The 60,948-nt window shown below is 53.8% G+C and overlaps 1 protein-coding gene across 1 annotated transcript; it reads left to right on the forward strand.

Moving 5' to 3' along the window:
• Nucleotides 1–6,111: 6,111 nt before the first annotated feature.
• WNT3 (Wnt family member 3) lies at nt 6,112–60,733 on the forward strand. The gene is made up of 5 exons (XM_010389040.2): nt 6,112–6,348; nt 49,420–49,661; nt 53,290–53,555; nt 54,518–55,005; nt 58,712–60,733. The coding sequence occupies exons 1-4, from the start codon at nt 6,269–6,271 to the stop codon at nt 54,995–54,997; spliced, it is 1,068 nt and encodes a 355-aa protein (XP_010387342.1). The 5' UTR covers nt 6,112–6,268; the 3' UTR covers nt 54,998–55,005; nt 58,712–60,733.
• The last annotated feature ends 215 nt before the right edge of the window (nt 60,734–60,948 follow it).

Genomic DNA, 60,948 nt, shown 5'->3' on the forward strand with positions numbered 1-60,948 from the left:
AGTCAATGGCCCTTCCATCTGAGACCTCAGCCCTGCCTGCTCCCTCTCCTCTGGGTCCATCATCAACAGTGTTTTTGAGGGGCTGCTAAGTGCTGGACCCCACACCATTGGGGGTTCAGCAATCTCGTGGAGGGAGTTTCTTTGTGGAGATTTTACAGTTGGAGACGGACAACATATGCAAGCAACTGAACAGATATGTCTGCTATGTGATATGTATAATCAGCCGGGCATGGGGGCTTACGCCTGTAATCCCAGCACTTTGAGGGGCCGAGGTGGGCGGACCACCTGAGGTCAGGAGTTTGAGACCAGCCTGGCCAACATGTCTCTACTAAAAATTAAAAATTCTTTGGGAGGCTGAGACGGGCGGATCACGAGGTCAGGAGATTGAGACCATCCTGGCTAACACAGTGAAACCCCGTCTCTACTAAAAATACAAAAACTAGCCGGGCGAGGTGGCGGGCGCCTGTAGTCCCAGCTACTCGGGAGGTTGAGGCAGGAGAATGGCGTAAACCCGGGAGGCGGAGCTTGCAGTGAGCTGAGATCTGGCCACTGCACTCCAGTCCGGGCGACAGAGCGAGACTCCACCTCAAAAAAAAAAAAAAAAAAAAAAAAAAAAAATTAAAAATTAGCCAGGCATGGTGGCGGGAGCCTGTAATCCCAGCTACTTGGGAGGCTGAGGCAAGATAATCGCTTGAACCCAGGAGGTGGATGTTGCAGTGAGCCAAGATTGTGCCACTGCACTCCAGCCTAGGCAACAGAGCAAGACACCATCTCAAAAAAATAATATGTGTAATCACATATTAATCACATCAGTGTCAGGGCTATGCTGGAAAATACAGCTGAATAAGAGCCCTAACAGGACAGGGCTGGGGAGTGGTGAGGGGTCTGGAGGGGCCTCTCTGAAGTGGATATTTTGAAGTGGGTCTCGGAAGGGGACATCAGACAACATTTTCCTGGATAAATCCTTCTGGAGAAGGCTCCTGGGCTCCTGAAAGAGGACTGCTTAGCGGACACTGACTGGGGCAGGAGAAGAGACCTGAGAGAGAGGCTTATTCCACGCCTCAAGAGAAGAAAGAAACCCAATATTTCGTATTCACCATCCGCGGTCTGGCATTCCGTCAGCACCATTCTCATTTAACGCTGACAGCTCCCTACGAGGTGGAAAGTGTTATCTCCACACCACAACTGAAGCTGGGGGCTCAGAGATGACAGGCAACTGACCAGTGCCCCACCCCACCCCATTCCCTCCCTTCTAAAGGACTTTCACCGCAAATCGCTTTCCAAAATGCTCTGGGGAGGCTGGACACGGTGGCTTGCACCTGTAATCCCAGCACTTTGGGAGACCAAGATGGGCGGGTCACTTGAGGTCGGGAGTTCAAGACCAGCTTGGCTAACATGGTGAAACCCCATCTCTACCAAAAAAATACAAATTAGCTGGATAGGGTGGTGCATGCTTGTAATCCCAGCAACTTGAGCGACTGAGGCAGGAGAATCACTTGAATATGGGGAAGTGGAGGGTGCAGTGAGCCGAGATTGCACCACTGCACTCCAGCCTGGATGACACAGTGAGACTCTGTCTTAAAAATATAGGTCAGGAGTTCGAGACCAGCCTGGCCAACATGGTGAAACCCGTCTCTACTAAAAATACAAAAAGTTAGGCGTGGTAGCAGGCACATGTAATCCCAGCTGCTTGGGAGGCTGAGGCAGGAGAATCGCTTGAACTTGGGAGGTGGAGGTTGCAGTGAGTTGAGACAGTGCCATTGCACTACAGCCTGGGCAACAAGAACGAAACTCCACCTCTCTCTCTCTCTCTCTCTCTCTCTCTCTCTCTCTCTCTCTCTCTATATATATATATATATATACGCACACATGTATATACATACATACAAATACATAAAATTAAATGCTCTAGGGAGCTAGAGCTAAGACAGGAGGAACTACTGCCACAGGGAGAACCTCTCACGTGCCCACAGCGGCCCCTGTGATCTCGGGGTCCAGGAAGACCTGCCGCTGGCAGCCTCCCATATGTCAGCAGAAGGGGGAGGCATCCGCAGGGTGGATCTGGCTGTGCCCCAGTGCGCCCTGGACCGGCATCACCTGGGCCCGCTCGCCCTCCGCCTGTGTGGGGAGGAGAGGGGAGCCTGAAGCCATGCACCCCTTATCCCCAGCTGAGCTCCGGGATTGCGAGGTAGATTAAGGGCATTCACTCAGGAGGGCACCTACTTAACCAAGATCCTCCGAAATCCAGGCTGCTCACCAGCAACGACTGAGTATGCTGGGCCCGCAGGAAGCGGAGTGGGACCAGGCAGGACCCCTTCCTCGCCTGCTGACCTCCCGCCTTGCTATCAGCACTGCCGCCAGGGGGCGCGCCCACGCCGCTGGTCTCTGAGTCGACCTCCGCGTGCACCTGTGCTCCTTTGTGTGTTAGATTAACACCTGGTGCTTACCTACTATGCGCTTACTTGGTGCAGGTCAGGGGCTTCCTGCATTTCCAGGATGCAGCCTCTATGCCAGCAAACTGAGCTGGGCAGTAGAAAGAAATCCGATTTACTCCTGTGCCCACTACCCAAGCTAGGGCCTTCCTGCTTCCAGGCTCTGCTGTCCAGCCTTCCAGTGGCCTCTAGGGAGCTCACCTAAAACCACTCTGCGGTTCCTACAGCTCCTAGGAGAAAGTGAAACGCCCTCCTCTCCAGGTCAGAGGCCTTGGGCCCCTATGTGCTCCCTTCGCACTGTTCCTCCATAAGCCCTGTGGTGTTAGGCCTTTGGCCCTTGGCACTTCCCTGCCTGCTTCCCCGCTGCAATGACTTCGCCTCTCCCTTTATCCCCCCAGGTTGGTCTGGCTCCTGACTCTGCCTGGCAGCCCCAATACCTGTTTCAAGCAAAAATGAATTGCACAGTGCCTGGATCAGAGATTTCCTCCTCCCTCCCTGCGACAGATGGGTAGCCCCATGAGGGCAGGCAGGGGCCTGGCCGGCCAGAGTCTTTGTCTACACGGTGCCTCTGCAGGGGGTCCAGTGGAGCCTCACTGAATACACAGCGGAGGACTCTGAGCCCAGGGGAGTACACATCAAAAGGAACCTCAGGGCCAACCAGAGAGAGGGGTTGGGCTGGGGCTGGGGTCCCCTTCCCAAGTCTAAGGTCCCACACATTCACACACACAACAAAAAGTGTTTCCCATGTGCCACACCATGTCCCCACGTCCCTGGCCCTTGCTGCCTCTTCTGCCCTCTTCCAAGAGACCACCCTTCCATTCAGGGCGATGGCCTCCTAGTCCACTGGCTGTTGCCTCCACCCCGGCCACCCTTCCTGGTCTTGGAGTGAATTTAACCCTTTCTCCACCAAGTGAAACCACCCTGGGGCTTGGGGTACCTATTAGAGAGAGGGTATTTCTATCTGTGACGTGTGGTCAGGGGCACTCGCCCTCCTCTGACAGAAACCATTCCTGTGTTTCCACCGTCGGCAGCGCAAGGCTTGCAGGAGGAAGGAAATTAAGCCTGTGTTGAAGGAAGGACACCTGGCGAAAAGGAAAGGGCTCAGACTCCTCTCCTCTGAGGAGCTTTCAAGTGGGGGAAATGCCCACACACACCTCCATTCTCTAGGGCACCTCGCAGGGCCACTGGTAGGCTCCAGTCCTCTCCTCTGTCACTTCCCAGGTGCACATGGCCAGCTCCTGGATTCCACCCTACAACCCACTTGTTTCCCACCTGATGCACATGACCTGGGGCTCTGAGTGCTCCAGGCTGCCTGGAGGAGGCATTCAGCTACACAGGGCCCCTCAGGGAATGATTGTCTTGTTCACAGCACCCAGGATGCTGGCTGGGCATATCTCAGCCAACACACACCCCCACCGACAGCCCCGGATCTTTTGCCCCCACCTCACAGCATTGGCACCTGTGGAGTCTTGCGGCCCAGCAATGACCCCAAGAGGCCATCAAGTCCAGGCCCTGTCGCCCCACCACACTGCATCCACAGTGGTGTCTGACTGGCCAGGGAAGGTAGCCCTCTCCAGCTCTCAGCACCACTGTCATGGGGCTCTGGAACTCCCCAGCACTTGGGCAGGACTCCAGCAGGCAGCTCTGATTAGAAAGCCACCTGGGAGCCCTGTGGGTGGGACAGGACTCCAGGTAGGAACTAGCAGGCCTCCATCCAAGAGGGATGTATGTGGAAAGCTCTCCACTCCCAGAGCCTTGTTCCTGAGGCTCTGCATTCATGACAATGGCAACCCCCTTTCCAGGTGAATCAGAAACAGGGTGCCCCAGAATCAGCCCAGCCATGAGGAGCATCTCTAGGGATCCCCATCTCTTCAGCCCCCACCAGGTTCACCACTCCTGGGCAGGTTCACGATTTGTCTTCGCCTTGCAGATCCTTGGTCCTCTCCGCCTCACCCCTGCCCCTTTCTTCCTCAGGCTGGTGGCTCAGCCTCTCCCGCCACCCTTTTCTTGGTTTCTGTCTCAGCATCTCTCTCATCTCTGAGCCCCTCTCTCTCTCCTCCTCCTCTCGGTCTCTCCTTTTCCTCCCCTTCCCTCCTCTCTTTCAACCACCCCTCCCACTCCCTCCAGTCCAGCACTGGGCTAGGAACGCAGCAGAAGCCGTGACAAGCCCAGGCGGCTCTCCCGACCCTTGGTGCCCCCGGGGCCATTTCCCCGCGCTCCCTGTGCCGGCAGCAGCCGCGTGCGGAGAGGGCTCGGCGACCAGAAGAGGCAGCAGGTTCGAGCTGTGGGTACGGGCGCTCAGATCAAAGGCCAGGAATGGCCTCCTGGCGTGAGACTTCCTCCAGCTGTGGCCCCCACCTGGTGGAACGCCCGCCGTTCCAGGCCTCTGTGGGACTCGGGTCGGCTCATTCTCTGCTCTTTCTGCCACGGTTCCCTACACAGCGGTCCCCGCTCCCCACCGGCAGTTCTTCCTTCACCCCAGACGCGGGCTGCGCAGAGCCCTGGTGCCTCAGGTGGTCTGGGAGGGGGCCTAGGGGAAGGCACCCAGGTGACCGGGCGTGAGTCCCCAAAACCTGACCACGATGTCAATACCACCCAGGGCTGAGACCGAATTCCTCGCTCTGGAGAGGGAGAGGAGAGGAAGCAAGCCCCGAGGGGGCCTGGAAGGACTCCTTTCCTGTGGGGAGGGGTGGGTATCTGGAAGCATTTGGTGTCCGCACAGCGCTAGAGCCTTTATCGTCAAACCCCAGTCTGGAGCTCCCTATCAGTAGAACCGGGGCCTCAGGCGGGACAGTCAGGCAGTGAGGGGCGCTCCGGAGGGCAGCAAGGTCCTCCAAGGACCTGGGCCGCCCTCGGCCAGAGCTGCGCGTTTCACCGGTCCCTGATGGTCCAACTAAGAATTCCAGTGAAGCTGTGGGTCATACCTCCGACCCTGGCCAGAGGTCGGGCCTGAACCCCTCAAGGAGGAGAAAGTGACCCGACTCTGAGAGCAGGAAATGCGACTGGCCGCTGGTGTCAGTTGCAGGAAATGCAAAGGCAGCAGGAGGTCCCGATACCGATCTGATCCCTGACAAAAGACTCAAATGACACTCGGCTCCGTCCCCCGGCGCCGCCCGCAGCCAGACCTTCGAGCCTCAGCGGACTTTTCCGCACGTTCCTCGGACACCCGGGAAGCGACCTCCCGCGGCCACGACTAGAGGCCGGCGGGCAGGCGGACTCTGGAGGCTGGAAGCTGGGAGGGGGTGCGTTCCCCCACCCCCTGATCCTGGCCTGCCCGAGAGGGGCTTCTGGAAACATCCCTGTGCTTTCTACCCTCGATTCCTCGCGGGCCCACGTCCCAACGGGTCACGGTCCCCGCCAGCAGAGGAGCCACCCGTTCATGCCCACGCCAAGCCCTCGCCACGTGAACACCTGGTTCAGAACCCCGGCGCCCTAACCCTGGCCAGCGGGGGGCCGCGGCGGTAGCAGAGGGTCCGGCCCACCGCATCCTCCCGAAGCCCCGCGGCGTCCGGGGCGCGGGCTTTGCCCAAGTTTGCTGGGCGATGCCCTTCCCGGAGCCCGAGTTGTGGGCCGGGCGGGAGGGGCGCGTGATTGACAGGCTGAACTACAGACTCATCTCTTACCTTAGGCCGCGGGCGCTGATTGGCTGCTCGCTGACATCCTCAAACCCGGCTGCTCCGCGCTGGGCTCGGGAGGGGGGCGGCTGCGGGTGGAGGTGCGCTTCTGACAAGCCCGAAAGTCATTTCCAATCTCAAGTGGACTTTGTTCCAACTATTGGGGGCGTCGCTCCCCCTCTTCATGGTCGCGGGCAAACTTCCTCCTCGGCGCCGCTTCTAATGGAGCCCCACCTGCTCGGGCTGCTCCTCGGCCTCCTGCTCGGTGGCACCAGGGTCCTCGCTGGCTACCCAATTTGGTGGTAAGACTCGCCTCTTGTCTGCCCGCGGCCCGGTTTCTCCGCCGCGTCCGGGGAAGGTGGGGGCGCCGGCTGGGGGTGGGCCGCGGCAGGGCTGGGGCTCCTCTCCTCGCCTCCCTCCAGCCCCCCACCCACCCACCCCTCCTGGATTTTCTGCTGGTGTCGCCTTCAGAATCCAACTCCTGGCTCCTCTGATAATCACCATTTTCCCTGCTCCCCGCTGCAGGGGCTGGAGGACTTTCCCATCTCAGAAGGTTTCTTATTCTTAGATCCTAACCCTCTGCCCGTCCCAATCTAGAGGCCCCCGAAGACCCCCCATTTGCTTGCAGTTGGGTTTCTGGAAATCCAGCACTGTCCCTGGGGCCCAGCCACTCCTCTTCTCCATTTTGGGGTCTTCATGGGCAAAACCATCCTGTTCCTTCACTGCCACCCCACCTCTGCTGGCGCCTCCATCAAGAGATTCCCCCACAATAACCCCCCTTTGCCTTCCTATTTCAGACCCCAAAGGCTTCAGGGCTCCTCCCGGGGCAGGGGAGTGGGTGGGGGGTATTTCATCAGATTCTCCCCACTGCTCTAGATTCATCTTGAGCCTCTGAAGTGAATATGGTATTTGCTGATCTGGGATGCCATTGAATTCGGATTTTATTCATTTCTTGCTTGGCCACCCTGGCAAAAGGGGGGTTCCTTGAAAATGGGTTGTCTGGGAGGGGTAGGCTTGTTATTCTTTGACCAAAAATCCAATTCTCCATGTCACATTTGTTCCTTTTGGAAAACCGAGGACCGAGGAGAAAGGGAGAGGGAAAGGAGAATTCCGTCCCTGAGAAATGCAGATACAAAAGACATTTTAGTAAATAAGGCTGGGAAGCCGGGCGCAGTGCTTGGGGGGCTGTGCATGTCTGGGGGGCCGGGGTGAGGAATAAACATCCCTTTGGGAGCCCCAGCTCCAAGAGTCCCCTTGTTTTCCGAGAGGCCCCATCGCCGCTCTCCCACCCTCCGCAGGTCCCAGGGGCCAGAGGGGAAGACACTGAAACCAGTTCTCTAAATTACACCCCGCCTCTCCCCAGTCTCCAGCCCCCTGCATTCCGGAAAACTTTAATTAAAGAATCTTCCCCTCCTGGATGCAGGAGAGCCTCGGCCTGGGGGTGGGAGGTGAGGAGGAAGAATTTAGGATCTGTGAGTGAGAAATGGGCTGTGGCCCCCGGGGTGAAAGTCAGAGAGAAGTGCCACCATGGTGCGGTACTGCCTGCAGGTCCCCAGACTCCCTGCCTTTCACCAACCCAGAGCCTAGGGTAGGAGGAGCAGAGACAGCGAGAGTTGGGGGCCACACCCCGAGTCTTCCAGTTGTTTGGGGGTGGTAGCATTTGTGTCTGGGTGTTTGGGGCCCCTGGGAGAGAGGGTGGGGACATGGCCAAGGGTCTCTGTTTAGAGGGTACTAGGAGTTGCTCCCAGGACAGCCAGCCAAGGGGAAGTCTTTCTTCTGCCCAACCCACACTTTTCCGTGGGGCTGGGCTAACCTGAGGCTTCCAGCACATAAAGAAGCCTATGGAGTGGCCAGGGCAGCCAGGGACCTCAGGAAGGAGGTTTGGCCAGTCTAGGGAAAGACTGCTGCCGACACCCGTCTAGCCTCACCCGGCCATTCCTGACCCTCTTCCCATTCTCTGGCCAAGGCCATGCCGTTTTTTGCCTTGCCTTCGCAGAGACTCTGGTGGGTTGGGGGAGGGTAGGAAGGAAAGGCTTGGCAGCCCATAGGTGGCAGGGACTGAGGAAGAGAGACCAGGCTCTCCAGCCCTATGAGCTAGAAGAGGGCACTCTTCCAGTTGGTGGAGATTCTGGTGTTAAATGGTGTCTTGGGGACCATCTGGATAGGGGCTGCCCAATAGGAGGAAACACTGGGGAAACCTGGAAGGTCAAGATATTGGCCCTAACGTAATGCTAGACACATGGCTTGTTTGGGAATTTGGTGGGGGACAGGAATGCTGCTTTGTCTAAGCCGAGGAGAGAGATGTGTGTGTGTGTGTGTGTGTGTGTGTGTGTGTGTGTGTTGTGTGTGTGTATGTGTTCTGGGTCTATGACCCCGAGAGGTGTTTTCTATACACTAGTGTGTCTCTATGTGCAAAAGTGTTTGTGCCTGCAACTGGGCTACTGTGGATGTGAAATCGTGTGGGTGTGTTGGGGAATCCATGGCCCATGACAGGTTGTGCTGTGTCTCTGCACACAAGTGTTAGCAAGTGGCTGACGCTGTGATGTGTGTATGTACGTGTGTGAGAGACAGAGAGAAGTCTAGAAGTATCTTTGCCCATGTAAAGGTCAGAGCCTGTGTCTGCTTGTGACGCTGGGCTTGACTGTGTTCATGACTGGACATGTGAGTGAGTGTGTGTGTGTGTGTGTCTATACGTCCGCGCGCATGCCTTCATGACAGTGTGGGGAAAGCCCCACAGATGTCTTTGTGCGTGAATATCAGTGCTCATGGCCATGACCTGATTGTGCTTGTAAGGAGGGGAGCGATACTCAAGCCCATAGCTGTGTGAGGGCTGTGTCTGAGTCTGCCTGTGATCCTGTCCCCAGGTGCTGGGCCCGGGGCTGTGTGGCTGTGAACATGTTTGCAGACATCTACCTGTGGGTATGAATGACACCTGAGCTTGGGTGTGTGGTGGGCAGCCATGGGCCCGGAGGGAACGTCCAACAGGAAGCAAAAGTCTCACAAGGTGGCTTCGGGGGCACAGCTGGCCAGGGATGGCACGCTAGAGAGGCAGGGGCAGAGGCTTCCTTGACACCAGCTTGTCCTGTCTGTCCAGGCGCTAGAGTCACTGGCCCTTCTCTCTGAGGTTGTTTTCCTTTAGTCTTGGAGCTGGGGTGGAGGGTGAGTCACCTTCTCAGGGCTAGGGCTGGGGCTGTAGGGTAGATGGGCCTCTGCTTCCTGAGCCCATTTCTGCCCCCACTCCCCAACCTAGCCCCCGCCAAGTAGTCAGATTCCAGCACTGAGCATCTAAGCCCATCTTAGCCTGCCCTCTTTGGACCACCCAGCTCACTCATTCCCCAGGAAGGATTTACAGGGGAAGTCATGTAGCTGGGATTTCTGTCCATGCGGACCCTCAAGCACAACACCCTGAGCCCGCACTGCTCAGACCCCAGTCCTGAGAGAAGGTTGACCAGAAGGGACAGCTCTAAGGGGCCTCAGACTGACATCCTTGGGAGGAAGAAATGTTCTCCAGGTAGTGACAGAGGCGGGACAGGAAACAGCAGCACTGATTTCTCAAATTCCCCTTGTCAGTCCCAGTTAGCTCCTGCTGGAGAAACTTGTCTTTCTTCTCCTTCTTGGGGGGGCGTGGGGTGGGGGGATGAACCTATGTTATTAGGGCCTAGCCCAGCACCTGCTACATTCCAGCAGTGGATGCGTAGATGGAGGGGCCTGCTGGAGATCAGGAGCTCACCCTGCCGCTGTGTGACTGAGGACCAGTGGCCACCCATCTGGGTCTGCTTCCTTACACTTCACCCAGGGGTCCCCGGACTGCCCTGCCTCACAGCTTGGGTGAAAGTGTTTTGCAGAGGACAAGGGCAGTGAGCTGGGAAATAGGATACCTGAGTTCTAGTCATCCTGGGACCCATCCTTCCACTCGAGCACCTGCCTAGGACCTACCTCAGTTTCCCCATTTGTCACATGTCCTGCTGCCTCTCCCACCCACTCCCACCTCCACCCGCCTTTCAGAGGCCTGTGAACATGTTCAGTCAAACCCCGCGGGGGTCAGTGGGCTGGGCTCAGGGAGGCACCTGGAGACTGCGGGGGAGGAAGGCCCCAGGCCAGGTGTTAACACTTGTAACAGGCAGGAATTACAGCTCACTGGGGCTGGGCTGGCTGGGGCTGGTGAGTAGCTCAGCTAGCTGGAGGCTGTTGATCCCACAGACAGACAGACAGACAGATGGGCAGATACCAGATCGGATGGCCAGGCTTTAACCGGGTGGTCTCCCTTCCAGGGCAGACCTTTCCCTGGGGGGATATGGTGGGGAAATTAGTCCAGGTCTCTTGGAAGTGAGTTAACAGCCCCCCTGCTCACCCCGCCCCCATCATGGGTGGGGCTTCGGAGTCCAGAGGGAGCAAAATTGGTGGCTGATCTGTTGGTATTCTTCTGATAGGATCACATTTTGCTTAAAAAGAAAAAAACAGGTCAAACGTTATAATAATACCAAGAGCCTGAGCTGAGTTATGTCCTTAGAAGAACCTGCTTTAATATGTGTGGGGACGGCATGGGGGAAGGGGACGCTCTCAGGAAAGTTCTAGACTCTCAGAGCATTTTGTCAACAGCTCTGGGGCCAAGAGGTGAGTGATGGGTGGAGTCTGAGTATCACCCCCACCTCCACCCCAGGGAACCTGAGGGCTTGGGTCTGTGATGTCTGCCCTGCAATTAATCCTGGCCTGGTGGGAAGACCTTTGGGGAGGTCAAAAGAGGCAGGAGCTGGACTTTGGTGCCAAGTTCTTTAGGAGGTACTTGCTGCAGCTTCACCAGTGGCAAACCCAGCCAAGCCCTACCAGAGCCCACACTCTGGCATCTGGGTACATGCTCAGTCACTGACAAAGGTGGAGAAACTGAGGCAGAGAGGGCTCTGGTTAGCAATCTCCAAAGAATGGACTCAGTCCAGCAAGCATCTCTCATCCTATTCACTACAGAACTTAATGCTAATAAACATGAATGGTACTTGGGCAGATGTAGAATTGGAAGAAGTCTCTCCTTGGTCTGGGCAGGAGACAAGAAGCCAGGGGATGGCACAGGAAAGGTGACTTATCTCACAGGAGGATGCAGCTAACAGACCCTTCAAGGGAAAAAGAAGTGGGAAAAAGGAAGATTTTTTTGGTCTCAGAACGTCATGAGCCAGGAGTTGAGCAGAACCTTTTCCACCCACCTTGATGTGAGCCACAGAAACCTTCTCCAGCTGCCAAGGAGGGCAAGACATCCTCCACCCCTCATTCCTAATACAGGTAGGAGGAATGCCTAGCCCCACCCACACCCCCTGCAAAGGTTAGAGCCATCCTGAGTTACATCTGTACATCCATGTTATCTTGTATGCTGGAAAATGGTTAGAGTGGGGTGTTGGAGAGACCTAGGTCTGAATTCCAAGTTTAATACTAATGGACCCTGTGGCCTAGGATGAGTCCCTTCCCTTCTCTGGGCTTCATTCAAGTCCCTGCCTCCTTCTGGGCTTCATTTTCCTCAACCATATGGAGGGGTCCCTTCTGCCTCTCAGAGTCACAGGGCTATGACAGGTTCTGGGCTCATTGCTGTGAAGCATGACACTCCACTGCACACATTCCGGGCCTGTATTAGACAGTCCACCCCTTTCTTTTTGTGACTCCATCTGACCTAAATCCCAAAGAGCTGGCTGCCCCACTCCCGCCAAACCAACCTGCTTGCACTTCCAAACCTCGCCTCAAACACTCCCACTCCTCTGGAGCCAGGCCGTCTGCATTCACATCTGGCTTTTTCATGTACTACCTGGGTAACCTAGGGCAAGTTAACCTCTACAAGCCTCAGTTTCCTCATCTGTAAAATGAGTATAATGATTGCCTCTATTTCATAGGGTTTCAAAAATGATTGAGTGAATACTTCTTAGAATGATACCTTGCATACAGGAAATATATCGATGTTAGCTGTTTTCACCTCCTATCTGCAAGCTATTGGCTCACTGAAGCCCTGAAGCCAAACTTGCCTCTTCCAAGAAGCCCTCCCAGATTTGCCACACCTGGCTCTGTTTTCCCCTTTTCTTCTTTTTGCCTGTTTGCCCCACAGTGCTGTAGCTTTATTCTTAAGTTGAGGGCACTGGGCCAGGCTAACCCCACTGCAGCTCTTTGCCTGCCCAGGAAGGGGAGGGCAGGGTAGAGAAGGTTACTGGAGTGTCCCCTAATCCTTCCCCGACCCCCAGAGTCTGCCAGACTCTTGCTAGGACCTAGAGCCAGGGGGCTGGGCACAGGAGGGGTGGGGGAGGCAGGCTTCCCAGGGGGAGTGGCACCAGGGCCGCCTGGAGCAGCCTGAGCAGAAGTTCCTTCTCTAGGAGCTGAGAGATGATTCAGAAGGTGATTTATAGTCGGAAGGCAGAAAGCTTGGCTCCTGGCAGAAGCTGCTGCTTAATTACATTCTTGGGGCGGGGGTAAGGGGGTGGAGGTATGTGGGCCGGGGGCAGCAGGGGCCAGACTTTTACCTCCTTCCCGTCCAGGCCCTGTCCCTTTGGCTGTCCCAGCTCCAAGCAGGGTCCTTCTTTATCCTGCTGCCAGAGAGGGAATTCCTGCTCTCAATGAGAGGCTATGCCAGGAGTGCAGGAATAGCTTCTGGGAGTGGAGAAGGTGGGAAAAGAGGGAGGAGGCCGGATCCCATCGCCCAGGACTTCTCCAAGAGAGACTGGATGGTGACGTGCTAGAAAATGGGCCTTCTGGGAAGGAACACTGGGTCTCCTCCCTGCTTCTGGGCAGGGTAATAGCTAAGGCACCTGGGCAGAGTTGAGTTTCTTGAGTTTCTTTTTTTTGAGACAGAGTCTTGCTCTGTTGCCCAGGCTGGAGTGCAGTGGCACAACCTTGGCTCACTGCAACCTCTGCCTCCCGAGTTCAAGCGATTCTCCTGCCTCCGCCTCCCAAGTAGCTGGGATTACAGGTGTGCACCACAATGCCTGGCTAATTTTTGTATTTTTTAGTAGAGACGGTGATTTCAGCACGTTGGCCAGACTGGTCTCGAACTCCTGACCTCAGGTAATCCACCTGCCTCGGCTTCCCAAAGTGCTGGGATTACAGGTGTGAGCCACCGCACCCGACCAGAGTTTCTAGAATCTTTTGGGTGGCAACTCCACACTCTCCTTCGGGCATCCTGTCCTGCTGCTGCCTGGGAGGGCCTGCCTGCCCGTTTGCTCCTTTTCTGTCGCTCGGGTCTCAGTGGGCCACGGGGGCTGGAGAGAAGGTCCTGCGCTCAGAGGCTGCAACCGGGTTCTTCAGCGTTAGGCAGCCTATCTCTCGTGAGCAGAGCGGCTACCCCAGGTGCACAATGGTTCTGCCAGCAGGCACGGCCCCATACCCTCATGTCAAAGTAATATCTCAGAGAGTCACACCAATGCCACTGGGTGCAGCTACAATCACTTCCACGCCATTGATAGGAGCCCCTGTTCTGTTTCCATACCTGCTAAGCTGACATCAGCATTTCCCATATTAATACTGACCCATGCAGCAACCCGCCTGATGACACCTAAGGCCGCTTCGTTCCCTGCATGGCAGTGGTGAATCCCAAATCCCTCACTGCTAGTTCTTAAGGCTGGAAAGGTGTAGGGCGAGCAGGGGGTAGGGTTGCTGAAGCCGGTAGTGTCGATTTATCTGTTTGCAGCCTGGCTTGTACAGCCGGGAGGAGTTGGCAGGGGTCAGGATGGGGACACTAGACAGCTCTCTGGTTCCCCCTGAGGCGGGCCTTCTCAAAATGGCCTCATTATGTGTGTGGAGTGAATTCCAGAAATGTCAGGCACACCCATACATCTAGGGAATGAAGGAGACGCCAGAGCGAGCTCTGGGGTGAGAGGGGCCAGTGTGAGGAGGTGGTCAGCTTCCAGGCAGGGAGTTAGGGCACCTGAGACCTGGCTCTGCCACCATCTTGATATTAGGCAACTCCCTTAACTGTTCTGAGTCTCAATAAATAGGAGAGTTGGGTAAGCTGCTGGCCAAGGACTTCTAGCTCCGAGATTGCAGTCCTGCAGGCTGTGTTCCACGTTCAGGTGGCCCAGCTATTTGAACCATCTGTGCCTGGTAGAGAGGGTAGTCACTGAAAGCTGATCTCAGGGAAGGGTGGGGGGTGCAGAGCCCTAAACTCTACACACAAAGAGCTGTGATACCGTCGATGAGTCTCCTCCCCCCTTCAGTTTTCTCATCTGCAAATTGGATGATGATAATAACACAACCACCTGCCCTGCCTGCTGCAGGGCCATGAAGAACTTCAGGTGGAATAATCTTTGTGAAAGCACTTTGGGAAGTGTCAGGTTCTTTCTAGAGAAGTTAACTATCATTGTGAGTCCTAGAAAAGAGGAATAAGAAGGCTGGGTGTGGTGGCCATAATCCCAGCACTTTAGGAGGCTGATGGGGGTGGATCACCTGAGGTCAGGAGTTCGAGACTAGCCTGGCCAACGTGGTGAAACCCCCGTCTCTACTAAAAATACAAAAAATTAGCTGGGCGTGGTGGTGGGCGCCTGTAATCCCAGCTACTCGGGAGGCTGAGACAGGAGAATTGATTGAACCTGGGAGGCGGAGGTTGCAGTGAGCCGAGATTGCACCACTGCACTCCAGCCTGGGCAACAAGACATGTCTCAAAAAAAAAAAAAAAAAAAAAAAAGAGGAATAAGAGCTAGACCCTGCTCAGACAGTGCAAAGAATGAACCCTGAGCCTCTGAGCTTGAGGAGTTGCTATTTCTAGCAGAGGAAGAAGCAGGGCTGGACAGCGGAGTCCTCAGTTCCTTCCTGTAGGGGTCCTGATGCTCAATGGAGAGCCCCCGGGAGAGGGCATAGAGGCCTCAGGTCTGAGGCCAACTGGTCACGGGGCATGTCCAGGTTCACAGCTCAGAGCATGGGGCTTGGTTATCCTCCTGGCCTAATGCAAAAAAATGCAAAAACCACCGGCCAGACCCAGAGTGAGATTTCCAACCAGGGACACATGGGAAGATGTAGGTGGAGGTGAGGGGGGCAAGGGCAAAGGGCCGCCAGCTGGAAGGGGCTCTGCTGAGGCCTGTAGTCATCAGGGAATCCTAATGGCCTGGGTAAGGCCTAGCAAACTAGGAGACAGACACAAGCCTTTCCCTCCAGCTAGGCTGGAAAAACTGGGAGGACTGAGTGTGTGTACATGTGTGTTGGGGAGGGGGATGGGAGCAAAAGGACCCAAGCACCCAGGTCTGTCTGGAAGACCTTTCTGGGAAACCTGCCCCTGGGCACAGAGTCCCACTTATCTGCCAGAGCCAGCTGGGCCAGCAAGGAAAACCAATCGTATTAGTAATGCAAATAGGGGCTTGTGCCATGAGTGAGCAGGCATCCCGCCTCCTCTCCAGCTCCCACCAATCATCTTCACAAGGTGGATTGCTGAGGGTGCCACTCCCCTGCTCTAAAACCTCCCATGGCTCCCCTCTTCCTATCTGGCACTGAGGCTCCCTATGACTTCGCTTCTGTCCACCTGCGCAGTTGTACCTTTCACAAACCTCCCCCCAACATCCCTCTTCAACTGGAGTACTCACCTTTTTGCTTGTTCGTTGAAATACTTCCACCTCCTCTCTCTGACTTTAAAAGGCAGCCCAACCCAGGGCCTGTTGACCAGGGGTCAGTCTGCTCTGCACTGTTCAGCTTGGACCCCACTTGGCTTAGGTCATGTAGCCCTGAACTATGAAGGGTCCTTAGAGGGTCTCCCAAGATGGATGGGCCCCTCGACCAGAGCAGGCTGCTGTCCCAGAAGCGGAGATGAGCCTTTTCTCCACAGTGTCAATTCCCCTGGGTTTCTTTTTTCTATGTTTTTAAATCCCAGTTCCATTTGCAAACGTTTCCTATTCGTGTACTATTTCCCCCTCCACGCTCACCAGCTCACACGATGCTTAAGTGTCTACGTCGTTAATTTTAAGATTGCAATTGGCGCAAGTTGTTTCTCTCTCCAGGAACAGGTTAATATGTCTGTTGACTGTGTGCTATGTGCTGGTCCCCACACAGACACCATGATCTATCTGAATCTAATTCTTGCCAGTTTGTCGATAGGGAGTCCCATAGTGCAGCCTGGCCATGGCGTGGGAAGCCCTGAGCCCACATCCTGGTGGACCTAAAGCCCCTTTTCCTTCTACCTGCCATTCAAGCTCAGTTGTGGACTTGTTACTGGTGTAAAAACTTGCTTGTTCATATTCTACTTGTTCCCCAAAGGATGGTTTTGAGGCAAGTTTACACTTGACCTTCCACTCAAAGGCTGATACTTTGGGCTTATAGATACTATTTGTGAACGTCTGGGAAGTCTCTTATTTGGGGATGTGCCCTCCTCACTGGCCACCTTTCCACAAGTCTTCAGACTGTCCTTAAGCTGGGACTGCACAGTTGCTGACAGCAGTGGCCATGTGAGCATTTTGTTGCCCCTGGGATGGGTAAGAGGCGACCTTGATCAAATCACTGCCTCCAGGGCCTCAGTTTCCTCATCTGTGAAACCGAAAGGATAGCGTAAATGACCTCTCAGATTCCTTCCAGCACTAAGCTCTTTCCTTCTACTTAGTCCTTTTTGCTGCTTTGCATCTGGTCTCCATCATATAAGTGCCAGAAAGCAGCCGGGCAGGATCTTCTTTCTTGCCCTAGTCCAATTCTTGTGTTGGTATCTCTGACACAGCCAATTGTTCATTTCACTTTTACAATTCGACCTTCAGCTTTATTTCTCCCCGAGGAGCCAGCATGCTTTCTCCTTTCTGATAAAGCACGCTTCCCTTTATGTCCTGGATGTGAGAAAACGTAGAGGTCCACCTGAAGCCGCATCCTTGCACCCATGTGGACCTTGACCCTGACCCTGCTCTTCTGTTTTCATTTTGTTATTGAATCTGATGTATTTTCCGTCATCAGCCTCTTGAGGGCAGGCATGTTGGGGTCTTTGTACCTGGCCTGGGCATAGTGGATCCTCAATAAAAACTTGTCTTTAGGATACACATTTGCTTCTACCTCTTCAAATCCTTTCTGGAAGGAAGCAAGGCACATGTGAATTAAAAAGCAAAATAACATTGCTCTGGGAGGGCGTTGATCCTGACTGGATAGTTTTGAGTTGTGAGAATTCCAGTCCACTTCTGTTTCTTTTTTTTCTATTTACTTATTTATTTAGAGACAGAGTTTTGCTCTTGTTGCCCAGGCTGGAGTGCAGTAGTGTGACCTTGACTTACTGCAAACTCCATCTCCTGGGTTCAAGCAATTCTGCCTCAGCCTCCCAAGTACCTGGGATTACAGGCACGCGCCACCACGCCCAGCTAATTTTGTATTTTCAGTAGAGATAGGGTTTCACCATGTTGGTCAGGATGGTATCAAACTCCTGACCTCAAGTGATCCACCTGCCTCGGCCTCCCAAAGTGCTAGGATGACAGGCGTGAGCCACCATGCCCAGCCTTCTTGCTGTTTCTTTACTGTCAGCTTTTTCCCCAAGTCTACAAAAATCTTGTCTTCAGAGAAGTCGCCTCTTTTCTTTCCTTCATGATCTTCTCCATTCTAAAGCTAAGGTTGGTTCCTAATCTTCCTCTAGGGACTGTCTCTTGTTCCTGGCCAGTGACTGTGTCCACCCCTTCCCCTGGCTCCCTTCACGTCTGGTTCCTCCCACCCTCCCTTGCCTTGAAAGCCCACAGTGCTATTGCCACCTTTCCACAGGTGACAGAGTGCCCAGGTGGCACCCACCCTCTCTCCAATGGAGCTGCTCCTGTCCCCAGCAGCCTTCATGAGGGCCAAGCCCCACTCTGCAGATGGAACCCCAAGGAGAAGCAGAGGGGAGTGACTGGCTAGGGATCTCCCCATTCATCCAGCGAGTGTCCTCACAACTCAGACTGGCTCTCCCCTCCCCTCCGCTTCTGCCCTTGGGCAGCACATCTGCACATCACCCCACCTAGCCCCTGACTTCAGGGGAGAGAATGTCTAGCCTCAGGCTGGGCGGTCCTCCATCTTAACTGAAGCTTCTCTAGGGGATTCCGGAGCCTTTCTCTGCTACCAGTAAGGATGGAGTCTGTGACCTCTGCACTGTCCTGGAAGCTAAAGCAGCCTCAGGAAAGCAGCCTCTTCATCCCCAAGTTACCTGTGAGAAAACTGAGGCTCAGCTGGGCACGATGGCTCATGCCTGTAATCCCAGCACTTTGGGAAGTCAAGGCGGGTGGATTACCTGAGGTCGGGAGTTCGAGACCAGCCTGGCCAACATGGAGAAACCCCATCTCTACTAAAAATACAAAATTAGCCGGACGTGATGGCACGTGCCTGTAATCCCAGCTACTGCAAAGGCTGAGACAGGAAAATCGCTTCAACCGAGAGGCAGAAGTTGCGGTGAGCTGAGATCTGGCCATTGCACTCCAGCCTGGGCAATAAAAGTGAAACTCCGTCTCAAAAAAAAAAAAAAAAAAGAAAGAAAAAAAGAAAACTGAGACTTACGGGACCCAACCGGGAGCTGTAAGGAGCTCAGAAGCAAGTGGGCAGGCTCCAGTGGCAGCTAGTAATTCCTTGCTTATGACGTCCCAGGTATCACATACATTGAGGAAACAAAGCACACACATTAGCTCATCCTCCCGACAACTCCAGGAGGCAGAGACTCTAGTTATCCCCATTCTACAGATGAGAAACTGAGGCCCTGAGGCACCATTCTGTTGCCCAAGGCTCCATGGTTGGTAAACCCCAGAGCACTGAACAAGAGACAAACTGCCTAAAGCCAGGCCCTTCAGTGACACCACACCACAGCCAGGAAGTTCCTCCTTAGATCTGGCTTCAGTCTTTCCTTAATCCAGACCCAGGTTTTCTTCCTGGGGAGGTGAATTTCACTGTCAAGTTTCAGTTTGGTTTGGTTTGAGACAGCATCTTGCTCTGTTGCCCAGGCTGGAGTACAGTGATACAATCACAGCCCATTGTAGCCTCAACCTCCTGGGGTCAAGCGATCCTCCTGCCTTAGCTTGCCAAATCGCTAAGACTACAGGCAAACACTGTATGTGGCTAATTTTTTTAATTTTAATTTTTATTTATTTTTGAGACAGAGTTTTCACTCTTATCGCCCAGTCTGGAGTGCAATGGCAAGATCTTGGCTCACTGCGACCTCTACCTCCCAGGTTCAAACGATTCTCCTGCCTCAGCCTCCCACGTAGCTGGGATTATAGGCGCCTGCCACCACGCCTGGCTAATTTTTGTATTTGTAATAGAAATGGGGTTTCACCATGTTGGCCAGGCTGGTCCTGAACTCCTGACCTCAGGTGACCCGCCCACCTCGACCTCCCAAAGTGCTGGGATTACAGGCGTGAGCCACGGGGCCTGGCCTTTTTTTTTTTTTTTTTTTTTTTTTGGAGAGATGGCATCTCCTTACATTACTTTTGCTTGAACTCCTGGGCTCAAACAATCCTCCTGCCTCAATCACCCAAAGTGCTGGGATTCCAGGGTTATGGTTCCAGTTTGCAGTTGAGGACCAGGGTTTGTCTCATCTCTGAATTTTCCTGTCTGGAGTTGGTTCCTTCCGGTGGGTTCGTGGTCTGGCAGTGAGTCTTACAGCTCTTAAGGACCCCAAGGGTGAGCAACAGCAAGAGTTATTGTGAAGAGCCGAAGAACAAAACTTCCACAGCACGGAAGGAGACACAAGCGGGTTGCTGCTGCTGGGGGGCGGGGTGGGGTGCAGCTTTTATTCCCTTTTTGTCCGCCCTCCCCCGTGTCCTGCTGATTGGTCCATTTTACAGAGTGCTGATTGGTCCATTTTACAAACCTCTAGCTAGCCACAGAGCACTGATTCGTGCGTTCTTACAGAGTACTGACTGGTGCATTTTGCAAACCTCTTGTAAGAAAAGTTCTCCAAGTTCCCAGTTGACCCAGGAAGTCCAGCTGGCTTCACCTCTCATTCCTTCTCTAGAACAATTTCTTCCAGGCAACCCATCCTCTACTCACCTTTAACTACTTGTTCTCCCTCTTCTGATCTCTCACCTGCTTTTCTACAACTTCCTGCAAGTCCTATAGCCACATGATTGCCTTTAAATCAGGGAAAGAGGAGGCCTGCCCCCAGTTCTCTGATTTAGAGGCTTCCCTCTGGCGTCTTACAGCGTTTCCCTTCCCCATAGGGCAGGGAGTCTGGAATCCAGCATGACTGCCCTCAAGAGGCTTATGACGGAAAACACATCAAATTAAATAACAAAATAAAAACAGGCTAGTTGCGGTGGCTTGCGCCTGTAATCCCAGCACTTTGGGAGGCCGAGGCTGGCAGATCACTTGAGGTCAGGAGTTCAAGATCAGCCTGGCCAACATGGTGAAACCCCGTTTCTACTAAAAATACAAAAATTAGCCGGGCATAGTGATGCATGCCTATAATCCCAGCTACTCAGGAGGCTGAGGCAGGAGAATTGCTTGAACTCAGGAGGTGGAAATTGCAGTGAGCCGAGATCACACCACTGCACTCCAGCCTGGGCAACAGAGTGAGACTCCATCTCAAAAAATAAAAATAAATAACAAAAACAGAAGAGTCGGATCAAGGATCAAGGAGAAGACAAATATGCAAGTCAAGGTCAATGCGGGTGCAAGGATGGAGCTTTAAGGATGGAGCTTCCCCTGAGTTTCCTCACAGCCAGGACATAAGGGAAAACACACTTTACCTGAAAGGAGAAGGCATGCTGGGTCCTCAGGGAGAAATGCCCACCTACAGCCCGTGCCCACCCTCTTCAGCCGCATCATGAGAATTTAGGCTCCTGGGATTTCTGGCCCAGACAGCAGTGAGCCTGCTTCCGGGCCCTGCAGGCCTCTGCCTGGGGCTCATCCTGCCAGGGCAGGCTGCACTACTGGTGGCGAAGGGCTGGTCCAGGGAGATTTATTTGCAAGGACTGTGGCTGGAGTTTGAGGGTGTGGCTGGGGCGTCCAGTGTGGGATGCAGAAGGGATGGGCAGGCTGCAGGCTCGGGGCTGGATCTCCCAGGTCACCACTGTCTAGTGTGAACTTTATGGGACAATCTAGTCCTCTAGGTGGCAAATACGGTTTTTGCCAAGATAGGAGGATAGAATGATTGTTTAACTTTTTTTTTTTTTTTTTTAAACATAGTCTTCCACTGTTGCCCAGGCTGGATTGCAGTGACCTGATCTCGGCTCACTATAACCTCGCCTCCCAGGTTCAAGCAATTATCCTGCCTCAGCCTCCTGAGTAGCTGGAATCACAGGCGTGTGCCGCCACACCTGGCTAAGTTTTGTATTTTTAGTAGAGACAAGGTTTTGCCATGTTGGCAAGGCTGGTCTCAAACTCCTGAGCTCAGGTGATCCACCTGCCTGGGCCTCCCAAAGTGCTGGGATTACAGGTGTGAGCCACTGTGCCTGGCTGAATGATTAACTTTTTAATGAAAGTATAGGAAAAGATGAAAACTGTCTTTCCTCTGCTTTCACCCTGCAATAATCAGTACAGAAGACTTCTGTGACCAAATGCGTGCACACACCAAGTAAGCCATCAATTCTGTGGCCGACGTCAGTCAGCGTCCTCCAATCCAATTCAATTCTGACACTCTCCACCTGGACATAGTATCTCATCCCATAGGTTGAGGTCTTAGTCCCCAGGACAGCCCCCCACTTCCAGTGTCAATCCCACGCCCCAGGCTGCTTTACATGTGCTCCTGACTGACCTGCTATAAATCAGAGTTCCCATGACTCCCTCCTTGGGTTCCATTAATTTGCTAGAGTGGCTCGAAGAACACAGGAACACACGTTTACTGGTTTGTTATAAAGGATATTACAAAGGATACAGATGAAGAGGTGCATAGGGCGAGGTATGGGAAAAGCTGTACTGAGCTTCCATGCCTTCCCCAGGCACACCACCTTCCAGGAACCTCCACGTGTTCAACTATCCGGAAGCACTTGAACCCTGTCCTTTTGGGTTTGTGTGGGGGCTTCATTCCATAGGTTTTATTGATTAAACTATTGGCCACTAGGGATCAACTTAAACTTCAGCCCCTCTCCCCTTCCCGAAGGATGGGGTTGGGGTTGGGGTTGAAAGTCCAACCCTCTAATCTTGGCTGGGCATGGTGGCTCACACCTGTAATCGCAGCACTTTGGGAGGCCAAGGCAGGTGGATCACCTGAGGTCAGGAGTTCGAGATCAGCCTGACCAACATGGTGAAACCCCATCTCTACTAAAAATACAAAAAAATTAGCTGGGCGTGGTGGCAGGCACCTGTAATCCCAGTTACTGGGGAGGCTGAGGCAGCAGAATCACTTGAATCCAGGAGGCGGAAGTTGCAGTGAGCTGAGATCACAACACTACACTCCAGCCAGGGAGACAGAGTCAAACTCCGTTAAAAAAAAAAGAAAGAAAGAAAAGAAAAGAAAGTCCAACCCTTTAATCCTGCCTGGGTATTTTGGGGTAACCAGCCCCCATCCTGAAGCTCCCTAGGGGCTGCCAGCTCTCCGTCAGCTCATTAGCATACAAAAAGACATCACTTTGGAGATTCTAAGGATTTTAGGAGTTGTACGCTGGGAAACTAGGTCGAAGACCAAATATATATTTTGCAATATCACAAACATGCGTACAGGCGAGCACACAACTTGTCAGTGTACAGCTTAATGAGCTGGATAGAATATCTTACCTTTAACAGTTTGTGAACCTGGCATGAAACTTTCAATACTTGGCACATGGTGGATGAGGCTTCATTGAGTGGTCTCACTCCAGGCAGGATCAATGCTGCAGTGAGTCCCCAGGGCTTGGCGGGGAAATGGTTCCACCAGGGTCGAACTGGCACAGCATCGGGAAGAAGGCTTGCCTCCTCTAGTGTGGCTGCATCATCTCCATGCCTCCCTCGGCAGACCCACACTGACACTGCCCTCCCTCACAGCTGTGGTCACTTACCTCCAAGTCCCTTTTTGTTAAACTTGGACCATGTTTTAACCTTTCTCAGCCTCAAAGGATCTTCTTTTCTGATCAGTTTAGTCAGTCTTAATTTAATTTAATTTAATTTAATTTGTTTTTCAAGATGGAGTCTCGGCCGGGCACGGTGGCTCAAGCCTGTAATCCCAGCACTTTGGGAGGCCGAGACGGGCGGATCACGAGGTCAGGAGATCGAGACCATCCTGGCTAACACGGTGAAACCCCGTCTCTACTAAAAATACAAAAAACTAGCCGGGCGAGGTGGCAGGCGCCTGTAGTCCCAGCTACTCGGGAGGCTGAGGCAGGAGAATGGCATAAACCCTGGAGGCAGAGCTTGCAGTGAGCTGAGATCCGGCCACTGCACTCCAGCCCGGGAGACAGAGCGAGACTCCGTCTCAAAAAAAAAAAAAAAAAAAAAGATGGAGTCTCACTCTGTTGCCCAGACTGCAGTGCAATGGCACAATCACGGCTCACTGCAGCCTCCGCCTCCCAGGTTCAAGTGATTCTCCTGCCTCAGCCTCCCAAGTAGCTGGAATTACAGGCGCCCGCCACCATGCCCGACTAATTTTTGTATTTTTAGTAGAGACGGGCTTTCCCATGTTGGCCAGGCTGGTCTCCAGCTCCTGACCTCAGGTGATGTGCCTACCTCAGCCTCCCAAAGTGCTGGGATTACAGGCGTGAGCCACTGTGCCCGGCCACTTTGGTCATTTTTAAACAGTCTAATTAGGAGTGCAGCAGCAGCAGATATGACTGTGTTGTTGTACACTCCTCAGCCTGGCCCCTGCCGCCCTACACCCGCTCCTCTCCCAGCCCCAACATGGGTAAGCACATGGGCCTGGGTACAGCAGTCCTGGACTCTAGATGGTTCTGCCTTTTTATCTGGGTGGACTTAACCTCTCCGAGCCTCGGTTTTCTCTCTGTAAAATGGGGATAATGAGGGCTATTGTGAGGATGAAAGGATATAACACATGTGAGACTAGCACAGGGTCAGGTGTGTACTCAGTGAGTTAGCCACACATTTTTCTGACATTAATTTCGTGTTACGGTCTACGTTGTTCTTCTGAGCATCTCACTTCTCCGTGCCTCTGCGCTACCGCCTGCCTTCTCTTGGGATGACTACAAACCCCTGTTCAGTCTTGAAATCATAGTTCAGGCATCACTTCCTCTGTGCAGCCTTCCCTCAGCACCGCGGCCCCAGCAAAGCCCCTTCTGAGCACATCTATTTCATGGACTAGACTGTAAGTCACCTGTGGGCAGGACCAGGTCTCCATCATCTTTCAACCCACACCACCAAACATAGCACAGGGCACACAGCGGATCCTCAAAGACAGGTTGTGGGATGAAAGGACACTGTTGAGAGTCCTGCTAGTCCCAGACTCTTGTCTCCCTGCTCCAGCTAGATTCTCATTGCCTCTGTGATGCTCTGCCAGGAAGACCAGCTGCTACTTGTTGTGTATTTTCCTGTATTCTCAGATACCTCTTCATGTGCATCTGTCTTGTCTTCCAAGTGCAAGAGTCAGCCCCTGAGGGCAGGGATTCTGCTCTGTAGGCCTCTGCATCACTAGCGAGCCTCACACATCATCCTGATTGTTGCAGGAGCATGGTTAGGAATTCTGTTATTAGACCAGACACGGTGGCTCACACTTGTAATCCCAGCACTTTGGGAGGCCAAGGTGGGCGGATCACCTGAGGTCCCCTCTCCCCTTCCCGAAGGATGGGGTTGGGGTTGGCGTTGAAAGTCCAACCCTCTAATCTTGGCTGGGCGTGGTGGCTCACACCTGTAATCACAGCACTTTGGGAGGCCGAGGCAGGTGGATCACCTGAGGTCAGGAGTTCGAGATCAGCCTGACCAACATGGTGAAACCCCATCTCTACTAAAAATACAAAAAAATCACCTGAGGTCAGGAGTTTGAGACCAGCCTGGCCAACACAGCAAAATCCCATCTCTACTAAAAATACAAAATGAGCTGGGTGTGGTGGCGGGCACCTGTAATCCCAGCTACTCGGGAGGCTAAGGCAGGAGAATCACTTGAACCTGGGAGGCAGAGGTTGCAGTGAGCCGAGATCGTGCCACTGCACTGCAGCCTGGGCGACAGAGCGAGACTCCATCTCCAATAAATAAATAAATAAATAAATAAGAATTCTGTTAGCACTTGGCCCAGGAATCAGACTCCTTCCCAAGCAGGTTGTAGTCCAGGCTCAGCTGGTCCCCACTCTCTGGGAGAGCACTCCCCTCGCTCTGTGATCTCCCAGGAAGTCCAGCTGTGGGCATCTACCCTTGCTGAGGGGAGGCAACATAGCACTCCAGAAAGAGGGTAGGCTATGTGACAGAAGCACCTGTGGTGTAAATCCCAGATGTCCACTTCATAGCTCTAGAACTTTGCTTTGGGTGGTTTTTTAAAAATCTGAGTCTTGGTGTTTTCCTCTGTACAATGGGGATAAAAAATATGATCTCAAGGTAGTTGTGAGGTTGAAATGAAATAATAGACAGAAACTGGCCAGGCGCAGTGGTTCATGCCTGTAATCCCTACATTTTGGGAGGCCAAGGCAGACAGATAATTTGAGGTCAGGAGTTCAAGACCAGCCTGACCAACATAGTGAAACGCTGTCTCTACTAAAAATACAAAAATTAGCCAGGCATGGTGGCGGGCACCTGTAATCCCAGCTACTCAGGAGGCTGAGATGGGAGAATTGCTTGAACCTGGGAGGCGGAGGTTGCAGTTAGCCAAGATCACGCCACTGCACTACAGCCTGGGCAGCAGAGCAAGACTCCATCTCAAAAAAAAAAAAAAAGTAGAAATAATAGAAACTGAGATGAAGGTGAGCAATTAAGGATGTTCTACAGGTCATCTAATGTAGCAGGGTTATAAAAATATTCTATCCCAGGCCAGACTTCTTTAGAGCAGAAAGATCTGAATTCCTTCCAAAACAGAAAAGACTGGCTTCAGGGAATCCCACACACTTTACACTGGTTTGTCCCAACCAGTAAGCCTATCTGAAGAAAGAAGCAGGTGGGGAGGCATGTGGCAGAAGTCTGTGATTTGGTGGACAAAAGGCAATGCAGACTTTGGCATGACCTTGTGTTCTCGTGTCCTGTTCGGCCAGAATACTCACAAAGGCCTCCAGTTCTCAGGAAGGGGAAGGGTGAATTAAATGTGGTTAGTTATCATGGGACTTTTTTTTTTTTTTTTTTTTTGGAGTCTCGCTCTGTTGCCAGGCTGGAGTGCAGTGGTGTGATCTTGACTCACTGCAACCTCCGCCTCCTGGGTTCAAGCGATTCTCCTGTCTCAGCCTCCTGAGTAGCTGGGACTGCAGGCGCGCACCACCATGCCTGGCTAATTTTTTGTATTTTTAGTAGAGACGGGGTTTCACCATGTTAGCCAGGATGGTCTCGATCTCCTGACCTTGTGATCCACCCGCCTCGGCCTCCCAAAGTGCTGGGATTACAGGCATGAGCCACTGCGCCTGGCCTATCAGGGGTTTTTATGGGGGTTCCAAGGAGTGGTCTGTGTAGGTTTAATATCACCCTAGTTAATGGTTGAGGCACTGACTGTGTAAGCCCTGATAAGCACAGTGAGTAAATGTGGCTGGAAGTGTTGGAGGCCTGGGTGGGATGCAGGCTGATCCAGGGTTGGCAGTCACTATGTGCATCCAACCTTTAGGCGAGAGAGGGCTGCTAAACTCTGAGAAGGAATTCATGGTGAAGAACGGCTGATGTGCCAATGGTACGGCTGGCACAAGCCTAAGCAGATACCAGCTGTTCTCCTGCAAGCTGATAAAAAATATTTTTATTACATAATACTTGACATATACAAGAGAGCAATCATATATATTAGATATGGTAACAGAATGAAAACTTGAGCCTCACCATATCCCTGAAGGACCAGACCATGACTAGGCCATTGTGTCTATCTGTAGGTCCTCCTCAGCCCATTTCCCGTCTCCCTCCAGAAGTGACCACATCCTGAATTTTACATATTTATTCCATTACTTAAAAATACTGGTTTTTGGCTGGGCATGGTGGCTTATGCCTGTGATCCCAGCACTCTGGGAGGCCGAGGCAGGAGGATCACCTGAGGTCAGGAGTTTGAGACCAGCCTGGCCAACATGGTGAAACCCTGTCTCTACTAAAAATACAAAAATTAGCTGGGCATGGTGGCACGTGCCTGTGGTCCCAGCTACTTGAGAGGCTGAGGCAGGAGAATCGCTTGAATCCAGGAGGCAGAGGTTGCAGAGAGCCAGGATCACGCCACTGCACTCCAGCCTGGGTGACAGAGCAAGACCCCGTCTCAAAACAACAACAACAAAAAAAAAACAAGCAAAAAAACTGGTTTTCCCAGGTAATAATACCTAAATGAAATGTTTTATTTTGCATATTTTTAGCATTATAAAAATGGTATTATACTGTTTGTGGTCCTCTATGTTGAGCTCTTCTCTCTCTGCATTGTGTTTCTAAGTTTCAGACTGTTCCTGGATCTTGCTGTAGTTCTCACATGCTCACAGCGGCATAATGGTCCATCATTAGAATATACAGTTTATCTATTTTGTCTCCTGGCCATGGATGTGCGTCTTGCTGTGCACAGCAGGGAAAGGTGTTCATGGAGGTACCTGCCTAGGCGTGGAACTTTAGGTTGCAGGATGTGTGAATGTTCGGCTTTACAAGATGATGCCAAACTGTTTTCCAAAGAGCTTGTGCCCATCTGTGCTCTCATCTTTGAGATTGCTTTTCCCATAGCCCAAGGCCCTCCTTCCCACCTGGGGCAAGCCCACTCCTGAGGACTCCACCGCCTTGGGCCTTTACCATCTTTCTCTCAGGACCCTGTTCCCTACTGGAAAACTCTTTCCTTTCCCTCCTCCACCTGGCCCTGAACTTCCCAGGATTTTTCGAAACCCAGCCTGGAGCTGCCATCTTCCTGGGAGTCCTCCCAGCCTCACTTCCACTCTCTCCCAGCTTTTTGTTTGTTTGTTTTGAGACGGAGTCTCGCTCTGTGGCCCAGGCTGGAGTGCAGTGGCCGGATCTCAGCTCACTGCAAGCTCCGCCTCCTGGATTTACGCCATTCTCCTGCCTCAGCCTCCCGAGTAGCTGGGACTACAGGCGCCCGCCACCTCGCCTGGCTAGTTTTTTGTATTTTTTTTAGTAGAGACAGGGTTTCACCGTGTTAGCCAGGATGGTCTTGATCTCCTGACCGCGTGATCTGCCCGTCTCGGCGTCCCAAAGTGCTGGGATTACAGGCGTGAGCCACCGCGCCTGGCCTCTCCCAGCTTTTTGGAACAGCTTTTCCAAACAGCTTTTGGGCCAGAGCAGGACATCACATAGTATGTTTCTTATAACATCAGCCCCACATAATCCTGTTGAGAAAAGCTTCTGGAGTCATAAACTTAGGAATCGCCACAGGCAACTTGGAGCCTCTTGGTGTTTACTGTGCTCATTTGAATATTAGCAGCTCATTAGCATAGTCGCGGCACTGAGAGGCCCTGCCAGTGTGACCCATTTTTGTTTGTTTAACTTGTTTTCCAAAAGTATTTAACCTCGGAGCCCTTTTCCCCCAACAAGTAACAACCATTACCCACTTGGAAGATGGGATCGAGAAGAGTCTTCTGCCTATTTCAGTCAGTTTGGTTTTGTGGTCTTACTTGCCTCGGTAACCAAGCTGAGAGTCCTCTGACTTCTGTTGTAATCATCCTGTGTGAACCCGTTCAGTCCAGACTATCCTTTCTGGAGGGGCTTGAGTTGAAGGAATGAACCAATGCACTCAGGAATGAATGAATGAAGCAGTCAGCTACTCAGTCAGCCATCCAGCTGAGCCCCCTCTCCTATGCAGCAGTCAGGAACCAGGGACTGATCAGGCACCGCTCATCTTGTACCAGGGGACACCCGGGCTGTCTGGCCGGTGAATCACTCTCCCGTCTTAGGCCCCCTGTAGTTGCCTTTTTTAGGATCTGTCACCCATTGAGGCTGGGAGCCCCTGCGGGGCAGGAACCAAGTTGCACTTGCCTCTCTGTGTGCCCCGAGTGGGACATACAGATGGGATCTCTCATCCAGTTCCTTCTGAGAGGGGCAGGCGAACATTGTGGTTAAGTCTTCAGCCTCTGGAGCCAGACCAGATGTGCCCCTAATTAGCTGGGTAATGTGGGCCAATCTCTGCCTCAGTTTCCCCACCAAGATAGGCGTGATGATAACATACCTTCCTAAAGGAATTATTATGGAGTTAATATGCGGCAAGCACACAAACAGTGCCTGGCACAGAGGATGTCACTGGTCTTTATTAACACTATGACAATGGCAACCACTATTTATTGTGCACCTACTACATGCCAGGGACTGTGATAAGCGCTTTAGCTACATCATTTCCATTATTCCTCCCCACAGCCTCTTTGAAGTGGGTGAATTTTCCTCATTAGGAAGTTGTTAGTCCTCCTAAGGAGACATGGTAATGGGTGGTAGCAATATGATGAGGATTCAGGTCAGCCAGATCACAAAGCCCTGGCCTGCAGGCGTGGAGGGTGCCACCTACCACCTGCCACCTACCACCTGCGGATGGGACAGCTTCTCTGTTTCTTTTTACTGATAATTACCCTGCCAACAACCTGCAGTTTTTTTTTAATCCTCTATTCATCTCAACAAAATGGAAATCCATGGGACTGCAGGGTTGGATTTAACATGTATGCGCACGTGTGTGTGTGTGTGTGTGTGTGTGCATGTGTGTGTGTGTGAGAGAGAGACAGAGACAGAGAGCAAGAGTGCACAAGTGAAGGAGAAGGAGTTATCTGAGAGGCCTGGGGGTTACCAGCACCTTCATGATAGACCCAGGAAGACAAAGATCCCCGGGTGGGGCTGGCTTTGAGGCTGCACAGCCACAGAATTGCTTGTGAGTCAACAGTGCTGCAGAACAGCAGGGCACTCCTGGAACTGGGCTTGGTGTCGTCACCCACTGCCCCTTGCACAGGGCCCTGTGTACCGGGAAATGTTTGCAGGCTGGACACCCGCGGCTGCTTTCAACCAGGCAAGTGAGCTGGGTTAGAGGTAGCCACATGTTCCTGAGGGCTCATAGCTTCAGATCTGAGAGGGTTAGACAGGGCATCAGGGACTGAGGGTCACGGGAGAAGAATTTGCTCTCGTCCCTTTGCCCACGTGCCAGCAGGTCTTCTCAGACCTCAGAGGCCAGCTCTTCTGTTCTTCCCCACCTCGGAGGGGAGCCCCAGAAGTCACAGAGTCAGCTGTCTGCTTTCCACACTGCTCAGGGCTTTATTCTTGCACCATCCCCAGTTCTGGCCACACCAGGGAAGTGAGACATCGGGCATGGGCAGAGGGGCCAAATGCGCTGGTGTGGGGTAGGAGGTTTTGAATACACATTCCAGAGGGTGTTTATGGGGGAGCAGACAAGGCTGGAGCTTCATTCCTGGCAGGGAACAGCTCCAGCCCCCGAGGGCAGGAAATGAGGGCCAAAATGGTGGCTCAGAGGGACACAGCTGAGGTAAGCAGGGAAGAATTCCCACCAGGTGTCTCAGAAATGTCCTGGGAATGACCTGGCATGGTGGCTCACACCTGTAATCCCAGCACTTTGGGAGGCTGAGGCAGGCGGTCACCTGAGGTCAGGAGTTCAAGACCAGCCTGGCCAACATGGTGAAACCCCGTCTCTACTAAAAATACAAAAATTAGCCAGGCGTGGTTGTGGGTGCTTATAATTCCAGCTACTCGGGAGGCTGAGGCACAAGAATCACTTGAACCTGGGAGGTGGAGGTTGTAGTGAGCTGAAATCACACCTCTGCACTCCAGCCTGGGCGACAGAGCAAGAATCTGTCAAAAAAGGGGGGGAGAAAAGAAAAGGAAAGAAAGAAAAAGAAAAGAAAAAAGTCCTGGGAAGCTGGTAGAAGGAGGTTGAGATCTTCCTGACCTGGGAAAAGGAGGGAATTCCCAGGCATCTACAGACTAATAGGACTGTTGAAAGTTTGGTGTGAGGATGGGTTAAGGTGCTGAATTTTAGATTTTTATCCTCTCCACGGTGGCACAGTGTGTTCTGCAAACAAAGGAGAGCCTAAGCCTTGAAGAGCCCTTCTCAGAGCTCGCTACATTCTTTGGCTCCTTAGCCCAGTGAGATGGCCTTAGTTCTGAGCCCTGTACAATATGCAGGCTGGGTCAGAAGACCCCCAAGGCTCCTTCCAGCTCTGACAGGTCCTGTCGGGGGATCCAGCCTGCACACAGGGACTGGGCTTCTTTCAGCCCCACAGATGGTGACCCCTCTTCACCGCTGGTAAGATCGAAGCTCATCAGCAGGACCTTAGGCCCTGGCCTCCTTCCTTCTTGGTCCCTTGGGTTTTGGAGTTTTATGTGACATCAGTGTCCCAGAAATGCCCATCTTCTTCCTTTTCTCTCAGGGCACAGTTCCCTGAGGTCTTGTGGTTTATCCACCCCCACTCCTGTTCTATGTCCTCCTTCACTTGCTCTCCCCCACGCCCCTCCCACCAGAGAGTTTATAAGCTGACTGTCCCCTTGGTAACCTCCTGCTGTTCCCTACGAACATGGCCTGCCTGTTAGATTTCACTGCGTGACACTGCCTTGGTTATCTCCCTGTCGTGCCTAGTTCAGTGAAGAACACACAGCAGGTGCCGCATAAATGCACTCTGATGGAATAAACTGGTTATTTCCAGAGGGTGGGGTCTGTACAGAGCGGCAAAGTAGCGATAGCATGGGATGCTGATGGCAGTCTGTCATTGGTAAAGCAGAGCCGGCATCTCTACTCTCAGGGCTGTTGAGAGGATTTGTAGCGAAGCTGTGTGGGGAAATGCTTTGCAGATTGGAAGGTGTTGGGAATGTGTGTCATCTACCCTGGCCTCTCGCTCGGGAACTCTTGCCCACATTTGTCAACATCTGCTAGGCGTGTTGTCTTGGGAGAGGTCTCATTAACCCTCTGCCACCTTGAATTCTCTGGTCCCCAGAAATTCTGTCCTGTCTCACATACAAATGCCTCCAGCCCTCAGATCAGGGGTCTCCTCTCCTCCGGCAATACCTTGGGCGTGGGTCCAGCCTTGTCTGGCCCAAGAAATGGACCGTCAGCGAGGAATATCCGCACCAACATTCAAAAGTAAAAAGAATGATAGGCGGGAGCCCAGCATTTCAATTTGCGGGGTTGTTAACCCTGACAGTAACCAGAGCAGCAGAGCAGGACCTGAGTGCTTCCTTCCCTTCCTCCTTAGCCCTCCGTGAACATGCTCCCTACAAATCCTGTCCTGGTAAATGTCTCCCCTCATTTATTTTTATTTTTATGTTTATTTTTATTTTAGACAGGGTCTCGCTCTGTTGCCCAGGCTGGAGTAAAATGGCTTGATCTTGGCTCCCTGCAGCCTCGACCTCCTGGGCTCAAGCAATCCTCCCAACTCAGCCTCTCAAGAAACTGGGACTACAGGTGGGCACCACCATGCCCAGCTAATTTTTGTTTTTTTAATTTTAATAGAAACAAGGTCTTGCTCTGTCTTGTCTAGGCTGGTCTTGAACACCTGAGCTCAAATGATCCTCCTGCCTCAGCCTCTCAAAATGCTGGATTTGCAAGTGTGAGCCACCTCCCTCAGCCCTCACTGCTTTATTTGTCATCTCAGTGCCACCATTTCCTAGCTGTGTGACTTTAGACAAGTCACTTAGCCTCTCTGAGCCCATGTCATCATCCGTCAAATTGGGTTCTTTGGCAAATTAAAGGATGTATTCTATGTAAAGTGCTTTACATGGCAACTGGCACATAGTCAGGGCTCAATAAATGTTAATTATTATTATTAATAATGGCCACTGGCCGGGCGCAGTGGCTCCCGCCTGTAATCTCAGCACTTTGGGAGGTAGAGGCGGGCAAATCACATGATCAGGAATTTGAGACTAGCCTGGCCAACATAGTGAAACTCTGTCTCTACTAAAAATACAAAAATTAGCCAGGTGTGGTGGCATGCACCTATAGTCCCAGCTACTCGGGAGGCTGAGGCAGGAGAATCGCTTGAACCCAGGAGGCAGAGGTTGCGGTGAGCCGAGACAGCACCATTGCACTCCAGCCTGGGTGACAGAGCAAGACTGTGTCTCAAAAAATAATAATAATGGCCACTCTGAGGGTCCCAGTAAATAGGGTCCCTTACTACCTTACTTAGAGCAGAGTTGAGGAAATTAGTGGAGTTCTTCACTACCTTATTAGCCACTCTCTGCCCAAATAAATGTACCCCACCTTATCTTATTCATCGTGGGTATGCACCTATAAAAGCGTTCTTTATTTCATTCACAGCCTGAGTGTCCCCATAAAGGTGCTCCATGATGTCATCACCCCCTCTGTGTGGAGGACAGCTCCTCCCACCCATGGTGATTTGGGCCTTCTCTTAGGCAAGGGTGACTCCTGGGGGAACCTTAACTGGAGCTAATGTGCATTGACATTTTGCCTTCTGTGTTGAACACACATCCCATTTGTAGAGAATTAGAATTTTTTGACTTTAAATGTTTGCTGTTTCTGCGTGTGTATGTGTAAGAGAGAGTTCTTTTGTTTTGTTAAGAGACAGGATCTCACTCTGTTGCCCAGGCTTGAGTGCAGTGGTGCAAGCATGGCTTACTACAGCCTCGAACTCCTCGGCTCAAGTGATCCTCCTGCCTCAGTCTCCCTAGTAGCTGGGACTACAAGTGTGCACCACCATGCCCAGCTAATTTTTCTGTGTTTTGTAGAGACAGGGTCTCGCTGTGTTGCCCAGGCTGGTCTCAAACTCCTGGCCTCAGGTGATCCCCCTGCCTCAAAATTCTGAAGTGCTGAGATTACAGGCGTAAGCCACCATGCCAGCCAGAGAGAGCTTTTATCTTTTCTACACAAAGCGTGTTTCCCCCAGAAGAAATGCCTTCCTACTTTTGTGATGAATGTGAATAGAATGCAGACAGAAATTACAGAAATTCCCTGTGCCCCAGCACCTTACCAGGACATGACTGGCCTGGTGGGGTGACAGGGTGTTGTACACAGTGAGGGGAGGGAAGGGAGTGGGAGAGGAGGTGAGGCTCTGCAGAGCAGAGTGGACCATTCCTGGTCAGAAAACAGTGAGGAGGCCGGACACCGTGGCTCACGTCTGCAATCTACCCAGAACTTTGGGAGGCTGAGTCAGGCGGATCACTTGGGGTCAGGAGCTTGAGACCAGCCTGGCCAACATGTTGAAACCCCGTCTCCACTAAAAATACAAAAAAATTAGCCAGGCGTGGTGGTCCTCCTCTGTAATCTCAGCTACTAAGGAGGAGAATCGCTTGAACCTGGAAGACTGAAGTTGCAGTGAGCTGAGATCGCGCCACTGCGCTCCGGTCTGGGTGACAGGGCAAGACTCTGTCTCAGAAAAAAAAAAGAGTAAGGAAAGTGAAGTCCTCGGGTGGGGGGAAATGTAGCTGCAGGCAAGAACCAAGGAAGGTGTGGAGCCCCTAACCCAGTAGGGGAAAGGCTTGCTACCTTGAGCCCCGAGAGTGTCAGCATCCTGTACCTTTGCAGAGAGAACTTCCATCTACTCACAACGAGATACACCCCACTGCACGGTTAAGAAAACTAAGAGGGGAAATCAGGAAGAAGGGAAAAGAAAAGAGGAAAACCCCAGAGGAGACGAGGAGTCAGGCCTGGGCAGGGGTCTCCAGATGACGCATGAGGCTGCAGGAGGAAAGGTTTCCTTTGAAACACGTCTTTTATCTTGTCCTTTTCCCATGTATGTGAGCGTGTGTTTTGGAACGCACATAAAATGCGAGCACAGTAGCTGGCGTCTGATTTCTGCCAAGGTGCACAGAAACGGAGGGGCATGCCCAAACACTTCTTCATGGCTGCTGGATCAGGAAAGTGTTGCTTCTGTGGCCGTGAAGATGGAGATTTGCTGAGAGGCCAGGAGAGCGATGATGGGGGAGGGCTACTTCGGGAGAGGAAGTGGACAAGACCAGAGGTTGGGAAACAGGGGATGGGTTGATCCTAACAACTTGGAAAGGAGGGACTGGTACTGGGAGTAGGAGGTGGGGCCCAGGGGGAGGGCAGAGGACCCAGGAGCTTCAGCGGTGGACCCGGGGTGTGGCCGTGGGCAGGTCCCCAGCCCTGTCTGCAACTAGGGCAGTGCTTCTCAACCTTGAGGGAGCGGGGGAGGACACCACAGAGGGGAGGGGCATCTGGACCATTTAAATCCCTTTCTCCGCAGGGGGCCCAGGCAGCCTTGTTTCTAAGCTCAGCAGGGCCACTTACCATGCAGCCAGGGATGAGAACCAATGGCCCACCCTGCTGGGTGCTGGAATATGTAATGAAGTCCTGTGTGGGTCTGTCATGAACTCAGATTTGGCTCCTAACAGGTGCTGAGTGCATGTTTGCAAACCCAGGCACCTGTTATAAGGAGAGGACAGAGCTAAAGCAAGGACCCTGCGGAGGAATGGGCGGAAGGGACTGATGAAGTTGGGGGAAGGAGGTGCAGAGGAAAATGTTGAGGCTCGCTCTGGACTGCCTCGCCTGGGGATGGGGAACAGGGCTGCGAGGGAGGGGCAGCCAACGCTTTGAACTTGGGTGGGGCCTCCCTAAATAGAGCAGGGGAAGTCCAGGTGCTGGGCAGGGCTGTCTTCACCTGCCCGTCCTCAGCGCCGTGGGGGGACGCGGCGCAAAGAAGCCCTCCTGGGAATGTGGTGGAAATACCCACCTTGAAAGGCAGAGAGTGGGATCGTTGCCCTGAGCACCCGGGTGTGGTCGCAGCACCTCCTGTGAGGCCTCCCGACCTGCAGCTGGCTCCTGCATGTGCACCTGCCACTGCTGGCTCCAGGCCCAGGCCCAGCTGGAGGTCCAAGCTGGAACCCTGGGCAGTGTCCAGTGCACTGTGGCCTCAAAGTGCCAAGCCATGGTTTAGTACTCCAACTGGCAAGGCCCTGGGTTCAAACCCTGCTCTGAATTTGTCCTGTTGCTTCCCCATGGTGTCATTTGGTTTGTTCCTCTGTCCCTTGTGTTCCCTGATAACCAGAAGTTACCTCTCAAAGCTTGGTTAGATCAGATGAAACATCTTTGGCCAAAGAACGTCACAGGGAAGGTTGGGGTCTTCCTGCTGCATCATCTCATACCATTCTGCTGTCACACTTCTGGCGGAGGTTTTTAACGATCCAGTTTCCTGGACCCCTCCCCAGAGGCTCTGATCCTGCCATGCTGATGTTGGAGCCCAGGTATCTGTATTTTTCAAAACCACCCCAAGTGATCTGCTGTAGTGCATTGCCTGCATCCCTGACCCCAGTAGCCAGCTGGTCAGGGACTGTCCTTGGTTTTCTGAAGGGCATAGAATAAGGGAGTGGGTGGGACAGTCCAGGTAGGTGCCAGCCCTGGTGGCCAGTGCTGTCAGGTGTGAGGCAGGATGGGTGGCCTCTGGGCTACCATAAAGAGGGGGATGGGTTCCCTCGGGGCAGCTCCAGGTTCAGCTGGGAGTCCTTGCAAGACCAGGAGTGCCCCACGCACTGTGCTCCCAGCGTCCAGCATAAGGCCTGACTCAGCATGAATGTTTATAGGCACAGCGCTTCCCTGGGCCTTAATTCCCCCAAGGAGCTGAACTAGGTGATGTCAAAAGTCCCGCTTAGGCCGGGTGCGGTGGCTCAAGCCTGTAATCCCAGCACTTTGGGAGGCCGAGACGGGCGGATCACGAGGTCAGGAGATCAAGACCATCCTGGCTAACATGGTGAAACCCCGTCTCTACTAAAAATACAAAAAAAAAACTAGCCGGGCGACCTGGTGGGTGCCTGTAGTCCCAGCTACTCGGGAGGCTGAGGCAGGAGAATGGCGTGAACCCGGGAGGCGGAGCTTGCAGTGAGCTGAGATCTGGCCACTGCACTCCAGCCTGGGCGACAGAGCGAGACTCCGTCTCAAAAAAAAAAAAAAAAAAAAAAAAAAAAAAAAAAAAAAAAAGTCCCGCTTAGCTTTGACATTTTATGACCTAACATTGTAATGGAATCACTAACATGCATGGTCATTTACAGAATGCTCCTAAGGCCTTTCCAGGACACTCCTATTGTTCCCCCCACCTCGCCCCCACCCACTGCCTCCACCCTACTCAAATAGTAAGAAAACATTCACAGGTGGAGACTTTTCTTCAACAGGTCTTTAGTGGCTGGGCACGGTGGCTCACGCCTGCAATCCCAGCACTTGGGGAGGCTGAGGTGGGAGGATTGCTTGGGCCCAGGAGTTTGAAACCCAGCCTGGGCAATATAGCAAGACTCCATCTCCACAAAAATTTTTAAAAACTTAGTAGAGCATAGTGGCATGTGCCTATAGTCTCAGCTACTCAGGAGGCTGAGGTGGGAGGATCAGCTGAGCCAAGTAGTTCGAGGCTACAGTGAGCTGTGATTGTGCCACTGCACTGCAGCCTGTGTGACAGAGTGAGACCCTGTCTCAGAAAAAAAGAAAGAAAGAAAGAAAGAAAGAAAGAAAGAAAGAAAGAAAGAAAGAAAGAAAGAAAGAAAAAAAGAAAAGAAAAATGGTCTTTATTGAACATCTATCTTTGTACTGATGAGCACCCCAGAGACACCTGGGCCCATCAGGGTTTCTAGAATGTTCTAGAATGTTCAGGATCCCCTGAGTTGGCAAGACTAGACATTTAGGGGGAACTGTATGACAATCACCCAAAACTGATGGGCAGAAATGCTGTGACCCCAAATAGGCCTCTGGGCCTTGATGGCATCCTCAGTAACATAGACAGCGTGGCACCCCTTTGCGTGTCTGAACGCAGAGGGCTGGGACTCTACCTGAGCAAGCACAGGGCGTCTGGGCTCACCTGTGAGTCCTGAACTGCACAGCAAAGTGGAGAAACTGACCCAGCTCTCGGCATGTGTCCTTGGGAGCTACTTCCCTCTGTGGTCACCAGGCAGCATGTGCCAACCTGTGAGCTTGGTGCCTCTCAGGGAGACTCTCTGGGGTCTGAAGAGTGAGGTCCCTGCCTTTTACCCGTCTCTGGACACCCCTCTGGGCCTAGGCCCTTCCCTGTGAATCCCCTGCTTGAAGGAAGAGACCCACAGCCCTGGAGTTCCTCTGGGGTGCCAAGTGGGGGACTGTGTTTGGTCCTGGGGAGGATGGGCTGCAGCTCCTGAGCAGGCCAGGGGTGCAGGACCCCTCCCTCCCCCGCTTCTCCTGTCCTCCTCCTTTTTCCACCCTAGACTCCTCTCACCTCTTGCCCCCTGTTCCCACTCTCTTTCCTCCTCCCCAGGTCCCACCAGACTGCTCCATGCCCCGGCCCACAATTTGGCTGAAGGCAACAATCCCTCTCTCACACCCTCCTCCCTTTCTCCAGTCTTATCAACTTCACTTCTCTGTGAAATGAAGGGGTGGGGTGGGGTGGCAGGTAAGAAAGAAAGAAAAAGCACTTCATGCTCACAACACAACAAAAAACAGGTTTAAACATTTTACAGGTTTCAACATTTTTCAGGCCGTCTTGTCACATCTTATCAGATCAGCCAGAGCCGCAGGCAGGCGCTCCGGGAGCTGCTTTGGAGAACAGAAGCTGCAACATTCCAGCCCAGGCACTGCCCCGCCCTCCACACCCCTTCCCTCCCTTCCCTTTTCTCCCCAAAGAAACATCCCACAGGGCTCCCTGGGATGAAGCGCAGGGCCCGCAGCCTCTTCCCTCTGACTGGGGTATAGTCTGTGGCCAAACCCTTGGCTTTGAAATTCTGCCTGCATCCTTTCCTTCTTCCCATGGCTGTCCAGAACCATGGTCCTCCTAGACTCTCAGGTGGTCCCTGGCAGCGGAGCTGTGCCACCTCCTCGGATGGCACCTCATGGTCCTGAAAGGGAACCTTTAGAAGCGAGTTGCTAAAGTCGCTCACAGAATGTAGAAGTGGTCATTGAGCCAGCAGGGCTAGTGTGTTTCCCAGGCTCCTAGGGCCTGTCCTCAGGGGCTCCTGCCTGAGGGGAAGGAATAGCTTTTTACTTGGTTATCTTTTCTCTGCGTGCGTGGGTTTTTCTCCTGTGGTGTGGATCACTGCCTGGGATATCCCTTTCCACTCAGAGTCACCCCCAGACCTCACCTTTCTGTTCCTGCTGCACTCACGGTGACATTAGTGACACAATGCAGAGTGACAGGTCCAGGAAGGGCTGGCCAAAGCCCAAAGGCTCAGAGTTTAGCTGAGCCAACCTGAGGGACAGACCCAGAACCTGGGTCCCAGGACAACAGGGATGAGCTGGCTTTGTAGCTTGTAATAGGAGCAGGGTTAGGGCTGGGAGGTCCCACTGTGTGGTCAGAGAGGGGTCCCCAAGGGAAGGCAGCTGTGCACTGAAGGCTTAGGATGCATCATAAGAAAAGCAAAAGGGGGAAGCGCAGAGGAGGGAGGGGCCCTCTGCGTAGGTATGTTGGCTGTGCATCTCGTGGGGACTTCGTCCGGAATACAGAAAACACGAGCCAGACCTGGGCGCCTGCTGCCAGTGTTGGCTGGGCAGGGGCTGAGGTGTTGGGAGAACCCACCTTTCCAGCCTCCTAGTGTGAGGTTCAGGCCCTGAAGCTGGGCTGGCTGGCCCTCGGCCCCTAGCCCCTCCCTGGTGACCTCACCCCTTGGCATATGGCATCACTGCTCCCACCGTGAGGCTCAGTGTCCCCCCACCCGTGTGCCCACAGCCAAGATCGGGCCTAAAGTATAATTCAACTTTTAGCTCCCAGGCAAACATCCCCAGATGGATTTCTAGCTTCTGTTTCCCTCTTGGGCCCAGTTCTATCTCTATGTGGTGCCTGGAGGTCTCTCTGGCCCCACACACTTCCTCGTCTTGTTCCCAAAGGTGCTTTGCTTCTTACCTTCCCATCTTGGTGGACACCATCTCCATCTTCCTGGTCATCCTGGCTCAAAACCTTGGCCATACTTTCCTCCTTCCTCCTGTTTCGCATGGGATCAAATGGCTACCAGTCCTTATTCACAGCTTCCTGTCTGTTCCTGAAGCCACTGTCCTGAGATGGCCAGGGGGCACATCCCCTGCCACAGACCCTGGTGACCTAGGCGCATGGGTCTTGGTCCAGCTGCACAATGAGAGCTGGGCCCTGGGAGGTTGCAATGGATCCCCAGGCCCCAGAGTCTCCTTAGCATCCACGCAGCCCTGCCTCCCAGCCGCTTTCCCAGCACCCACCTCTTGTCTCATTTTGCACATGACTGACAGGACAATATTCCAAAGCCCAGCTAAGGAACGTGCTGGTTTGTCCGATAATGCCTGGCACTCAGGGCCCCTCCCTAGCTGCTTCCCTTCCTCTGCTCCTCTATGTGGCTCCTAGAACCTGGCGTGGGGGGACATGCCACCTTGTCTGGAGCTGTCCCCCTGCCACCTGTCACCACCTGAGGGCCCCTAGCCGTCCTTCTCCAGCTCAGTAACTGCTCCACATGGAGCCCTCCAGAGGTAGTGAGGACCCACTTGCCCCCGTTCCTGCAGATCGCTCGCCCTGACCATGCACCCTCTGGCCCGGAGGTTACTGGAGCTGAAAGTTACAAGTGCCTTGGGACCATGTCTCACTCATTTAAGTGCCCAGACCTAGTAGGTGCTCAAGAAATGCTTGTTGGTCTGTTACTGACAGCAGCCTCCTGGGCTGGGTGCTCCTTGGGTGTGGATTCATTCATCTCCACGTTCCCAGACCTGGAACCCTGCCAGGCTGAGAGTCATCACTCAGTTCGTGTGTGTTGAGTGAATAGGCAGTGAATGACTTTGTTTACCAAAGCCAGACTTTAACCTGCTCTCTGAAGGACAGGCACTTCCTCTGACTCCACAAATCACCAGGCCCCAATCTTGACAGCTGGGGCTAAATCAAGACAGGAGCCCACTGGGCTTAGAGCCCGGGCAGCTGCTCCTTCAAGGTTTCATCTCAAGACCATGGGTCCCAGCTCAGGACCTGCACCCACTCCACCCTCACCCTTCCCTTCCTGTCCTAGACATAGGCAAGGGTGCTCCCACCCCTGCTGGAGATGCAGGGGAGCCAGAGGGCCCCTGCCCCCTGTTGAGAGAATGAACTAGCCCCTCATGGCAAGGCCCGGAGACATCTCCCACTTCTTCGATGAAAGGCACCCCCTGAGGCACCTCGGCACTCTCCCAGAGCCACAGGACACAGCCCCACCGGAGCCCCTTTGGGCTCAGAAGAAACCCCCTACCCTTGGCCCTGTACTGAAATGTCGACAAGGTCCAGACCTGTGCTCAGTACCTGCAGGGTGCACTTGTGTTCCAGGAGGGCGAGGAACAGTGGCAGCTGGAATCCTGAGCTAGGTTTCTCTGGCTTTGTCACAAGCCCCCTGCCAAGCAGCCAGGTGAGCGCCTCCAGTCCAGGCCTGTGGCCTCCCTCATCCTCAGCAGTGATTGCCTCGTCACTACGGGTGTAAGCTTCTTGGAAGCTCCAGGAGTTGGGTGTGTCAGAGCCCACCAGGCCCAGCCCCACGGCATGCACATGTGCCCCTGAACTGGCTGGGCTTCCTGTCCTGACATCTGCCAATCCTGAACGGCTTCTTGACCTAAGTGGAAAGGTAGTGGCCTGAGTTCCAAAGCCAACGCTTGGTTCCTTACTTCCTGCTCTTTCCTCAAACCTTTCCTTTCCCTTCTAGAAGTTTCCGTGGAGGGTGGAGCCCCTCTGGGCCCAGGAACAGGTTGGGCCTTTTTCCAGTACTGCCCAGGAGCCAGCAGGTGGAGCACCTGGCCCTGGGCTGTTGTGGGGTTGACAGGAGCACTGTGGCCCCCACTGCAGGGAGAGAAAAATGACCACAGGAGAGGTGGTTTCTGACTCCCTCTCCTCACCTTCCCTCCTCCTCTCCCTCTCAGCAGCCATGTCAGTCGTTTTAAGAGACACTAGATCTTCAGATCAGAGTCTTCAGATGCCTTCCCTTTGAGGCTGGCAGAGATGGTTAGGTTTCTGCATGGAAAAAGGTGAGGGCAAAGGGCCCACTTCTGCAAAGAAGGCATGACTGGGAGAGGCTTGGCCCTGGAGGGCATCCTGAGACCAGAGGGAAGAGGGGAGCCTTTCCCTGGGCCGCAGCCCCTGGGTCCACCTTCTACAGCCCCACCCATGTGGAGCCAGGTGGGTCCCTTTTGTGCCCAGCCCCAGAGAAGCCTCTGAGAATGTGCATTCATCACCCCCAGGTTAGGAGCCTGGTGGGTAAAAGAATCGTGAGCCCTGGGTTCTCCTCCCACCTCCCGGGCAGCCAGCTGTGTGACCCCAGAAAACGACAAACCCTCTCTGGGTCTCAATCCTCCCATACAGAGGAAGAGGGAATTAGACTAGACCCGGGGCTCTGGAATTTCGTCCTGCAGAGGGGCTCTAGGTGGGGAGTTGGAGGTTGGGGATGCAAACACCTCCCCTCCTTTTATTTTTTAAAATTTTGCTATTTAACTATTTTAAAGTGTACTATTCAGTGGCATTAAGTACATTCCAATGCTGTGCGGCCATCACCACTGTCTGTTTTCATCACTCCTAACACTGTACTTATTAAGCAGTAACTTCCCACTTTGTCCCTTCCAGAGCCCCTGGCAACCTCTGTTCTACTTTTTGTCCCTATGAATTTACCTAGACACCTCATGTAAGTGGAATAATACAGTGTTTGTCCGTCTGTGTCTGGCTGCTGTCACTTAGCTTGTTTTCAAGGTTCTTCTACATTGTAGCTTGCATCAGAATTTCATTCCTTTTTTTTTTTTTTTTTTTTTTTGAGACAGAGTCTTACTCTGTTGCCCAAGGTGGAGTGTCTTTACCTAGAACCTTATGTAAGTGAAATCATATAGCATTTGTCCTTCTGTGTGTGGCTGCTATCACTTAGCTTGTTTTCAAGTTTCCTCTACATTGCAGCTTGCATCAGAAGCATCAGAATTTCGGCCGGGCGCGGTGGCTCAAGCCTGTAATCCCAACACTTTGGGAGGCCGAGACGGGCGGATCATGAGGTCAGGAGATCGAGACCATCCTGGCTAACACGGTGAAACCCCGTCTCTATTAAAAAATACAAAAAAAAAAAAAACTAGCTGGGCGAGGTGGCGGGCGCCTGTAGTCCCAGCTACTCGGGAGGCTGAGGCAGGAGAATGGCGTAAGCCCGGGAGGCGGAGCTTGCAGTGAGCTGAGATCCGGCCACTGCACTCCAGCACGGGCGACAGAGGGAGACTCTGTCTCAAAAAAAAAAAAAAAAAAAAGAAGCATCAGAATTTCATTCCTTTTTTTGGGGGCCGGGGGACAGAGTCTTGCTCTGTTGCCCAGGCTAGAGAACAGTGGTGCAATTGGCTCACTGTAACCTCTGCCTCCCAGGTTCTAGCAATTCTCCTGCCTCAGCCTCTCGAGTAGCTGGGATTACAGGCATGTGCCACCAGGCCCGGCTAATTTTTGTATTTTTAGTAGCGATGGGGTTTCATCATGTTGTCCAGGCTGGTCTTAAACTCCTGACCTTAGGTGATCCACCCACCTCGACTTCCCAGAGTGCTGGGATTACCACCACCACACCCGCTTCCTTCCTTTTTCTGGCTGAATAAGGTCCCGTTGTATGGATGGGCCACCTGTTGTTTATCCATTCGTCTGCTGAGGACTCTTGGATTGTTTCTACCTTTTGGCTGCTGTGAGTAGCACTGCCATGAACACTGGTGTACAGGTGTCTGTTGGAGTCCCCATTTTCAACTCTTTTGGGTGTATACCAGCTATGGCATTGCTGGATTATAGGATGATTCTCTGTTTAACTTTTTGAGGGACAGGGCTCTCTTTTCCTATGTTCTGTATGTAGGGTAGAGGAGGGAGATTGTGTGTGATTCCTTCTGGGAGGCCACCTGGGTGGGTGCAGGGCTGCATACCCTAATGGATCACTCAGGGGAGTAGGCGCTGGCAGCACAGTGGGGGTCCCTGGCAGCAGCCGGACCCCCAACAGCAGGGGATTGGCCGTCACTGGGTGGATGGCAGCATCTGAGGCCAGCAATCCCAGTGTCAGACCAGGCGGGATGCCCTGCACAGGGTGCCTTTAGGTGTCTCACCATATGTTAGGTGCATAAGTCAATGCAGAATCCAGGCTGACCTGAATTCACTGATTAGAAATGCTCTCTATGGCCGGGCACGGTGGCTCACACCTGTAATCCCAGCACTTTGGGAGGCAGAGGCAGGTGGATCACTTGGTCAGGAGTTTGAGACCAGCCTGGCCAATATTGCAAAAATCTACTGAAAATACAAAAATTAACCAGGCATGGTGGCACATGCCTCTTTTTTTTTTTTTTTTTTTTTTTTTTTTGAGACGGGAGTCTCGCTCTGTGGCCCAGGCTGGAATGCAGTGGCCGGACCTGAGCTCACTGCAAGCTCCGCCTCCCGGGTTTACACCATTCTCCTGCCTCAGCCTCCTGAGTAGCTGGGACTACAGGCCCCACCACCTCGCCTGGCTAGTTTTTTGTATTTTTTAGTAGAGACGGGGTTTCACCGTGTTAACCAGGATGGTCTCGATCTCCTGACGTCGTGATCCGCCCGTCTCGGCCTCCCAAAGTGCTGGGATTACAGGCTTGAGCCACCGCGCCCGGCCAGCACATGCCTCTTATCCCAGCTACTTGAGAGGCTGAGGCAGGTGAATCACTTGAACTCAGGAGGTGGAGGTTGCAGTGAGCCTAGATCACGCTTTTGCACTCCAGCCTGGGCAACAGAGCAAGACTCTGTCTCAAAAATAGAAAAACAAATGTCCTCTCTGCCTTGTGCTCACCATGCAGGCCCCCTGCAGCCCTCTGGCCACAGCAGGCATCATCAGGGTAGAGGCACAGAACTGGGGTAGGGGGTGGGAGTTAGATGAGGCCACGCATGAGGTTTAGGTCTGGCTTATTTGGAGAGGAATATTTCACTCCAAGGGGTCAATACCAAAGTTTCCACAAGCAGCCTGTTGTTCAGTGCACCCACAGCCCATCCGCCTGGCTGCCCGTGTCTGTCCTCAGCCCAGCTGGGCAGTGGGTGGTCAGGGTGGAGGATGAGCCAGCTTCAGGAGGAGGGTGGCAGGGCCCTAGGGAAGGGAAGGACCAGGCCAGGAGTTGGGTATAAATAGCCCCTGACCCAGCTGCGAAGGCCTGGCAGGGTCCTCTGCCCTCCCCCTCACCAGCTGCCAGTGCCAGGCAGGTCTCTATCCCCCTTGGGAGCCTGGCCATCGTCTCAGATCCTAAACGTAGGAACTTCCTCAGCGGAACCAAGGAGTCTTGTCCTGTGTGTAGGCGGAAGCTCCGGATGCCGGGAGGTCTGGCGAGTGAGGGGCATCAGGCTGGTCCTTTGGAAGAATTCTTCATTCCTTTCCTCCAGAATCAGCGAATACCTAGCATGTGCCTGGCCCTTTGGAAGGCTGAGTGGGCGGGTGTGTGTGTGTGTGTGTGTGTGATGGGGGAGGGACTGGGGAATAACTGGAGAACATACTACCTCTCTTCTTGGACACGGAGACCGGCACAGCCAGATGGAATTGGAAACAAATCAATTCAGCACTTTGGGATAAGAAGGTTTGAATTAGGGGCCGGGCGCGGTGGCTCAAGCCTGTAATCCCAGCACTTTGGGAGGCCGAGACGGGCGGATCACGAGGTCAGGAGATCGAGACCATCCTGACTAACACAGTGAAACCCCGTCTCTACTAAAAATACAAAAAAAACTAGCCGGGCGAGGTGGCGGGCGCCTGTAGTCCCGCACTCTCGGGAGGCTGAGGCGGGAGAATGGCGCAAACCCGGGAGGCGGAGCTTGCAGTGAGCTGAGATCCGGCCACTGCACTCCAGTCCCGGCGACAGAGCGAGACTTCGCCTCAAAAAAAAAAAAAAAAAAAAAAAAAAAAAAAAAAAAAAAAGAAGGTTTGAATTAGGTATAGGAAAGACTCAGGCGGAGGAGAGGTGACTTCTGTCTGGGAGCTCACAGAAGCCTTTAGAATGGTGGCGACCTAGGAATCAGGTTTCGAAGGATGGGCAGGATATTTCCTGGGGGCCTGGCAGCGGAGAGGTGCTCTGGGCCGAGGGCTCAGCATGCGCAAAGGTGTGGAAGTGTGAAACGCCCCGCTGCAGTTGTTCAGCTGGCTAGGCAAATCCATCAAAGCCACGCGCACTTTGGCACAAAGAATCCAGGAGCATGAGACTCACTGTGCCGCCTCCCTCAGTGGAACGTGTACTTCAATAACGGGGAATAGGAGTGGCGAGTTAAAGTAATGTGTCCGCGATGGTGGAATTTCAGCAATGTGGGGGCAGGAGGCTCAGGGTGGGGGTGGCCGGGCATGTTTGGGGGAGGGCAGCCATCCTGCAGAAATCAGTCCCATGGCCACTGCCTCATTAGTCTCTGACACCGGCCCAGGAGCTAAGCCCCATTGCCAGAGGCCTTGCTAATTACTCGCAAGATGTCCCCATCTGAACTGAAGCCTTTGGAGCATCCTGAAAATGTCCTTTTGCCTGCACTCTTTGAGTGACCTTGAACTCTCAGCCAGATCACAACTGTCTTTGTTCCGCCACCCCTGTGAGGACTGAGGTCTGATCCAGGCATCCTTCCCAGTGTTGGATGGGAAGGGGCTGAGATTTCTGATGTGTTCTACCAAGTCAGGGATGCAAGGATGGAAGAAATGAGGTTGGTGACAAGGCAGGGAACAAAGTGCTGGGGACAGCTCCAAACACACTGTAACCATAGCAACCACCATCTAGCAAGGGCTCCCCACGTGCCACACACTGGATTGTGTCACTTATTCCTCCTGTCATGTCTATTTTACTGATAAAGAAACTGAGGTATAGAGAAGTTAAGAAAATTGCTGAGATCAGCAGCTAGGAAGTGGTAGAGCTGGATGGGACCCTGGCACCATGGCTCCCCGGTCCACAGTTGGTGGGACCTGGGCAACAGGAAGGAGACAGGGTTTGGTGGAAAGAGGGAAAACAGCTCATCATGTCTGAGGCTCAGGAATTGTTCTCAGAGGACCTCACACTGGAAGTCAGACAAACCCAGGGCTTGAATTCTGGCTCAGCCACTTCCTTGCATAAGTCACCCAACTTCTCCATGCCTGTTTCCTCATCTGTAAAACGGGGATGACAATACTGACCTCTCAGAGTTGCTGTGAGGATTCAGTGAGATCATGTATTTGAAGTGTCTGGCACAGAGCAAGTACTACGTAAATAGTTGTCATTAGTATTGCCAGTGTCCATGTAACTGCGGGGACAGAAGGAAATCCCCGTGGGGCAGAGGAGAGACTGCGTCTGCACAGCAGGAAGGGCTCAGTGGCGTCTCCTTCCTGGAGATGTCTGGGGAGCACTCTGGCTTTTGCGGCCAATCAAGCCATGCCAGGCAGTGTGCCAGAGCTCAGGTGCTCTGCTGGGCTGTGAAGACCCACCTGGGAGGAAGCAGGGAAGCCCTTGGAGAGCTGGGTGAGGAGCCGCCTTGCCAGCATGGGCCCCCCGACTCCTCAGTCCCCTGAGCCAGCCGGCCTGGCTCTGTGGATATGGCTGTGTGGCCTTGCACAAGTTGCTCCTCTTTGATGGTCTGGGCTCTGTGCTTTTTCTTTTTCTTTATTTCTTTTTTTTTTTTTTGAGATGAAGTGTCGCTCTGTCACCCAAGCTGGAGTGCAGTGGCGTGATCTTGGCTCACGGAAACCTCCACCTCACAGGTTCAAGCGATTCTCCTGCCTCGGCCTCCTGGGTAGCTGGGATCACAGGCGTGAGCCACCTGGCCTGGTCGGCCTCTGTTTTTCATCTGTATAATGGGCTTAGTGCTCCTTTAGGGCTCCTCCTGTGGGTTCCGCTGTTGGACCAGGGCTCGGCCTCCAGTTTAGCTTGAGGGTGCCCAGGCCTGCAGAAGGTATAAAGCAAGGTCTGGGAGAGGGGGAGGAAGGAGGAGGCAGGAAGGCAACGGGAAGGGGAGGAGGAGGGCAGAGGAAGGGTCTCTGAGTGCCTCTCACTCCTGCCTCAGCTCCTCGCTGCAGCGGTCCTGCATAGGGCTTTGGGTCCCAAACACCAGAGGAAGGGACGGGGACAGTCCAGCCTTCTTCCCTGTATCTTGCTCCTGAGCTGCCCATCTAGGATGGTGCAAGGCCAAGTTGTCTGCACTGAACCCTCCCTCAGTTTCCCCTCCAGTGATTGCAGGGCTGTGGGGACAGCTGGCACAGCAGGACTGGACGTGCTGCTCAAGAGCATGGGAGGGGCAGCCTGAGCCCGGAGGGAGGCTCAACGGGGACATTTGCAGCCCTGCAGACAGGGCAGGGTACCAAAAAGCCTTAAGCAAGCGAATTTACTCTCTAAACCTCAGTTTCCTCATCCAGGAGATAGTGATGTTCTTCACGTTCGGGAATTGATCAGAAATGTTGCCTATAAAGTGCCTGGCAAGCAGTAACAGTTGCTAAATGGCAGATGTTTGACTTGGCCCTGCCTCCAGCCCAGAAGTTTTGTGTACTAAAAAGTACACAAAAAAGCTGAACCCTGCCCCATGGGGTCTTCTCCCGGCCCCTCTTTCCGAGGCTTTTGCCCATCACTTTTTGTGGGAAACTTGACTTAGGCCAATGCTGGACCAAAGCCTTGGTCAGTGCTGGACACATTGGGAGAGGAGATGGGCCCCTTCTTCCAGCTCACACTGCCCCTGGTCATACGGCAGATTGCAATTGTCCTTGAAGGCCACTGACACTCACAGGTCATTTTCTCAGGTTCTCCCACACAATGTCATTTCTGCTGTTACTGTGCTGAGGGGAGGGAATGGAAAGGCATCAATTCCAACCTTGGTTTTCTAGTATTTTAAACTCTTCTGCCCCACCCCATAAGGTCATTCTTTCTGTCGCTGACTCTTTATAAAACCTGAGAGAGTTGATGGAATATTGATTGAAAACTGAGGGGCAGAGGAATGGAGTGAATTGACCAGTCACCTGCTGTTGGGTGTGGGCAGTGAGATCTGCGATCTCCCTTCTGACTCTGTGCTAAACTTGTTTTGAAACAAAGCCAAGCTCCACTCTCTCATGAGAAAAGAGGTGGAGCTCTAGAAACTTTTAGGGAACTGGAAAGATGGTCATGGAGGCCCTGGTAGACAAAGGGCTTGGTGCAAGCCAGTGATTCCTTGGACAGACACTGGGAGGCTCTGGGCTGGGCTGGCAGCATCGTGGGGAAGAGGCTGAGGGCATTGCCAAGGGCGGTGTGTGTGTGTGTGTGTGCGCGTGCTCACGCACACGTGCGTGTCCCATGAGTCACTGGAAGTGTCCATGTGGTCCCAGTATCCTGGACTGCCTTGGAAATTGCCCAGCCTGATCTCTTCAATGCCCATTAGGGAAGCTGGACCCAGAACCTGGAAAGGACTGGATCTGGGCTCCAAATACCATCTTTCTAGTCCAAACCTCTTTTCATGGCTTTGCATTGCCCCCATGGGCCCCCACAAGCAGTTTCTGCTGGTCCCATCCCCCTGCAAGCTGGATACAGCCAGAGGGCTGACTTGCCTGGGTCAGAGCTCTGCACTTTGAGGGGTGGCACGCTTCCAAGGTCAAAGGTAGCACATTCAGGTGCCAGGACACAGGCCCTCTGCCTCTCCACCTACGCCAGGGGGTTCACAAAGCGTCCATGGAGCCCAGGATGGGCTCTGCGCTTTGTGCCCGCAGTGTCACTACCCTCTGTCTGCCTGCAGGTCCCTGGCCCTGGGCCAGCAGTACACATCTCTGGGCTCACAGCCCCTGCTCTGCGGCTCCATCCCAGGCCTGGTCCCCAAGCAACTGCGCTTCTGCCGCAATTACATCGAGATCATGCCCAGCGTGGCCGAGGGCGTGAAACTGGGCATCCAGGAGTGCCAGCACCAGTTCCGGGGCCGCCGCTGGAACTGCACCACCATAGATGACAGCCTGGCCATCTTTGGGCCCGTCCTCGACAAAGGTACTGCCTCAGGGCTGAGGGGGAGGGGGGTAAGGGGATGGGTGGGGGGAGGGATCAGGACTGTATGCCCTTCCACCCCAGTAAGGGTGCCTCTTCTCTGAAGCCAGGGTCCCTCTGGGAGGGTTGATAAATTTGGTTGCATAGCTGCCACACCTTCCCAGGCGCTGCTGGGGGCTGGGCCGCCTTGAGATGCATCAGGATCCTGAGGTTTGAGGGCCGACACCAAGAAGGCCACAGACTTCCTTCCTGGCTTTTGCACAGTGGGAGCCTCAGGCTCCCGCTGTGGACATTTGTGACATTTTCCCAATGCTGTGTTAAGTGCTATGCAAATACCGCTTTGGGGTGGGACTGAGAGCATTGCCACCCCCAGGTCCCTCCCATCTAAAAAGTCCTCAGGAGCCGAGGAAGCTGCTTGGTGCTGTCATAGCATTGCGTTGCCCCCCAAGAGCCCCTCTGGGTTTCTGTTCATCCTCATGCACTGTCAGCTGGATACGCCCAGGAATCATGGTGGGGCTAGAGGGTGCACTGGCCTCTGGGTAACTTTCCAGCTATCTTGCAGCCCGGGAGTCTAACTGGCTGTACCTCAAGTGGACAGGGAACCACGTGATTCGACTTTGAACCTGGAGGCCCTGGGAGGGAGGCTAAGTGGGACAACTGCTCCCAAGAAGGGGACTTGGGGGCTCACGGACTGGGTAGAAGATGGGCAGCTCTTTGGGGAACGGCAGTGTCCAGGAATTTAACGATCCCGGCTGGGCTGGCCATCGCCAGAGTTGCTCTGCCACCCAAACTGCTGAGCCTAGCCCTCCCTCCTATTAGAAGCTAGGGAATTAATGGGAGCTGCCTGTACAGCCAGAAAGAAAAGGGATCTGACATTCGGGTGAAGGGGTAGGGTGCTGGGTGGGGTGGGGGGAAACTGACCACCCCCATTTTAGAGTGCAGTTCTCCTTTACCGGTGCCTCAGGTACACAGGGTCTGTCCCACCTACAGGCAGAGTGCGGGCTATTGTCATGGGACAGGAGGATAATTAGCAAATCAATGGATGATGATTCTGTTTACGCTTCTATTACCAAAACTAATTATTCCTTGTTGACACAAAAGATTTGGCCTCTTAATTGGGGCCAAGTGGCGGCGGTTTGCATTTCAAACTCGATCTTGTTGGTGTGTTGGTCTCAGCGCTTTCCGGTGCCCCTTCTCGGGCCAGGTAGCGCTGAATCAAACAGCTTGCGTCTAGACGCACTCCCCAAAAGCGAGTCACCTCTGATCGCTCTTCCCGTCTCCCGCCAAGAACCAGGGGAAAGCGGGTCTGGGTGCGCTGCCCATTCACTCCGCGTTGAACGTTTTAAGTCACCGCGGTAGGTTCTGGCACACGCCCCGGTCCCTAGAGGGCCCGAGGACAGGTTTGGGTTGCGGCGGGAGGGGCGATGTGTGCCCGAGAGTTTAGGAATTTGCTGGTGGCAGCGAGGAGAGGATCCCGGAAGACGCCGCGAGCGCATACGCGCCCCAGTCGGTGCCTAGAGCCCGGGCCTTGAACCCAGGTTCGCGCCCAGCTCCTGCTCCATGTTTGCACCCCGCCCCCGGCGAGTCCCTACACCCCAGCCGCGTGGACGGCCAAGGGTTAATCTCTGCCCCCCGCTTTGAGACCCGGGGAGCAGGGGCTCTGGCAGCCCGGGGCGCGCGTCTTCCGCGAGTCTGGGGGCGGCGGGGTCGGCGGCCGGAAGGGGCGAGGCGCGGCGGCTGCGCGGTTGGCCCTAGGCGCTTCCCCGGGCGGGGCGGGGGCGGGGGCGGGGGCGGGCGCCGGAGGGGCCGGGGCGGCCTGAAAAGCGCCCGAGCGCCGCCCCCCACCGCGCGGCCCGGGCCCCGCGCCCGCTGCGGTTGCAGTGCCATTCACACGCCCTCTGGCCATTCGGCGCGGCGCGGGGGCGGGGGGCGCCGCTTCAATGGGGATTTCGCGGCCCGGCGCCGGGGCCGGGGGCGCGGCCCGGCCGCGGGAGCCGCCCGTTGCTACGCGGTGGCGGCCGGCACGGCGGCCTGGGCCCAGCGGCCGCATTATGCGGGTAATGCGGTGTGACACCGCGCGAACAAAGGCGGATTGAGCGGCCCAGCGGGCCCCGCCGGACGGGGAAGGCACAGCGGGGCTGTCAGCGCCGCTCCCAGGCTAATCCCCGCCCCGCCCCCGCCGCCCCCGCCGCCCCCGCGTTCCAGGGGCTGGGAACCCAGCGCTGCCCGGGGCCCAGGCGCCGCTGCTGCCGCAGGCCGACCGGAAACGAGGGGCGCCTGCCCTCGGCCCCTCTTCCCCGGGGCGCCCCGAGGGCTGGGGCGGCTGGGATTGGGGCGAGTGAGCGGCGCGGCGGGGACCCCGGGGTCGGGAGCACAATTGGACGCGGGACCTCGGGCCCCGTTGCCGCAGTCGTAGGTCGGGCTTGGCAGCGCAAGCGCGGGGCGCGGGCGGCACCGGCTCTGCACTCTCCGCCCTGCCGTCGGTGGAACTGGGACGGGCCCCTCTGTAGGTGGCGCAGGAGGGCGTGGGGGCCGCGGAGAGCGGCCGCGGGAGCCACGAGGGGTCCCGGGTTTCCTTCTTGCAGCTCTCGGCCCACAGCCCAGGAGAGGAGGCGGGCGCCTGGCTTCTAAATAAATTTGGTCACATTTATGACCAATTTTGCCGACTAGGCCGGCCCGGTGTTTCGCAGCCTGTGCCGGGGGTCACCTCCGGCTCCGGGGTCCTGCCGTGAGGAGAGAGATGGTTGGGCTGCAGGTCTTGCAGGCCTTGGCCTCCCTAATCGTCAATGTCCACATCTATAAGATGAGTAAAACTTTCTATGTGAATGAAGCACATGCAGAGATGATGACCGTTGTGAGGAGGTTGGAGCACACCCCTGACAGTCTCCCCTTGCCCTGCGCTGGACCTTGGGATAGAACCAGGGGAATTGCCCCGTGTCTCTACCCTTCTGGGTGGGGCTTGGCCGTGTCTGGGCGTGAGGGCAGGAGAATGGGGATGGGGAGACTGAGGCACGGGCCATTACCCTCCTGGTGAGAGGCGCTAGGGGCAGAGGGAAGCCGTGTCCATTTTTTTACAAAAAGGGCGACAGAGACCGAGAAAATGAGAGGGGTCGCCCCTATGCATCCAGGTGCGGAAGGGGTGGGCCTGGGCAGGTTTAGGCTGTAGATTCCCAGGCCTCCCTCCTCGCAGACCTGGAGCTCACTCAGGCGTGGGAGGGCTAAGGCCTGTGCTGGGTGGTCTCTGGACTTCGGGAAGGTGGAGGGCAGGGGGTGTGTGACCAGCTCAGAAGTGGCTTCTGTTAAGGTTGCTGCCTTATCTCTGCAGCAACCTGCCAGAGCTTTGGTGTTGGCCCCTGTTTCTAACAGGCACTGCTCTGCCCTGTGGCATTTGAGGCCCTGGGCTAATTAGCAGCCTGGGGCCTCAGTTTGCTCATCTGTGAAGTGGGGATACCCAACTGGGTCTAAACCAGCCAAAGAGGGTGGCGAAGCTGCCTCCCTCTAGCCTCAGGGCTGGTGAGCTCTTCAACTCTTCCTGGTCTCCTTCCCCTAACGTCGTGGCCTGGGAGGTGGAGGCAGGGCAGGTGCTCCCAGGCCGGGTCCTGAGTGCTGCCTCCCCACGGCCTCCCCGCAGCCACCCGCGAGTCGGCCTTCGTGCACGCCATCGCCTCGGCCGGCGTGGCCTTCGCCGTCACCCGCTCCTGCGCCGAGGGCACCTCCACCATTTGCGGCTGTGACTCGCATCATAAGGGGCCGCCTGGCGAAGGCTGGAAGTGGGGCGGCTGCAGCGAAGACGCTGACTTCGGGGTGTTAGTGTCCAGAGAGTTCGCGGACGCGCGTGAGAACAGGCCGGACGCACGCTCGGCCATGAACAAGCACAACAACGAGGCGGGCCGCACGGTGAGCCAGGCTGCCCTCCCCCAACCCTGCAGGGAGCCCCCTCGCCCTTCCCCTCCGGAGCTGGCCTGGCCCCCACCCCACCCATTCCGGCAGCCCTGTGGGTCGCGGACTCCTTTTCTCCTTGGCCAGGCTTGGCCCCCTCCCCACCTCACAGCCACTTCGGCTGTCCACCCTCCTTCCTCCTTGGGCAGTTCCTGGACTCCACCCCACCCGGGATGAGTCGGCCTGGGAGCATGGCCACCCCGTGGGATCAGGTACACCCATCCATCCTGTGCACCTTGGCACGCAGTGTAGGGCTGTCAAGTCCTGGGAACCTGGCTCTCAATTCAGCCTCCACTCCCTTACTGTGCTTGTATGATCTAGGGTGAGTCACAGTAAGTTCCCAGCCTCAGTTTCCCCGTGTGTTAAACGGAGATAACTCCTATTTCTTTTTTACTTTTATTTTTTGAGACGGAGTCTCGCTCTGTCGCTCAGGCTGGAGTGCAGTGGCTCGATCTTAGCTCCCTGCAACCTCCACCTCCCGAGTTCAAATGATTCTCCTGCCTCAGACTCCCAAGTAGCTGGGATTACAGGCGTCTGCCATCACACCAGCTAATTTTTGTACTTTTGGTAGAGACGGGGTTTCGCCATGTTGGCCAGGCTGGTCTTGAACTCCCGACCTCAGGTGATCCTCCCGCCTCAGCCTCCCAAAGTGCTGGGATTACCACCGCGCCCGGGCAACAACTCCTATTTCATATGCTGTGAGAAGTGGACGTGCTGTCTGCCTATGCTTGGGGTGTGAAGGGGGAGGGAAACATGGTCCTATTCTTTAGGTCTTACCTCAGTCCCCATCAGTTCTCTTCTTGGCACAGAGGAGTAGAGAAGGCTGGAGGGAAGGAGGTGGGCAGGGGCAGAGAGGGAAGGCCCAGATGTGCCCCTTCATGAGGTCAGTCTGGGGGCCAGCTGCCACCTCTCTCCCCCAGACTATCCTGGACCACATGCACCTCAAATGCAAGTGTCACGGGCTGTCGGGCAGCTGTGAGGTGAAGACCTGCTGGTGGGCGCAGCCTGACTTCCGTGCCATTGGCGACTTCCTCAAGGACAAGTATGACAGCGCCTCGGAGATGGTAGTAGAGAAGCACCGTGAGTCCCGAGGCTGGGTGGAGACCCTCCGGGCCAAGTACTCGCTCTTCAAGCCGCCCACCGAGAGGGACCTGGTCTACTACGAGAACTCCCCCAACTTTTGTGAGCCCAACCCAGAGACAGGTTCTTTTGGCACAAGGGACCGGACTTGCAATGTCACCTCCCATGGCATTGATGGCTGCGATCTGCTCTGCTGTGGCCGTGGCCACAACACGAGGACGGAGAAGCGGAAGGAAAAATGCCACTGCATCTTCCACTGGTGCTGCTACGTCAGCTGCCAGGAGTGTATTCGCATCTACGATGTGCACACCTGCAAGTAGGGCACCAGGTAGGGCTCCGGGAAGGTGGGGGAGGCTGGGAGCCTGGGCGCAGGGAATGGGGTTGTTTGCTCATCTCTTCTTCTTGACGACCCCCTTCTGTTGCTGAGCTATCCAAGACACACAAGTTCCCACAGTCAAAATAGGAAGCCAGGATTTTTCAAGCTTCCATGAGAATGGTCCTTGGGCAGAGACTTGGTGGATTGCACAAAGCACAGATAAAAACCCAGTGTTGGCTGGGTGCAGTGACTCACGCCTGTAATCCTAGCACTTTGGGAGGCTGAGGTGGATGGATCACCTGAGGTCAGGAGTTTGAGACCGGCCTGGCCATTATGATGAAACCCTGTCTCTACTAAAAATACAAAAATTAGCCAGGCGTCATGGCAAGTGCCTGTAATCCCAGCTACTTGGGAGGCTGAGGCAGGAGGAGTGCTTGAACCTGGGTGACGGAGGTTGCAATGAACTGAGATTGCACCACCGGACTCCAGCCTGGGCGACAGAGTGAGACTCCATCTCAAAAAAAAAAAAAAAAAAAAACCCAAAAAAAACAAAATCCAGTGTGTGCACATTAGCTACCAGCAATTGATTAACATTTTTACACAAGTTAGTAAGTTATGAGCCAGATCAAATTTTTGCATAGCCACTAGCTGTCATTCTTGAGCATTCTGTGGAGCTGTGGGGTTGGAAGCTGGGAGACCTGATGTCTGGTCCTAACTTTGTCAGCAACTTCCTGTTCTTTCACTTTTCTGGGCCTCAGCTTTCTTACTATAAAGTGGTGATGGTGTTGGGGGGTGGGGGCAAATACCTCAAGCGGAGAGCCGAAATGTCTCCTCTACCCCTGAGGCAGAGTCAGTGTGCATCCACCTTGAACTTAGAGGGCAAGTTCTTGCACAAGCATAAATCTTACCGACCTCAGGGAGGTGGGTGGGGGAAGCGGCATATAAACCCATATCCTGACAGATCTGAAGCTTGGGTGGAGTGGGGAGCACTCTCACCGAGTTTATGGATGATGACGGGGAGCAGGAGGGATTCAAGTTCAGAGTGGCTGGGATGAGTAATCAAAGGATCAAAGGCTGGTGGATTTTGTTCCCAAGCTTCCCAGAGGTGGCCTGCCTGGGAGGCGCTATGCACTGGCCCTGGGTTTCACAGCACCCCGGGATAGGTCAGCATGGATGAGGAGTAGTCCTGGACCCCAGGAGTGGAAGGTTTTTGAGGCTGGGGTGCCATTTCCTCCTTTTCTCTCCCCTGAGAAGGAGCCTAGTGTGTCGAGGCATGAGCATGGGTGTTGGAATTAGGCCCTGCCGTGCTCCAGCTCCTACCACTTGCCAACCGTGTGACCCAAGCAAGAAATTCTTCATAGAGCTGGTTCCTCATCTGTCGTGCTCCCCCGAGGTGCTGTGAGGGACAAATGAAAGGACCCTGGGGACAGGGCTTGGTTAATTGGGAAGCACTTCCCTGCTGGGTCATTGTTGGCTGGGGTGGTGCTGGGGGACAGCAGTCTGTGAAAAGGTAGAGTCCCCCCTCGGTGATGCAGTTCCGCAGGGCACCTCTGAGCTACTGGCACATGTCTGTGCCATAGGGAGTAGGGGAGGGAAGTGGACGGGCCTCTCTTGAGATATGGGAGGTACCTGACATCATGGAGAAGAGCTCTGGCTGAGGGGCGACTCACTCAGCCCATCTAGGAAGCCCCTTGGTGCAGCTCAAGTTCTGTCCTGGTGGGGACAGTTCAGAAAGGCAGTAGGTGGCACTGCCTTTCTTGGTGTCTGAACAAAAGCAGTGTGGGGAGTGGGAGAGGACGAAGGTGAGTCCAGTGGCTCCACTCGTCTGCTCAGCTGTCTGGCCTGAGAGTGCCAGTTTCCTCCTCTGTTCAGTGGTGGTGACAATGGCAGCCCAGCAGAATTTTTTTTTTTTTTTTTTTTTTTTGGAGACTGAGTCTCGTTTTGTCGCCCAGGCTGGAGTGAAGTGTGCGATCTCGGCTCACTGTCACCTCCGCCACCTGGGTTCAAGTGATTCTCCTGCCTCAGCCTCCCAAGTAGCTGGGATTATTATAGGCGCCCACCACCATGATCGGCTAATTTTTGTATTTTTAGTAGAGACGGGTTTCGCCATGCTGGCCAGGCTGGTCTTGAACTCCTGACCTCAAGTGATCCACCTGTCTTGGCAGCCCAAAGTGCTGGGATTACAGGCGTGAGCCACTGCGCTCAGCCAGAATCAGTACTCTTCATCAGCCCTCTTTCTCCCCGTTTCTGAAATGGACAATGAATGTTTTTTTTTTTCCTCAATCTTATGTAAAATGCTACATAGATATGGTTTCAAGATGCTGTGGTCCAAGTGGTTTCTACCCTGAATGCCTTCTCTGTGGAAGCTCTGGAGGCCTCACTCTGTGACCAGTGGAGGACACTCTTCCGACACGGTGCCCTTTTGATGAACACTCCCAGGCCAGCTCTTCTGCCTTACTGAACCCTGGCTTCTTCATTTGTGAACTGGGGATGAGAACTGTATTCTGTGTAGGGTTGTCCTGTGGACTGGAGACCTGGTACATGAAGGGCCTGGCCCGGGGCCCAGGTGCTCAGAGGATAGCCACAGAGGCTCCTGGGCCAAGCAGAGCTGACCTCCCAGAGCCACCTCTGCAGGGGAGCGCCCTGCTCTAGAGCAATGGGCCCAGGCTTGGCCGAGACTCTGCTACTCCCTGCCGACGCTGTAGGCAAGACGGGAGCCTGCGGGACGCACTGGCAGGGATGGCAGGGGACAGTCTTGAGCTGTTCTCTTGGCTTCCCCGACAGTCTTGGCAGTGCAGGCAGGAGAGAGAAGCGAGTCCCAGAGCAGGCCCCGGGCCCTCCACACAGTGAGGAAAGAGCCCCTGTCAAATGGCTTGTGTCCTTCCTTTGTGGGGAAAACACCTTTTCTGTAGCTTTTTGTAGCTTTTACCCAGTGTCTCTGGCTAACCATTGATTTGGTGCCTTACAAGTGCCAGATTGATTCCTCGTCACTCTGCTGTTGTGAACATGGTGAGCTGGAAAGGTTCCGGCAAGAGTCAAGTGGCCTGGCTGCGCCCACATCCTGGATCTGTTACTACCTTGCTGAGAGACCTTGGATGTGTCCCTTCAATCTGGCTGAGCCTGTTTCTGCCTCTGTAAAGTGGTCTTGGCCTCGTCAGCCCCCAGAGAGCTGGGGGTTGACTGGGAATGCTTCAAACCCTTTGTGAGATATGACTATGCAAATGAATAAAATGAGCACACTGCTGCTCCAATGGGAAGGAATTGTTCGTAATTAAGTAGGCTTTCTCCCATTTGGACAGCTCATTATCAAGCTATTTAGTGCGGTACAAAAACACAGTGCATGCCTGGCGTGAGCCCAGCACAGCAGTTGACTCGGAGTTGGGGACTGGGCCCTTGGCCGGGCATTGTTTCTCCCATCCTGAGTGACCTGCTCCTGGGCTTCCTGTTGTCCAAGGCCCTCAGCTAGAGGTGGGGGAGGTAGAATTTCGATCCCATTCTGTGAACTCAAAAGCCCTGCTTCTCCTGTGAATCATGCAACCTCCCTCAACAGTAGGCCCAAAGCACAGAGGTCAGCTTGGAGAAGCCACCCAAGTCCTCATCACCTCTGAGCACCAGGGACATGTTCAGCTTCATCAGTAGCCTTTGATCTTTGAACCCCAACGGGTGGTCTCTGGGAACGGAATTATGTTTCTAATTCTTCCTCTTTATTTTCCCCAAGGGCGCTGGGAAGGGGTGAAGTGTGTGGCTGGGCAGATTCAGCGAAGTCTCATGGGAAGCAGGACCTAGAGCCGGGCGCAGCCCTCAGCGTCAGACAGCAAGGAACTGTCACCAGCTGCACGCGTGGTAAATGACCCAGACCCAACTCGCCTGTGGACAGGGAGGCTCTCCCTCTCTCTCATCTTACATTTCTCACCCTACTCTGGATGGTGTGTGGTTTTTAAAGAAGGGGGCTTTCTTTTTAGTTCTCTAGGGTCTGATAGGAACAGACCTGAGGCTTATCTTTGCACATGTTAAAGAAAATAAAAATGAAAAAAAAATTCGACTCCAACAGAATAGGCTGGGCTAATGTGAGCTCTCGGCCTGGCAGTCAAGATATCAGCATGGGCAAGGTTCTGTTTCCAAACTGCTGCTTCTGGTGACATTCCAAGACGCCTGTGAGGTGGGAGTCAGGAAGTAGGGTGCACCCCTGCAGTCTCCTTTTCTTGGTCTACTCCCATTCAAATTTGAGCTAATTTCTCTTTCTGATAAAAGCCATAGGTTTAGCTAGGATGAAGTGGTAGGGAGGTCCGCGGCAGTTGTTAGAGTAGGATTTGGAGTTTGGAAGAACTGGCAGCTCAGGGTGGCCTGGTCAGCCATTTGAAGAGCAGCTGTGTGTTCTTCTGTCTCATTTTCTCTATAACCCTGTTCTGCACAAGAGGCAGTCAGATCTCAAAATCTTTTTCTACCATTCTGCAGTTCCCACCGTCAATGCAGTTCTGTTTTTTTTTTTTTTGTGGTAGTGGACATTGTAAATAGGTTATGTAAGGGGGCAAGTCTTCTCCAGCTCAAATGGCTTCCTAAATAAAGAAGCAGTATCTTCGGAAGGGGCCATTCAGTCCTTCCCAGCCCTGCTCACCTGCAGATTCTGTGTACAAATACTCCAGGTAGAGCAGCTGGACTCCAGGTCACCTTAGTATAAGTTAGACAAAGAATCCATGAGGGAGTAGCAATCGATTCCTGAAATTCCAACCTTGTGACTAGCAGATGGGAAGGATGAAAACCATCCCTTTGTTTCGTCTCCAGTATGGACCCATCTTACTGTGTCCTTTCTTCTCTGGGGCCAATGTGAGTAAACACGGACAGAGCTCTTTCCCCCAGCTGCTCCTCCCTCACCTGCATGCTGAGATAGCTTCCACCCATGCAGTTCCCAAGGATCTGGATTAGAAGTTCAAAGGGGAACCAGCAGTCACGTACTCCCTTGGGTGAAGCAGCTCACGGCTGAGTTCTCCCTGAGGCATACTGGTCCAGCCAAGGGTCCTAGAGAAAGCTAGCAAAAGGGAGGCACATGGATTTAACAGTACGAATCAGTTCAACAACTGTCTTAGGGAGAATCAGAAAGAAGAGATGCAGCAGGGGAATGAGCAGAACAAAGGTTTTTCTTTCTCCCCCTTCTCGCTGGGGTCTACCTGAGCCTGACCTAAAATACCGGGGCAGCGGTCTCCCAGCTGGTGCAGGCGGGCTTGCCAAGGCGGCCGTCCAGGAGCCCGCCTTCACTCCTAAATCTGCTGGCCACAAGCCCTGCTACACATCTCCCCACCTCCGCCGAGTCTGAAATGCCCCTCCCCATCTCACCTTAGACTGAAAAGTTTTAAATCATGTCAACTGGATAATGCTTGCTTTATGTGAGAATACTTCAGCAGAATGGATACGAATTTTCAAAACAATCTTTTCATATCTATGTATTCTATATTAAAAGTGATAAAGTCATGTTCCTGGGGCGTATTCAAGTAGCTGACAAGTAATTATTTAATAATAGTACATGAGTGCATTGTAATGATTCTCGCCGTAGTCAGGTAATAGTATCCAACCGAAATTTCCTACCAACCTGCTGTATCCAAAGTTTTGTAAAAAGTTGTAGAAGTTGTTGATCTTTTTGATTTTATATTCAAAAAGTCTCTTTTTATAAATATTATTTATTATACAATGTATATACCTTTGAGTTAACTAAGATTATATATTATATAAATATATATATATTTGGAGAAAATATATTTCATCATGCAGTTTTTTTCTGTTAAGTCATTAAAGAGAAGGTAAACAAACCTAAAATGGATACATTGTACACTGTGTGGAGTTTCCAGATTAATGCTCAGGAGGTCAAGGATATGAGATTCTGAACATAGTGGCCTCAGCTAATTAAATGACCAAGTGAAGGTCATTTCCTCTTTTCTCTAAGCAAGATCGTCAGACATGTCA

The sequence above is a fragment of the Rhinopithecus roxellana genome, chromosome 19 (assembly GCF_007565055.1).
Source record: "Rhinopithecus roxellana isolate Shanxi Qingling chromosome 19, ASM756505v1, whole genome shotgun sequence".
NCBI lineage: Eukaryota > Metazoa > Chordata > Mammalia > Primates > Cercopithecidae > Rhinopithecus > Rhinopithecus roxellana.

Bases quoted from the DNA above. Each gene is read 5' to 3' on its own strand.
- WNT3 (XM_010389040.2), top strand. From the start codon at position 6,269: ATGGAGCCCCACCTGCTCGGGCTGCTCCTCGGCCTCCTGCTCGGTGGC. The intron at 49,662-53,289 runs GTACTGCCTCAG...GCCTCCCCGCAG, and splicing joins TGGGCCCGTCCTCGACAAAG to CCACCCGCGAGTCGGCCTTC. The intron at 53,556-54,517 runs GTGAGCCAGGCT...TCTCTCCCCCAG, and splicing joins ACAACGAGGCGGGCCGCACG to ACTATCCTGGACCACATGCA.